We start from the raw sequence: 72089 nt of genomic DNA, 5'->3' as shown, positions 1-72089 counted from the left end.
TCATTTTTCCTGCCTAGAATAGATACTTTCTTTGTTTCTCACATTCAGTCAAAATGTAGGCAGCATTTCTTCCTTGAAAGTAGAATAAGGCAGCAAACTGATTATTTGTTGTGATCAGGCTTATTAAAACAGAGACAGAAAATCCGAGTTCATTTCCTAGATCTGTCATTAGGTGATTAAAAGGGGAGGGTTTCTTTCTCTCATCTTGCTTCCCTCATTTGTAGAGTGACACCTTCTGATCTTTGTCAGCACATTTTAACTCAGTGAAATATGTTAGTCAGATTTCCAAAATGTGATGAGTAGTAGTCATTGACTTTTTTAATAGTTTGGCTACAGCTTCACATGGGACATGTGCTTAGCTAGCCATGACGGAACAAGTTCCTGAGAAAAGTAATAGGAAGACAGTCCATGGTCAGAGGACCTGATGGCAAGAGTGTCTGACTTGGACAGGATATGATGAAAATGTGTGGCTTTATGAGCTAAGGATGCATTATGATCGATCTGATCAGTAAGATCTGATTGAGTAAGCCTAATTGTTCCTATCTTAGGGTCTCACCCTGAGCATTTCCCTTTATACCTCAGCTTCTTTATCCCTATGTGAAATTAAAGATCCCTTTGTCTTCTATGTAACGCCAACACTTTTCTTGGGATGGCATGAGCTTTGATATAATAAACCTCAGGAAGCACATTTGTTATGTGAAAGGTACTGAAATTCTGGATGAAGCATACATCTCATTATGATGGCATTTATTTCATCCTGGTAAAATTTTACTGTTAAATTTCCACTTGTGAACTTGTCTATTCTAGTCCTAGCCATCGATTCTGCTTTCCTCTTAGACTACTTGTACAGAGTTAATGGGGGCAGGGAAGCTTTAAATTTCAGAATAACTGAATAATGCTTCTTTATACAGCAAAGAAACCATGATTTTATTCAGGGGTGACCTCAAATTTTCATTTTTTTGGTCTTCCAAATGCCACATGTCATTTTGCCACTGTACCGCTGCCCCATGTCACCCATGATACAAACCACGTGCCCGGATGAACTCCCCTGCTTAGCCTGCTTGAGAGGGTGATGACCTTCAACATTCACACTAAATCTGAACCCTGCGTCCCTGCTCCTCAGCTGCTATTCATCAATTTTTTTTCATGTTGTCATGTAGCTATTCTGTGGCTGTTTCTACTGCCCTTATCTCTATCATTAATTTTACCTTCTGATGTAGTTATAGTGGGTGATATGATTTACAACTTAATAAAATGAGTTTTTAAAACATTAGATAAACTAGTAAATCACTTTCCATACGCGTCAGCACTCTAGAGTTCTGAAGGTAGACTTCATTTACCTTCTTTGCCTGATTTCATCTCAGGTGAGCTGACCAGCATAGAACAGGGCAGTAAACAGTGCATGCATAATACAGTGTACTTGAATTCAATCCTACTGGTTCTCCTAATGCTGGCCAGAAGGGGATTGTGTGGGGGAAGAAATGTTGGTGGGTATATTGAGACATCTTCTTGACTTTGAAGTCTCACTTCATTACTTTTGTAATCTTTATGCTTGAGAAAAAGTTTGTCTCAATGGACACAAATCCTTTTGGGGAAAGTGATTGATTGATTTATTTAGTTAGTTAGTTAGTAAGTTATTTTTACTGCTTGGAATGTTAAGATTTTTAAAAATCTGCTCAGCTGAAGGATAGATAGATTAACATAATAAAGGCTATTGATAAATAATTGGGTTCAGTTTCCTGACTTTGAGTACTTAGTAAAACCACCTCACACAGATACTCACAACAATCAAAGATATTTACCGTCTAAGTGGAAAGGAAGCAATTTGTTCTCCCAGATCACTTAGTTCCCCATTTAAAGCACTAAATCAGTTCCAAATATTTTCTAAATGTGTCTGGCATGGTGAGCTGAGTTCTATAACTGGGTGACAGTAAATTTCAGGGTAACAAGTAAAATCCACTCTTAAAAATATTGTTGTAGTTTGTATAGGTTATAGTAGGGCTGATAGTTAAAAATTAATCCATATCTCCAATATGGATTAATCCTAAACATGTGGTGTGCATACCTTAAGTTCTAGTACTTGGGAGCCAAAAGGGGACAAACAGAGTTTTATTTTCCTTTGGAAGTAACATCTTACTATCTTGCCCAAGCTGGCCTCAAACTCCTGGGCTCAAGTGATCCTCCTGCCTCAGCTTCCTAAGTAACTGGAACTACACACAAGTATAGCTGTACTGGGAGAAAAAATTTTAGTATCCTAAAATAGTGGGTTAAGAACAGCTTATTTCAGCTTTTCTCACTCATAAACTCGGATTATAAGAGATGGAGTGTTAAATGAAAATTTCAAGCCCAAATAAAGGGCTTTCCTTTCTTGCGTTTAAAATATCTGTAATAAAGACTAAATTCAAGGAAGAGTTCATGGTGTGTATAAAAATGGAGGAAAGCAACAAATGAGCTACACAGTAAACAAAGCTGTGCAACCATTATTCTTCTAGTGAAAATAATGGAACTTGTATTTGTAAGAACGATATATCAATAGAGCAAAGCAGAGTGAGCTTTGCCACCATCCCAGAAGGATACTGACATCACTTCCCTGGGCTCCAGCACCTGTATGTATGATTAAAGGATTTGGACACCTTCCAGACTTACAACTTCAATATTATTTGCAGTGTCAAACACAAGCAAGATGGGGTCTTACTGAGGAACTCATTGGCAGTGGAATAATTAACAAAACATGTTCAAATCAATTGCCTGTCCACACCGGGAATTTTTCTGGCATATTTACTTCCTGTTCCATGCCAGAGAGAATATCTGGCACATATAACACAGAGGTTTAAAAACCTAGAAAGATTCAGGTCCCAGCATCACCTGGGAAGCAATATAGAAGAAATTTTATATTCATTGGCCATAAAGTCTTATTGGGCTTAGAATTTAAGTTTCCAAATTCACGAGGAAGTTTTACTGAAGTTAATAGATTTTCTTATCCAATCCTGAAATATTAGAACAATTGAATATCAGTAAATTTTGAAAACCTAATTTTAAGGTAAATATTTTATTACCTACCATATCCACAAAGTGCTAAATTCTGTGGCAGATATGGGAGGGTGAAGCATAAATTTCTACCATGCAGATATTAATAACCTAGTTGGGAGATAAAAGCCAGTTTGATAATGATGAGGCCAAATAGTTACAGTTTGAAGCAAAGCACTAAGAGTTATCGGTATTTTAAGGGACTCAGAAGAATGAAAATCCAATTTGGATTAAAAGTTTGATTAAATTAGGGTGACACTAATCATAAGAATGTACTTCAACATTCAGTTGTTGAGAATAAAACATATATTTCATTCCTTCTACTGAATGTTGTAATATGTCTTAATATACTGAAGACTGCAAAATCAGGCAGAAAACTGATGCATGTAATTTTGTTTAGTCAAGAATTTCCCAAATTTAACTAACTGTAAATCTTAGGTCTCTTCACCACTGCACTCCTTCCAAATAAGTCACAGAACTGTGATGTAGTAACAGCTAAAAACAACAAAGACAAGTATATATCAGTTTTTTTAAAAATGAACTTTAGGACAACAATCAGGGTCTTGGTGGGCAGAGAATTAGGCTGATAGAACCTGGCCCATTGAAGAGTCTTCCACAAAGCTCTCCGTAATCATTCTGCTTTGGGAATTTAGTGCAAGGTAATATTTGTGCTCTACTTTTTATAAAATCACAACAAAGGCATACGTACAAGAGGAAATCATGCTAAAAATATAGCTACTAGTGAGCTCATAGAATGACTGAATGATACCTCAGCAGGTTATCATTTCTCAGACATACATATACTAACATAAGATGTTAGGGAAAGATGAATCCTACAGAATAAGAGCCTGGTTCTTGTAAGAGGTTCATCGGGAATTAACAGTGTAAACTGAATCAGTTTCAACAGAAAGCGTTAATCTAGGCCCTTCTGTCTTTTTAGGGTAAAATATATTATTTAAATGTTTACTCTTGGAAAACAAGAGTAAACAAACTTATTTATAATACTTTTTCCACTTCCAGTATCAAGTATTTCATAAAAGCAACTAATAGTGCTGTCAAAGTTTTAACTTTGATAATTAACTTGCATCTTTTTTTCATGAAATCCAGACAACGGCTGCGTCTCTTGGCTTGGAACAGGGTTAAAGCCTCTTTCATCTTAGGCTACTTGGACCACATTGACCAGAAGGGGAACAGAGTGAAATTAGTGGTATGGAATGGCACTGATAAAGATCTTTATTACCACTACTTAGTGACACGCGCCATTATGAACTCCTGTCACAGCGCAGTACTTCCCAAACTTTAATGTACAAAAGGAAGATCTTGGGAAGATGCAGTAGATCTTGCTAAAATACACATTCTGAATCAGGGGCTTCGAAGCCAGTTCCAAATTCTGCATTTCTAATATGCTCTTTGGTGCCTGGAACATAATTATGGATGCCATGGTTACGGAAAGTACAGGAGAAAGGCTTGTCCCTCACTAGTTCTGAGAGTTTACTGGTTTGTAATTCCCTATGGTATCTGGTATGGGACAACAGGTACTAGAGCATTTGTTCCAAGAACGTTTTTCTCTTGTGTGCATTGTTTCATCTCAAAATAAAAAATAGTCTAGTCGCTGTGACATCCAGAACAGTATTTGTTTTAATGAGTCCTTTAGCTCTTCAGATGAGCTGCTGAAATTTATTTGTTTTAAATTTCTAGAAGAAGGCAAGAAATTATTTGTAGAAAACCTCTGATTAGTTCCCTCTATTAAAAGTGAGACTGGATAGACATATTGCCCTGGCTTGGGCCATATTGCCTCAAGCCAAGAGGCCCTTACACAGCTGTGGTTCAGAGGATTTATTGTTGCTTAGGCTTTAAATCAGTGCGTGCGAGCAAGACACTCGCTGGGTTGGTCAGAGTGTGGCAAGGGCAGTCTTCAGGGAATGAGCACTTCATTTTATTCCTAATGAGGCGGCAATGCCAAGCTGCTGTGGATTTTACCTAAGGTGTTGTGTAGGCATTTTTTAATGAAGTCTCAGACATATTTTGCATGCTTTTACCCAGAAGCCTAAGCATGCTTCAAAGTTTCAATCTTTTGATTGATCTCGCTCATCCCGTTTGGGGGAGGGGGATGTAGGGTAGGGGAAAATCTTCTGTAGCTGGTTGGAGGCAGATCCTATAAGAAAGCAATAAACTTCACAATTGAATAAGAATCTAATTTGTGCGGGCTAACTCCTTTTGATAATATTAATTTTTTCTCATTCTATGTAGACACTTCCACGACCATAACTTCCTTTTCGAAGGACCACTCATTAACTGTAGCCCACAGCAGTTAATTTCCTGTCTCTCCTTCCTAGGACTTCACTTTATTTGTTTAGCTGACAGGCTTTTGAAGCAAACCAGCTAAAACTTGCAAGAATCCCTGGCTTTTTTTCCCCCTTTCATTCTTGTTATTATTAGGAGTATGGACAAGATGCTAGTTGTGTGTATTCTATCTGAAAATTGTGCTGGAGTTTCTATCTCTGGGGAAAGAATCAAATTGCTTCCTAATCGTCACGGACCCAATTCTGTAACTATTCGTAGACAAAATTCTTGTTAGTGCCAAGGGGAGTTTTGCCCTCATTTAAGGTTACAAGATCAAGTGCTAAAGGTATTTATAGCCACCTCACTCTTCCCAGGAAAATAAGTTAAACTAGATATATGAAAAAAGAAAAAATACTGAATGTGCTATAGATGCACTTCTTTTCACTCAAACAATTCTCCCTAAAATACACCATGAAAGAAGAAAAGAAAATTAATTGCTGACTAGTGCTTGAACTGACAATTATCTTCTTCCCACTTTGCATACTAAAATCTACACTGCACTTGCAAGACACAGTGAAATATAAAAATTAATGGATCTTTTTTCTTAGCCAAACATAAAGTACACATTCTGGTCATTTGGCTCTTGCAAGACTCCTAGGAATGCTAAGGAGTTATCAGCCCATTGAAAATTAGCCACGATCAAACAGTAGTACCTCTAAAAATCTGTCAGCATTGACTGTGGCAGGACCCAGCTCCCAGTCTTTGATTTCTTTTTCCCAGATTCGTCAACTCTGAATGTAAAATTTAACCCTGTTCCAACTCTGAATGTAAAATTATGGAAGAAATAGAGAACTTCAAGCCATAACTCTGGCTCTCTTCTAATTTTGAAACTATCCCTCTGTGAAAAGTACTGGATTCCTCTGGTCTCCATCACCTTATTCACAACTGCGTGGGATAAACTAGCCACTCTAAGGTTTCTCCTGGATCAAAATCCCATGATGTCTGCAGGTTATAGATATTAATAAATATTGAACTTTATCTACATAATGATGTGGCTTTAAAAAGAAAAGTGTATTTTCTATTTCCTCTGCAGCCTTAAATACCTGGAGTTTTGGTTTTCTAATTAAGTGGCTAGTTCAGCAGCAAGAAGAGAAACTTTGAATTCAGACCAAGTTGTATTATGTTTTGGCTCTTTGTAGTGATTTTGGGCTAGTGACTTCATCTCAAAATAGACATTTATAATTGGCTTATCTGTAAAAAGGGGATACTAAGCCCTGTGTTACAGGATAGTTAAGGAAACAAAGCAGGAAATGTTTTCCATGCCACACACTTAGGGCGCTGAGCTTGGTAGCTGATCTGACTGTGTTAAGCCTTGCCAGTGAAAAGAATATTGGTTTAGGAGGGAGGAGACAGGGGTGGTTCACTTTCACAACTAGCTGAGTCACTGTTTCCTCATTCATAAAATAAATTTCAGAGAGAGGGAGAGAGAGAGAGAGAGTGTGTGTGTCTTTAGCTCTCCTCCTAGCCTTGATTATACTTTCAATTCTGATACATATGAAGATTATACTGAGGTTTTTGTTGCCTGATATATAGGTGATATTCATTCCTACAAAGGTGTTAATAAGCTTTATTGTTTTCAATAGTTCATTAGGACAGTGCTTCCTCATCTCTGACTTTGCTAGTAAATATTCCACTGTTTCCCCCTGGTGTCTGTGTTAGAGGTACTTAGAATTAATGTAGATTTTTTTGTTTGAAGGACAAATTTATCTGCATGTGAAGACAAGGTCCTTAAGTTTCATAACAAAAACATTTTAAGTAATAAAGTATAAATATTTTGTTTGCAAATATTCAAATTAGCCTCTTAGTAATTTGACTTAGGAAAAACAGAAAGAAAAGAATTCAGAAGGGCCTCAAAAGAGTAGTAATTATTTCTACTCACAAATTTCCCTTGGGTTGATAAGTGCACTGTACTCCTTTCCTATTCAGAATAATCCTACATAAAATATGCTAAAAAGATAATTAGCTTTTTTTAGTATTGCAAAGGAATAATTTATATTTTCAAGTTCAACTTACTCACTCATTTAGGTGTCATTAGGGTCAGCTCTTCAGTTGGTTGTTGGTTAGCTGTCATATTTTGAGAACCTCATTGACAACTCTATGTATTAACATTAATTATTTAACTTCCCTCATTTGCAAGCAAAGCAAGACTCTTTAACAAGTCATTCTTTACTTCATATGCATCTCTGAAATAATGACAATTACTCAGATGGGTCAATGCTGCCGTAGCTGAACATTATAGATTCAGAGTTGCCATGGCTTCCAAAGTATTGAAAAGGTTACAATTAATTCTGCCATTGAAACCACCACAGTATCCAAGACAGATAAAGGCCCAATCTATTTGCCAAGCCAAATATCCCCCACAAAAGGATGCTGTGAAATTCTTATCCATTTTAGGGGGAGGAGGGGATGCTGCTAAAATGTCAGTGAAGTTTTCAAAATATATGGATGAGAGTGATTCTAGTGCTAATAATAAAGACACAAGATTTGCCATGAACTATATTGTGTGATGAATCTGTATATATGTTTTTAAGATACTCTGAACCATCATTAAATCATATTACTGTTGATTTTAGTTTAAATAATGTAAACTGAAATGCCTTCAGGGGCTAAATAAGTATCAAAATGTATGTAAGAGTCAAGAAATACACAACTGAGAGGTGTTAAGACTCTAATTTATAGGACATCATATGCCTATCTGCATAACAATTCACAATGTTAAAACCAAAACAAAGATCATGACTACAAAATAAGCATGTGGGAAAGCGGAAGGTTCTCCTAAAACAGCCAAAAAGTCATATTCGCACAAGAGATTTGGGGCTGTACTTCTGGTTGAAACAAAGGAGAGTTACAGAAATGAAATATGCAGAAAACTTATTTGAAAAGTCGGAGATAGACCAGCAACAAATGGGCTCTTAATTAAATTAAATCACACAGAAGCCATGAGAAGTGAATTTGTAATCCAAAGAACAGAGGCAAGACACTTCCTTAGCAAAGAAGAAAAAAAAAAACGGCAATACTAATACAAACGTACTGATCTTTGCCGCAGTGATGAAAACTCTAGAATCATAGCTGAGAACTTAGAAAATAAAGACTCCGGGGACAAGGTGATCAGTCTTAAAGGTCTCCAGTGCCTCCATACTGGAGATCGCAACTTAAGAGAAAGGTGGAGGAAGAGGGAGAGGAAGAGAAAGAGGGAAACAGAGGGAAGAGACAAGGATTTTTTTTCCTGTAGCCAATGAGCTCATGAGGTTGAATGAAATAGAATTCTAGACCAAATTTAGTTAGCATTTTGTGCATTGCCAGAGCAAAAGAATATAGGTAAAATGAATGGTCGCATTCAATTTAGTCATGTATTTCAATTTCAAAAAATCACATTATTTTCCTGCCTACTTGATTGACTGGTGATCACTCATTAGACAACTGACAGGATTTGTCTCCACAGCTGCTCTACCTGAGTTTAGGATGTCCACTTACTCCCATTTTGAAGGCATGGTTTGTTTATCTGCCTTCTCTGCTCATTCTACTTTCCTTTCTCTTTTCTTGTGTTGTGTGATTACATCTTAGTGGTGTGAGGTGCTAAAGGAAAAGTTTCAGCAAACCTGCCGCAAGAGTTCTGAGATCCTGGCTCCACCTTTCCCTAACTCCAAGACCACAGAAGATCTATCTAACCTCCCGGAGACTTAATCCCTTCATATGCAAAATGGGCTGGAATACAGCTGTCTAGGTGGCAGGGAGACATCACAGCAAGCATGTATGAAGCACCTAAAATTGCTGTGGCAGAGTAGTAAGCACTCAGTAGGCATGTGTTCCTTGCCACACTCCTTCCCTCAAGAACCAACAATTATAGCAATCATCTTCAAAACTTTCAAAACAATCTCATTGATTACTAGGATCAATTCAACGTTCTCTCTTGTGAAAAATTAAAACCCTTTACCAAAGGAAATTTACATCAGCAACTGAGAGGAATTTGAGAACTCAGTAGTTAGCCAGGAACAGAGGTAGCATTTCTTAAAAACACGAAGACTACAAAGGATTTGGCCCATACTTCTTGATAGGTGTAGAGGCTTTTTAAAAAGCAATAATACTTTCCTAAAAGAAGTCAAAGGCATTATTCTGATCACAGCTCAGAGGAAGGGAATTGCTAATGAAAAGATTTCTCTTCAGGTGGGGTTGCCAACTAACCACAAGATTGTTCTTGGTCACCAGTCACAAAGCTGCGCCTAAAATATGCTTAACACATCAACTGCAATCAGCAAGAATCACAGTATTTAAATTTCATGAACAGGAGTACCCAAGGACCTTTGCCCCCCTAGTCAAGTGAGTAAGTGCTGGCAATTACCAAAATTTAAATTTAATAAAATTATATTAGTCACCTTCCAAGGTGTCATCTCAGAATAATGCTGAGATCAAAGCCCTGATTTGAACATGTCAAACCAATCACAGGATGCTAGGTGGCTTGTGAAAGGGCCATGTCGCTCTGTGGGTAAAGGAAAAAGTCTTTGCCTTTTAGAAGCCAAGACCCAGGCATTGCCCTCCTGTTTAAGTGGTTGCCAGACTCTGGCTCATGTGTGTGTATGTGTGTGTGTGTGTGTGTGTGTGTGTGTGTCTGTACACACAATGAAAATATTTAGGTCATGTTTTGTGCTACCATAAGCAAAATCTTTAAGAATACTGGCCTGGTAGCAATGATGAAGCAGCAGGTACAATGAATTTAGGAGGCATGAAAAATGATCTCTGGACTCATTTTCCTAAAGCAAATAACAGAAATAATGATAACTATCTGGCCAATAGCAAAAGGTGTCTTAAAGGAATAATTTCCTAACACAGGACTGCATGCTACATACTATAAAACACTATACAAATCTACCATGAATTTATCAAATATTTATACATATGTACTGTGCATCAGGCACTTTTCTAAGTTCCTGAGACAAATCAGAGAGCAGAAAAGAAATAAACCTGTGTTCTTATGGCACACCCAGGGTAGCACGGGAGACAGACAAGCAACAGGTAGGAAAAAAGATAAGTAAATGTCATCATATGTTAAAAGGAATAAATGTAACCATAAAAGTAGAACCAGGTAAAGGAGCTTAGGAGCATGGAACTGGGGAGAGGATTGCAAGATTAGGGATGTCAGGTTAAGATTAAGCTTTCTGGGGGCTGGGGATTTAGCTCAGCGGCAAAAGCGCCTGCCTGGCAAGCGCAAGGTCGTGAGTTCGGTTCCCGGTACCGGAGGAAAAAAAAAAAAAAAAAAAAAAAGATTAAGCTTTCTGCAAAGGGGATCCTGAGCAGAGACTGAATGGGGGTGTGTGAGCTGGACTTTCAGCATCTGGGGGCAACGCTGCAGTGTAAATGAGCAGCCCTGAGGTAGAAGCACCTAGATTTTGTGTAGAGCACAGTAAGGTAGGGGAGAGTGGTACAGACCCAGGGAAGTGCTGTAGTCCAAACCCTACAGGTCCTGTAAGCCACTGTGAGAACTTCATGACAGTCACTCTCAGCTAAAAAGGAAATCATTAGAGGGTTGAAACAGGGATGTAATATGCTTTGACTGTTATTTTAAAGATTATTTTTTAATTGCTGAATTAAAAAGAGAGTGTAGGTGGCCAAAGGTATGGGAAAAGAAATCAGGTAAGAGGTAATTCCAGAAAGGGTGGTAACTTGGTCCAGGAGGGTAGCAGCGAGATGAGGAAGTAATTATATTCTAAGTATACTGTGATGGGACTGCCAACAGGCTTTTCTGGTAGGTGGAGTGCAGGTATGAGAAAAAAAAAGAGAAGTAGTCAAGTTGGCTTCAAAATTTGAAGCTTGATTAACTGAGAGAGGGTCTGAAGTTTGGGGCATGGGAGGACATTAAAGTTCATTTGGGGACATATTAGATTTAAGATTTCTACTACCCATCCAACTGGAAGTGTTAAGCAAGTTGATGAATTCTGATATCAGAAAAGAAGTCCAGAAATGCAAGTTTTTAAACTATCAACACATATCTGGTATTTAAATCCATGACTGTAGAAAGAGCAGATTTCAATAAAGTAAAACAGATAGGAAGAAAAAGAGATCTAAGGACTGATCTATGGGTTATCGGATACTTATTCTTCAGGAGTTGTGAGGAATCAGCAGAGAAAAATAAGAAAGATTAGACATTGTCATACAAGAAAAGCTGGAGATTGTTGTATACTAGATTTCAGGTGAAGAAAAAATATCAAGTTTCTGCCAAGTATTAATCATAGGTCAAGTAAGGTGAGAAGCAAATTGACCATTGGATTTAGCAATATGGTGATCAAGACAAGAAAGAGAAGAGTCAGAAAGGGCAATCAAGGACTCAAGGGCTTGTACCCAACTTCCAGGCCCAGGTGGGTGAGGATTGTTGGGGAAAACACAAACAACACCAACAAAACCCAACCATTACCTGAGAGACACTGAAATAAAAGCAGCCTTCTCTGTAGAAAGTGTGGCTTCCATAGGAGTAAAATGTGAACAAAATATTCAGAGAAGAATTTAGGGATTTAAGAGGTTTTGTTGACTGCAGTCCATGAATTAATTACAGAGAAAATAGTGGAAGGAGTTCATGAATCAAGAACTACAGGAAAAGTAGACCAGATAAGAGATTGGGTAGAAAATGAGGATAATGAAAGTAAGAGGTGACTGGGATTTTGGTCTTCTTTTGACCATGGACAGATAAAAGGATAACGAGCATAATGTAATTAGTCTGACCAATTTAAGATGAGCATAGCAATACTGCACGGGCACGAGGAGGCGGGGAGATGTGGGTGTCTGGGCTCCCTCTTGACCCGACTGGCAGAGACCCTAAGATGTGGGGAAGCTGTGGACAGTTGCAGTTGAAAGTCATGAACTCAGTCTTGACATCTATGTAAAGCACAACTCCCTTTTCTTTTTCTCAAGAGAGTTAGATGGCTGAAAGCATGATGAAGATCACTACCAAGCAGCTCTGAGCAGGACTTAAATTAATCAATTGACTTTCCGTGTTTATTTGTGAGTCTGTCCAAGGCCAGGTTCCTTGTCTGGAGATGGGCAGTGGACTCATAGTAAGTAACCTCTGTGAGTCATTGATCCCTACTGAGGCCTGTAATAGTGGGGGAAGCCATGAAGCCTTAAATGATAAGACAAGATTACAGCCAAGGACACATGGATCTGATCTCAGCTAGATAAAGGCAGCCTCAGGCATCTCACTCCTGAGTGGATTAACTTAATACTGTACTTGGAGAAGTCCTTGAGTGGTTCCACCCTTCTTAAGTACTCCCTTCTCTTCTTCTGATAACTAAATAAACATGGGCGACCCAGAGAAGGTCTTGGTCTTAACCCTGAGAGAATCTCAAATTCCGTGAGAGGGCTTTGGTCCTCTTGGAACTCTGAAATCATTCCATTTGCCTCTCTATTTAGCTTTCACTGTACACTCATTTGGGAGATTGTGGACCTGATCAATCTGTAATATCTAAGGGATTTTATTAACCCGATGAAAGAGGGCATTGCTGTTATCTGAGGTTCCTTCTAAACCTTGCTGTGGTTTGGACTGCAAACTTTTGTGTGATGGAAACTTAGTCATCATTTTTGCAGTCATGAGATGTGGGGAAGACTTTAAGGGGTGGGGCCTGGTGGAAGGTAACTAGGTCCAAGGGAGATTCCCTGGATTGGAAGGGATTAACACTGGTGTTGAGGACTGAGTTGGTTCTGCAGTGAGCAGGTTGCCGCAAAGTGAGGCCACCACACACTTGGAACTTTCTGAAAGTGGCCAGTTTCCTTTCATGGCTTTACCATGTTTTGACATATCCAGGGAGCCCCTTGTCAGAGCTACTCACTGTGAACCTTTTAGATTTCCAAGTTTACAAGTAAAACAAAATTCCTTTGACTGTACATGACCCAGTGTCTAGTACTTTGTTATAAAGATAAAATGGATCATGACCTCTTTGGAGAGAAAACAGGAATTATAAGAAATAGCCCGACTCTTCCTTTTAGCTTATGATGGAATTTGAGGATATCAAGGAAAGCCACATATGATTTCTACAGTTTGGGGGCTAAAGCTGGGGATTAAAGATCTTACAGGAAGTACGGCCTCAAGAGTTGAAGATGCTCACATAAAGGGTAGCATAGTGGGGAAGGAGACGATAACTAGTATTCACTGAATGCCTATTGTGTGCCAAATTGTTATTCATACATGACACATTTCATTTGATCTAGCAACATTATAGTTAAGTGCAATTAGTCCTCCCCATTATAAACAAGCGATATACCTGAGTTGTTTGCTATTTCACAGTTATCTGGGTCTGATTCCATTGTGGAAATTTTGATGGGATCATTTTCCATATGTATTTCCATGCTTGCAGTAATATATATATATATACACACACACACACACACACAAACATACTATGGTTAGTATATTTAATTCCAAGTATTTTATAAGGGTTACTGTATACTTTTATTGATTATTCTAAAATAACAAGTATAAAGACTGATTTTCAAAATGTCTAATCATTGAGTGAATGATTCATTAATTTAATCTTTTTAAAAATTCACCAAATATGAATGTTTACTATGTATAAAGCACCATAAATTTCTTCCAACTTACTTTGCATTCTCTGTCCAACTTGGGTGTCTTAATCTCATTTTATTTTCATATTTGATTTGAACTTTTTTACATGTCAGGATCTACATGCCAAATTCCTTATACATTGTAGAATCAAAAAGCTCCATTTCAGAATGACTTTGATATTTAAAAATATTTGATATGAGATGAATATATCTGAGATATTGGATCTTGTTTCATATTTTAACAATGTATTCTTCTTTAATCTTTGAGTGGTTTATTTAATCAACCAATTGACTAAAAACTTGAGTGCAATGACTAAATTCTGAAGTAAGACAAACCTGAATCAGAACCCTGGCTCCACATATCTGAGTTCTGTAAATGCAAGTAAGTTTCTGAAACAATGCTAAGATTCTATGTCTTTATGGATTAAATGTTAATAAGAATAATATTTACTTCACAGTATTCTTTTTTTGTAGTTTTTCTCCGGTACCGGGAACAGAACTCACGACCTTGCACTTGCCAGGCAGGCGCTTTGCCGCTGAGCTAAACCCCCAGCCCCCACAGTATTCTTAAAAGGATTAAGAGAGGTACCATATAAAAACCTTGCACTAAATTAGTGCTTGAAATATATCAATTTCACTAAATGTTATCTAATATTTCTACACTTATTATTATCAATTTGAAACACTATGGAAAGCAGAAAAAATAGATGCTACCAGGTTCCTAGCACCAAGGAGCTTATGATCCATCAGAGAAAACAAAATATATACAAATAATCACAGTAGGCAGCACTATGCCAACCAGAGGTCTGAACCAAGTGTTGAGGAGGAAGCAGTCACTTCTGTACTGAGTAACTCAGTGCAGGCTGTCAAGTTTCTCCAGTCAAGCATTCGCCACTACTTGAAAGATAATAAAAGTGAATTAGAGATTGAAGGGGTCACACTAAACTAATAATGGTCAGCCAGAAAATCCAGTCTAGGGAAGAATTATGGCCTCCGGAGAGCAAAAACAAGAATCCAATACTCACTTCTGAAAATGGCAGGGATAAGAACGGGATTTAATGACTTTGGGGATCAAAAGCCACGTCAAGAGTTCAAGAAGCAAATAAGGCACCTAGAGTTGTTAAGGACTTAGCAGAGAAGCTCTTGGGGCTGGCACCAGTCTTTAACACTAGATCTCCTGGCACAGATGTCCTTCTAAAAAAGCAGGAGTATGTCTTCTTCGAAACCTCCTAGTCCCTCATCTCAGAGAGACCGCTTGCTCTTGGCCAGGCCAAGTTCGGGGAAGGAGGTGTCTTTAGCAAGGGAAGCGTTCGTGAGAGAGTATGGAGGTGAGAGATCTTGATGGGAAATGATTGTTCTCCTTTGCCAAACTTCAGGGAACACTCAAAAAAGAAAATCTTCCCTTTAAAACAGTGTTGATCTGCAACAAGGTGATATTTTAAAACTCAAGTTGCTGTTTGCCTATGACTTACATTGCATTTCAGAGTTGCTTTCTGTTAAGAATGTTTTGTGTCACTCGCTCAACCTCCCTGCCCGTTAGATGCTTTTGTTTTTGTCTTGGGCTTGCTCATTAAACAAAATACTAGCAGAGTAGAGGTTCTGGCTTCCCTTGAAAGTGACTTCATCTATTGTAACCCTGTTGTGTGAAAATGTAACCGTAAGTTTCTGTCAGAGCTCTTTGTCCTAAAATAGATTGCAGGCCCTCCCTTGATTAGCCCAACTACATCACTATCCTACTGGAGTTCTGGCAAGGAAGCCCAGAGTGGGGCCCCACCTGTATGTTCGCAGCTCAGAAAACATATATAATGTAGAAGTGCTAGCTTCAGACACTCCCGTAGGAAATAAATGCTCACAGAGAGCCTAGACTTTATTCCAAAGATAATAAGCCACAAAGACCGCGAGATTAAAAAGAAGAGAGAAGCCCACCTAGTGTAAGAGGCAGGGTTGCCTCCCAGTTTAAGCACAGGAGTCAGACTTGGAATTCCGGATTGTGGCAAATGACTTATCCTTTCAAAACCCCCGTGGCCCATCTGTAAGATAAGGAATATTAGGCCCTCCCGCAGGGGGTTATTGCTGAAAGGAATGAAATGTAATGTACACACAGCACTTAGCTCTTAGCTTGGTGCAGGAAACATTCAGCAGGTACAAGCACACTCCCAGAAATTCTACATTGCAGAAAGAGTCAGTGACCTAGTACATCGCTGTTTATGAGACTGGAATTTTGTACATTAGTTCATTGCATACCAAAGTGGTAGAAACACGCATTGACAGTCAATAAAGTCACCACAGTGTGTCCCGGGAGGTTTCCCTAGGTCAGAGGGCCCATCTAAGCTCTCTGGAGTTGTTCTGTGATAATCTCTGTCCTAAACTTGAACTTTTGAGTCCCCACAGCCCTGCAGTCCTTTTCTCCTGGCAGGGAACCCAAGGGTCCTGGCACTGGGAATGAGAAGTCATTGGAATGCTGGGCTCCAACTTCTCAGATAAGAACAAACGGCTGTCTGCACAAAGCTCATTACACGGCATTCTCAAGGGACACCCTCGGTCCTAGGAATCAAGCGTTTCAACGAAAGAGGAACTAGCAAAAAATGTTTAAAGTCACTGAACTACAAAAGAAGGGCACCTAGAATGGTTTAAATGACCAGCACTGCTTGAGTGCTTGTTCAAAATGCAGATTCCTGGGCTCCTATCATGTCAAGGCCTCTAGCAGCATGGAACCCAAGAACTCACACTGCAAACAAGCTGACCCATAGGATGTGAGTTTAGGTGGCCTTTCTAGCCCACTCTGAATATCACTGGTTTAAATAAAGTTTAAATGTGCTGAGGGAAATCTGGATGGAGCTGTACTTATGAGGAAGCCTGAATGACTGAAGCCATTAAGGAAAAAATACAAATAAAAAAAGACATCAGCTTATGTTGGCAAAAGCAATATAGATTAGGAAAGAGTGGATTCTTAATAAGCTGGAGGTGAATTTTATTATTATTTAGAATGATGAAAGACAATTAATCGATATGGCTGCAGTATCTTTTGCCTGCTACTGCAGCTGCTTCTTAGATATGTCAATTTTATTCATAAGGAGCAATAATACGAGGCAATTTATTTTTCTGGGCCACGCATGCTTTAAGACGTTCAATATTTATCAGTTCTCCACAGTGCAAGTAGTAAAAAGCAAATTAAAACAAATAAGAAATGAGAGCTATGAAACTGATCAATCCTTTTTATTTTCGTGATTAAAATAAAAATTCCAGTAAAACCTAAGATTTCTGTAATGTTTAGGCCCAGAGAATTCATATCTCTATTTTTTTTTTCCTGTTCAATTTACCTCTGTTGCCAGGATGGCTTTATTTTTTCAAGACTGCCATGTGCTTATTATGAGAGCTTCTTTATCATTGCTTGAGTACAATCATCTGCATTAGCCGCAGCACGAGATGGCAGATAACAGTATTAATTACCGTCATTTCTGGGTGGAATGTGGACACTGATTTGAATAGGACAATGGAAGCAATGCTATTTTTCCTTAAAAACAATGACATTTCCGTGATTTCTTACTTTACTGAGGCTGAGGATTTTTTTAAGTGTAATGATAAAATATTGTGATAGATGGCAGTTCTTCTCTTTTAATTGCACTAAAAGCAAAACACTTATTCCTAAGAAATAGTTGTGGCTTATACAAATACAAATCTTTTTTCTTTTCACTATAGAGTAAGCCACTCTCCATTTAAAGGATCAGCCGGGTACAATCACAGTCCCTGGTAGTCTGCCAAACACAATGGGGCATTAATTAACATGTGCTGGGGGATCGTCAACATGCACAGTTGTGGCGTGCAACTGGAGCCTTTCCTCCCTCCCCTCCCCTCTCCACGCTGGCAGAATTCATGAAAGATCTACTCCAGTATGTAAATCAGCTCTTGCTAAACGCCTTGTAATGGAGTTCCTTTATTTTTCAAAGCTGTTGTCAGAGCTACTCACATATCCTAGAAAGACACTCACTCTGTCTCTTTCTCCTGTTCAAAATCCAACTACAGTGGGCAAAAATAACTTATTTGTTTACTTGTCATGTAGACTGCACTTAAATAAATCAACTGATCAATTACTTCCCCAAAAAGAACAGAATGAGATTCATTTCCCTTAATGTTACATGGATTGGGATGGCAGAATTACTCTCCCTGTTAGCCGGGGGTGACATTCTGCCGGCCTGCTAACTTGCACGAGTGCTGGGAGAAGCGCCGTAAGTCATGCTGTATCTAGCCTCTCCCACCTGGCATGAGCAGGTGAAAAAGAATCAGAGGAGTGAATTTGATTTCAATTAACTCTCAGTTGGACCTTTGCTGGGTCTTACCTCGCCAAGCTCTTGCTGCCTGACTTCAGTACCTTTTGCATGTTCTTTGTTACGCATTAATCATTCAGACCGGCATGAGCCAGACTGGGCAATAGAAAATCTGTCCTCTTGTAGTAAAAGTGGAATCAAGGAAATGGAAAATTATGTCCCTATTTTGTACTTTTACAAAAAAAAAATGTATACATGCTTCAATTTAGTTTGTATTTAGACTGTAAAATTTATGACTAGCTCTTTTTCTAACAAAATAATATATGTAAAGTGCTTAGCAAAGTACCTAAAGTAAATGCCTTGTAAATGGCAGTAGAAATTATTCTTGGAGTTGGTGTTAAAGGTGTTGTTATTATCATTTATTGTCTTTTATAGCTCAGAAATCACAAGTTATAAAAAGCACAATGCAACTTTTATGTTTTAATCATTTTTGATATATATCAATAAAATGCTTAGTTTGGGGCTGGAGTCTCAGCGATAAGGAATTGAAGGTTCAGTTTAATCCTCTCAGAAATTCCGTAAATGTGTGCCCTTGCTGTGATTGCTTAGACAGAAGCAGCTTAGTAATTCAGACAGTATGCTCACCTTTCCTCCACTCCACTTCTACCACGGTATGTCATTAGGTGAACTGTGCAGCTGAACCACGCTCAGGGCCCTTTTCTCTATGATGTGAGTAATGCTTGTTGAGGACTCAATGGGACAACACTGTATCCAACATTTGGCAGCATGCTGGCACCTAGACTCAATCACTGGTAGAGACCCACTCTTACCACATCTAAACTCCCCTTCTCTGCTAAAAAAAAAAAAGAAGGAGGGGGTGGTCTTTGATCCTGTTTAGGGGTGAGATTGTCTCCTTTCCCTCTAGCAAAGAGCAGGAAAGCAAGCCCTGTGGAAGCCACTGCATGTAGTTGCTCCTCCATGATTACTGCCCAGGGTCCACACTATCATGAGTAGTCAATGAGAGTCGGATAATTACAACTGCTTTCATTAGAAGAAAAAAAAGCAAAACTGATCACTTTTAAGCAATGCAGAATTCTGAAAAATTAAAATTTAAGTGTAAGTGAAAAATTATCTCTGTAAAGACAGATTTTTTTTCTCTTACTGAGGATTTCTGAGGGAATTTTTTCTAGAAATAATAGAATAATCTTTTATTTGATCATGGATTTCAGCAACATTAGTCTTGAAATTTTTCTTTGAAATAATAGAATATTAGAAATAGTGTTCATACTACAATTCCTTGAAATGTGAAAAATTATTTGTATCTTATCACATTCTTCCATGGTGAATATTTTTGAAAATTAGTCAATTGTTGATATGTTTCCAGGCAACCATTTTTTCCATATGGTTCTAGTTATACTATATTTGATTTGTGAGATAACAACTTATACCTATAGATTTACTTGTACCTCACATTTACTTATACATATAAAAAGAAATTACAGAATTTCAGTATATTAAATTTAAACAGACTAAAAGATATGATTGAACTTGTACTTCTTGCAGAAAAGAGGTCCCATCGTTACAGTCTATATTCCCTGGCCTCAGCTGCTATCAGGACTCTTGGGGGAGGGAGTTTGTTCCATAGAAAAAGACTTCTAGGAGAAGAGCGTTATCCTTTTACAAGAAAACAGACATCTCTGTAATTTCATTTACAGAAATAGGCAATGGCCCATGGCCTCAAGAAGCCCAGTTCCTTGTTAAGACAGGTCAAATACACAAAGAACACACTGCCTGGAGATGATAAGTCTGGCTATACAGATCCTTTGAAATGAGAATTCCTGTGTTAAACGAAGGAGTCATTTGTAAGGACAACAGAAGGTAGACTTTTCTGTTTTGGAAAAAGGCTAGAGAAAGTATCTCACCTGGACATTTAGCCTTAGACTGATGTGAAATAGAAATGAATAGAAGAAACCTAGAGCAGAAAAACTTGGGTTTTTCACCTCTCTGACTACGGCTACCCCTTTGTGAAGCTATGTTTATGATTCTCTAAAGAAGTTATGATTTCCTGGTCATATGGGTGTTCACTGAGAACACTTATTTATTATAAATACTAATATGGAGGAATGCACCCAATACCTCCATGATCACCTTATATAATGACTCACTTAATCTTCAAAACAGCGCTAGGAGTCCTGTATCATTGTTATCATCTCCATTTTCCAAGTAAGTAAACTGAGGCACTGAATGCATAAGTAATCTGCCTAAAGTCTCCCAGGTAGAAAGTGGAAGGTGAGATTGCAGTTCTGGATAGGGTGGCTCTAGTATTCATGCTCTCAAACACTACTGAACCATGTTGCTTCTTTAGCAAACTGTTGTGCCAGCCCTTCCCTCAAAGAAAAGTGGAGTTAAGAAGAGTGTATTCACGGGTGGCAGAGGAGAGCAATTTACCACAGCCCGTCCCCCGTTCAAGGCCACTAGCATCCGTACCTGCCTTGTTTCAGGCTCCAAAGTGAAGGTAGGGCTGATTGCAGAAAACTCTTATTAATTCAACAAACAACAAACTAGAATTCAACAACATTAATTAACTGACTTGAGGTAAAATTCTTTCCAATTATTCTGTATTTTCTTAAAGAATGCATAACATCTAATCAGTTAAGGACTACCAGTGACTTTGAATTACATTATTATTATGAATAAATCAGCATTGGTTTAACAAACGTTTCCTATAATTACATAGTATTATTAATGGCTACATCTTTGCTGGTATTCTAAAAATCACTAGCGATACTAGTTTATTTTAAAATGGCTGTAATTGCAAGCAATTGGCAAGTTTACTTTTTTTCTTTATTTTAAGGGCCCTGAAAAAACTGGATAGACAGTCATCTGCCTCCCCCTGGATTAGCGGTCAGTTTTAGCCCTTTTGTCTTGATAGTTTACAAGGAAGTGGGGAGGAACCGGCTTAGGAGAATCTTCCCACGTTTGTTTTCTTTTTTTTTTTTTTTCTGGTACTGGGAATCGAACTCATGACCTCACGCTTTCGAGGCAGGCACTGTGCCGCTGAGCTAAATCCCCAGCCCTCCCCATGTTTTTTGAAAACCTTGGTTCTGAAAATATTTCAAATGGCTAATATGCAAGAAGGATGGATGTCTTAGTTACATTCTTGGTTACAGGGACAAAATACCCCACATTCACAACTTAAGCAAGGAAAAGTTTGCTTTGACCGACACGTTATAGAGGTTTCACCATAGTCTGCTGGCCTCAAGGCAGGGCGGCACAGCAGAGGGACATCGCAGAGGAGACACAGCTCCTGAGGAGCTGGTGGGAAGCAGAGCTGGGGACCAAGGCAGGAGGGAGGGGGACACACTCTTCCAGGCCACGCCCCCAGTGACCACCTCCTCTGACCAGCCTTCACCCCCTCAAACCATGCCCACCTATCAGCAGACTAATCCACTGATGGGTATCACACCGGGTGATCCATCCACCTCCCCAGCAGCCCCACCTATCAGCTCATGAGGCTTTGGGGGAGATCCAGATATAAACCATGGAAATCCCAGTAATCTTCCATGTGTGTGATATGGATTTATGTATCATGGAAAGTAGAGCAATCCGCTATCTGAGCACGTAAAGGAGGAGAATCTTGACAACTACAATAATATATGCCATATTCAAAAATATGACATCATGGTCTAAAGTGCTTTATCCTCCGTGGGTATCTACCTGAGTAAGGGTCCTGAATTAGAGTTCAGACTGGGACCCTCAGGAAGGGTAGAGCCCCATGTGCCGTCATCACAGATGTGCCACATGGAGGCAAGAGGGGCTCTTTCTACCTCTCTTCCTCTTCCCCCTCCTTGTTCACACAAGCTCATATGTGTTCACACATGCACACACAGCTCCTGGACAATCTACAACAGTCTGCTGCAAAACGAAGAGCTGGTGGTGGTTGACTGAATACTTTTGCCTACTCTGACTTCTCCTGGCATCCTGTCTCATTGTCTCCTTTCTCTCCTCACCACCAGAGTGGGCAAACTCATCAGCCATTAAATAGACTGATTTGCTTTGCTTTTAACGCAGCTGCTTGCTCTGGTCTGAAGCTACCTGCTTGGGGAATGTATCAGTGCTGCCTCTGAGCAGGTGAGGGGCACTTCTCTCTTGCTCACTCCTGCTCTGTTCATCCATTCCTGGTGGCTTGCGGGGGCGTCAGCCTCCTCTCACTGGAACTGGAGTTCACGTTTCTTATTAATCCATTGCCTCTTGGACACGTTTTGGTGGAAGACCTTTTGATAATTCCTGTTAGGTGAGAATTGCTGTGTAGCCCCCAGGGGACACAAGCCAATTTGCAAAATTCTGCAGTCCTCAGTGAACTTCCCTGTCAATAGGGTCAATGAGCTGTTCTGCTCCTGAGTGAGGGAGAGAAAGGGTGAAAGAAAGAGAGAGAGAGGGGAGAGAGAGAGAGGGGAGAGAGAGAGAGAGAGAGAGAGAGAGAGAGAGAGAGAGAGAGAGAGAAAGAGAGAGGTGCTGTCCTTTCTCTTAATGTATTTAATATTTACCTCTTTGGTGCTGAAAAGGGCATAACTTTAGGGCTTCTCAGAAGCCCCAGCAGAGCTCCCCATCGAGGCAGAGGTCAGGATGCTGTGAACTCACACAGTAGTCATGGTGTGCTGGGAAACAAATTTGGGGCCTATTCTCAGGTTAGAGGCAGATGACGAACTTTCATACAGATTATTTATGTTTATAAATGAATTTACCTTAGCAGTTGTGAATCGAGAGTGGGGGTATCAGAAATCTCTTCTCCATTACGATTTCCTTTCCTTTAACCAGTTAATATTTCAAGGCACTGGTAGCAGTTATCTTTGCCTCTACTTATGACTCACTTGTTTATTCCATTGAAAGTTTTAAAACATTTCTGCATAAGTCACTGATGATAAATGCTTTATCATCATTCCTTGATTAAATATGCAATATTAAAGAGAGTAGAAGAAACTCAATGGAGTCTAGTCTCCCATTGACATTCAAGAGCTTTCTATCAAATCCATCAAGGTTAATGAAAGTTACCTCTGCAATTCCTTAGGCACTGGTGGTAGAGCAGTTCATTTAATTTCTATTCCGATGGCATCCCCACGTGGAGTACCTGATCTGTTGAAGAAGCAAAAGACGCAAGTTGGATGAACTGGAAGCTGACACATACATGGGTCATGTAAAATTGAAATTAACTTTTATATTTGTCATCTTCCTAATTAACATTATCTGACCCAAGTACCAGAATGCAATATTATTTAAATCTTTTTTACCCCACTGGAAAATTTACTCTGCCCTCAGAAATCATAGTGGATGGAGGTAGAGGCAAACTTAAGGGTAATCACTTGGTGTCAAATAAAAAACCAAATACATTTTATTTTTGGAAGTCCCAGGTCTTTAAGTTTCCGGTGGAGAGGTAAAGGCATGCATCCTCGTCTTACTTAAAATCATATTTCAACATATATATTTTGGATCCCTGTTCATTCACACCTAGGCTTTGTAATTGAAAATTGTCCTCCCTGCACAATAATACTCTTCTCAGAGAGTACACACCTCAGCAGAGGAACTACTATTTAAATTTCACAGAGGAGGCAGAAAAAAAATCACTGTAAATGATCCTGTCTGTCTCTTTAGCAACAACAGAAAAATATGACACGTACATGATACTTACAGAGTAAGGGTCGAAACACATCAAGACCTTTTATTAAGTTCATCAGAACCCCAACGTGACCAAAACCACTAGAAGTTACTTTTGCCAAAATCAAAAGCTTACTGGTCTGGTCAGAGGAAACCGTCTCTGCAAGTATCTGAGAACCTTCGCCAAAGCCTGGGAGGCCCAGTCAGACGTGGCCAGTGCTCCCCACCAGTTTTCATCCACTCATATGTATTTCTCAGCATTCCCTCCAGTCCCTCTGGATTCTTCCTACTCCTTGAACACACCCGAGCCCTTGTATTGGACTTTCTGTTCTTATTTTCTTCAGCCCAGAGAGCTTCTTCCTATCACGGTTCCTCTCATCAATGACTTCTCACGACTGCCTCAATGTCACTTAAGCAAAATGTCTTTCCTGACCACTTATAAAACATCACATGGCCTCCTCCTCACCCCCACTGTTTGATTTTTCTTCCTATTACTTAATAAGTAGTGGAAATATAGGTAACTTTTGAAATATCTCCTTCTCTCTTTTACCAGTGAAATGCAACATGCATGTCTTGTACTTTGTTTATTGCTATTTCTTTGGGTTCCAGAAGAATGCCTGGCTTGTAGTAGCAGGCAGTCGATCCACATTTTCGAATGAATGAATGGATGGATGAGTAAATGCAGATCTTCTCTTTTGGTTCATTCCGGCTAGCAGCAATATTATTCTTTTAAAACTTTACTTTATGGAAGGAGCATAGTTAATAACAGGAGCTTGAGTTGGAAGCTTAGGCTTGGAAGGGGAAACCAGAAATTAAATCATGATTTCATTTTTTTTTTTTTTTTTTTTTGGTTTTTTTCCGGTACCGGGAACTGAACTCATGACCTTGCACTTGCCAGGCAGGCGCTTTTGCCGCTGAGCTAAATCCCCAGCCCCCTGATTTCATAATTTATAAGTTATGACACCTAGAGCAAGATAAATGACATCTTTTGAGTTTCATTCTCCTTATCTGTACCATCATTATTGTAATACCTATGTTAATTAAGTATTTTAAAATATAAGTCATGGCCTACTACACAGTCATTAATAATAGGTAGGTACTCAAAAATAATCATAACCTTTATGACATAGTATGCACGGTTTCTCTTCTATAACTGTTAGAGTATAAGAATTGTAATTTTTAAAGCTTTTTAACAACTTTTCTAATGCAGCCTAAACTGCTTCAAAGCCCTTTTTAATTGGATAGGAAGAAGTCAGCATTATAGATATTTGAGAATTGCTTACTCCTTAGGCCATGTGAGAACTCTAGGATCCTACACATTCCAGATTGTCAGATGGAATATGCTGTGTCTTCCAGTTCACCCTGGCCACTGTGATAGGCTCTTTGCCTTGAAGGTCCTTTGAATACAGGTGGTTGTGTTCCTCCAAATTGAAGACTTAATTCCCAGAGTCTGCTCTTTGTAATGACAGTCATAACTGCTTCCCTCTGATGCCACCTGTCCGTGGGATTGAACGAGACCAAAACTCTGTTCTTGTCTTCTGCAGAACCTACAGGAATCCAGCCCCTTCATTCCTATCTCCAAAACAAACTCTTCAAACACCTCTCATTTTTCTAGTTGGCTCATTTTGGACCTTCCTAGGGCTTGAAGCCCCTTTACCTTGTCGATAGACAAAGCTCATCATTTCTAAGAGGCTGGGATTTTCCCAACAAAAGTACTGGATGAGGTTTATATTTTGATTCCCCCAAATCTGACAACTCTTGAATCACAGAAAGAAAAGGACTTGGCAGTTTTCATGGGATGTAGGAAGAAGAAACGTGTTTATCAGCAAAACTAGGGCATAAATTATCCCACTGATTATGCTGTCAAAATTGAATTTAGGGTTCTGGAATGTGGGGATAATGAAGTAGAATGTCCCTTCATCTAGAATGCGTTCCGTCTTGTCATGTCCACATCGTACAAAGGAAGTTATACCTGCACTTAGAATCCATGAACACTTGAGTTTCAGATGCTTTCTGTGGCCAAAGAGGCAAAACTAAGGATTAGGAGTCAGGTATCCACTAATAAAACCAACCTATGGACTTGCGCCTCATAGGAGTAATTGCTGGAACACTTCCTGGGTCTCTTCCTTCCAAGGAGCTGCTGTGAATTTTGCTATTTCTACTCACTTGCTTCATCTTTTGGTGATGCTTTTACTTCCTAGCACATGTTTTCAAGTTCTGGACACAAGCTACACCCTCATAGATGCATTTCTGTGCCATTGCAGGGTGATAGCCAATAACCCAGCTATTGTGTTGCTATTTCTTTCCCCCTAGTACCAGCACTGAGAGTAGAGAAGAGCTGTTTTTGCCAACACCCAACCCTGGAGCATGGTGAGACTTCTTCTTTTAGGAGCCTGTCCTCTTTTTCCTTAGATCTAAACTAGAAAGCTTTAAGTACTTCCTGCTCTCTCTGAAGGAATCTGGGATTTTTTGTATCTCCTTTATTATTTGGTGATTGCGGCTTCCTGAGGCAATTGCTTATGCACACCCATCTTATCCCCAAGTTCAGGGCACCCTGGGAATCCTTGCTATACATCTTTCTGGTTTTTAATGGTTTGCTATTCATAAAGGATGTTCTGTGCACATTATATTGTCTACGTCACTCAAGAATTTCATGTTATAGAGTGTATAGCTTTTATTTTACAAAAGTAGAAAATGGGATTTCGTAAGAAGAAGTATTTTACTTTAAGTTAGAGTAAGTGCTGACTGGTTTATTAACTCAGGTCATCTGACTACGGGCCCTCCTCTCTCTCTCCTGTGCTAACCAGGTCTCAGTCACTTTCAGTGTCAGATTGTTTGCTTAGGTTGTTACAGTGGCTAAATGATTGGCAACTTATTGGCTAAAGGACACTTGATATCACAGTGAATAGAACGTGTCTGATCTATCGCTCACATGTGCACACTACAAAGAGCTGACCTGCTCTCAGAATAGCTGTAGCCCATTTTCCAATTCTATTAATCTCTTGCAGCATAACTTGTTTTACCTAAAAACAATCTGCAACTAAAACTCACTCTTGGTATCATTTCTTCTTGCCCATTTGAAGAGTCTCCCTTTTTTCACAATACAATTTGTCTTATTTTCCATATCTAAGAGTAATATAAAACTTAGATAGGGAGAATTTGTCTTTGTCTTCACTGATCAAAGCTTACATTTGTAAATGTATGCATCTTTTCAGTTAGTGTTTAAGCATATTAGTGAGAGAACTGTATGATAATGGGTGGGGTTTGCTGAGCATTTCATTCAAAGAATGTGACTTCAGTGCATGTGGACTTATCCACGTAATTTAATTCCAAATGTCTGCATTTAGAAATGATATTGTCTGTACTTTAGGTCAGCTTTGAACCATTTCATAAAAGCCCAAGAAATATTTCTTTCCAGTTTTGTAGGAGAATATGGACAACATGTTCTTGTTCTTCCTTTTAAGGAATACAAAATTGTTTTTGATTCCATATAACTCCAAAGTAATTCTAAGCATTTTGGGGTTTTTTTTTTTTTTTTTTTTTTTGTTTTATTTTGGTACCAGGAATTGAACTCAGGACCTTTCACCTACAGGCAGGTGCTTGTGCCACTGGGCTATACCCCCTGCCCAATTTTAATTATTTTTATAAAATAACAATATCCAATTTCCGCTTGACTTAGAGTCACAGAATTATTGTTGTTACTGTGGAGTTTCTTAACAATTTAATTTGGTTTCCAAATGGACGTGAATATTCTGTGTGTAGACTATATTGTCTACAACTTCTATATCCCTCTGATTTAGTTCTGACAGGAGGGGAAAAATAGAATGAAAGCTCAAGAAAAATCTTTAGCACTATAGGAACAAAACATAAATTATACATGAGAAGAAAGGAACAATATATTATGAGCTGTGCAAATTCTGATAGACACTCTCTTGCTTAAAAATCTCCCGATAACCTAGAGAATCCTGACCAAACTGCTTCAGGAAGTTGTCAAATGTCCAAGCACTTGTTCACTTTCGCTCTCCATCATCCTTTTTGAAATGTTGTTACACCTGGCGCAGCTATGCCATATCACAGAAAGTGTCCTGTGTTCGCCACTTCGCCTTTTCTCTCTTGCCATGCAGGATAGATATTTTCTATCAGGCCATTCTTGTACCTTTCCCTCTGCTACCTTAAAAGAATGCATCTTTCAAGGCCCTTTTAAGGTGTGTTCTTCTCTCTGGTGTTTGCCTTAGCTCAACCTAACGAAATTTCATGGATACATTCTGATAAAATGAGTGACTTTCTGTACTTATTCCTCATTTCCCTATCTTTTATGATGGCTGTGTACCCTGATTTTTGTAGACTGTAAAATTCTGAAGGGTCAAGAACAGCTTTTTGTTATTTTATTTCTGCCTGTAATCCTAGCACAGTGTCTTACTGATCATAGGAGACTGAGAAATATTTGTGTTCAACGGAAATGAACTAACACCAACTCTGCAGGCAACCCAGTGGCCAAGACTAAATCTTTTAGGGTGTTTGTTAAATAGAATTCTGTCTTCTCTCTTCCTATTAAATGCATTTGGGAAATATAAAGCTACTAACAAAAAAATTCATTGTGAACATTTTTCTCATAATTATGATCAAATGTTGGAGACAGAAAGATGAAATACACTAGGGTCAGTACTGTGTGTTCCTAAGAATATACATCCAAAATGATTATGAAAAGTTATCAGACGGATGGCTTTGGGGCTAATGATTTCACATGTAAATTGTCAATCCTTTAAAGGTGACACACAGTAGTGTCCCACCTTGACTGAACTTGAGGCTCTTGTCAAAAGGAGCCCTCCAATCTGAAGAGACAACGCTGTGTAACTTCTTTAATAACCACCTAGTACCTTTCAGTGAATTGTGTTCTTCCACTGGGACAAATGCCTTCTAATATTTTATATATTCCTGGTCAGTGACTTAAAAAAAAACCCTACCCAATTGCAGTCTGCCATTCAAAAGGAATATTTCTGCAAAGAAAAAGATGTGAAAATGTAGGCATTCAAGTGAAAATTCAATCCTTCACAGTACAGAGCCTCTGCGAAGTCTTTTAAATGACCCTTTTTATCATGGTGCCATGTCTGCACTTTCCTGAATAGTGAGACCTGTAAGAAAAATAGATGTATGTATACAAGTGGTTGAGTAATGTATTACTCATATGCACTTTGTTCTTTTTGGCAAACTGACCTTATCAAAGGGAAGAAAGCTATACATTGTGACAAGCTGAGCTTTACCAGAAAGTCTGAATTAGGAGTACAAGTCCTCTGTCACCTGTACTCAGATGTGATCAGAACAATAGCACCAAAAACCAAACAAACAAACTATCATTTAACCTCTTGGAGATCCTAAGAATTGAGTTTTGTTTAAATCAAAAGCTAAGCTTTCTTAGATTTAACCATCAGAGATTAATTGCATTGAAAACAATAACCATAATAAATACTTTTCCCTATAAATACTCATCTCTTTGTTTGATGATCAGATAAACAGTGGTAGATTTTTTTATTGTGTCACTACCTTATGGCAAACTATATTAATAGGATGGTGATCAAATAAGACACACCACTTTATCAAGGGCATGTGCTCTGCCTTATTTTCTATACCCACAGGTAAACTTAAAATGAAAAATTAAACTTTTTGTTAATATTGTAATTAGAAGGCCTTGGTAGTTGAGAAACAAGCCCCCAGGAAGGAGGAAAAAAAAATCTTTCCTCATGATGATCTAATTGATCTAGGGCAGATTATTTCAGACATGAGTTATGGGAGGAATAATAAACCAAATCCACTCCTTGCAAAATGAACAGGTGTACACAAGTCATATTTGCTCATTTGCAAATCTCTTTCCTTTGTAATCAGTGACTGGGTCTGTCTAGATGGACAAAATAATTTGGAATGAAGAAAGCCAGGAGGAGAAAGTGGCAGCTAACATAGCACACAGGCGCCTACAAGAACTGCTGTTTTATTTCTGGTAAAAGAGTGAACATGTGCCTGCTGCCCAGGTACTGTGCATGTGAATTCACCAGGTCTAAATGCATTTGGCCAATTAATTACTTTGCTGTTCAGCAGTGCTGGGTAACGGTCCAGGCAGCGGCTCCTCCTCACATCACCGGTGGGATTCAGGCACACGTAATGTCCTCTGTTCAGAAAATAATCCCAACAAGCTCTATAATTATTTCTTCTTTTGAAATAAAGGCACCAATTCAATTATATGCTAAAACACTTTGTAGAAAAAGAAACAGAAATTAAACATTCTCCCTCTCTCTCCCTCTCCCTCTCTCTTTCTCCCTCTCTCTCTTTCTCTCCTTCTCCCTACCCAGAAAAACCTGGAGGTCACCTTTTCCCAAGCTACTCTTGGAAATAGCTAACTTCAATATTAAAAAAAAACAAAACAACAATTGCTGGTCAAAATGTTCATCATTACCCTTAATTAGTCTGTTGGTTTGCAATAGTTATCTCCACTAATACAGATGAAGGTGCGTTCTCCCATGTTCAATTATACATGCTGTCCCTCCGTGCTGTTCAGTAGATGACTAAGCTTATGATGTAGCAGATCAAACAAAGAACCCTCCTGTAAAAGGATGCACAGCAGTCCCCATAAACTGGGCTAATTAGCATTGTAATTAGCTCACGTGATGACTAAAACAAAGTCAGAATAACCCAGAATCACTTAGAAGGGATTCTAAGTGGTTTCCTACACACACACACACACACACACACACACACACACACACACTTTGTTTCTAATGCTGGGAGGCAGGGAGCCCCAAGTCATTCCCAGTCCTCTTCTGCCCAGCTCCTCACCTCCTGCTGGTCAAGCCATGTGCTCTGCCCAGGCCTAGAAGCTAAAGGATGTGCAGGGCTCGCCTATGTCTGCTGTTGCAATGTCCTTAGCATTTTAGTGTTCTGCCTGTTGTTGCCTGTAAATGTAATCTAGGCAAGAAAAATTTGTCAGTGTGAGAACTGGAAGCAAGAACAGGAATGTGGGCTTCCTTTCACACCAACTAATGTTAAATATAATTCATGGGCCTCTACTCATGATCTTCCACACCAATCACTTATAAAATAGGAGTCCTTGAATGAAGCCACATGCTCAGTGGCTTTCTTTGGGATTCCATATGTAATACTTATGGCATATTGCTGTGTGACCTAGGATTCCTTCTAATTTCACCCAACTATGAAAAGTGGTCTCAAAGTTTTATCCAGAAGCAAAGAGGGCAGAGAAAATCACTGAAAATCAAAAGGAAAAATAGCCAGCAAAAGAAAGGTCAATAACTGGGATATTGTGAATCTACCTTTTAAATAACTTTGTGTCATCTATGATTAATAATGCCTCCCTCAAGTGTTTTTACCTCTTTGTCATTTGAGTCTTATAATTATTGAAATATCAAGAATATATTTTAATTCCCATTTTACAGAATAGAAAACGACCTCACAGATGCCAATGACAGAGAATACAGGCAACGGAGAACAGAACCACTAGACTGGCAGGTCCGAGAGCATCCATTTGGTGAACTGACTAAAGGTCTCCTTTCTCTCAGGTCAGTGAGACAGGGAAAGTTTGTTGTTGTTTTTATTAGTCTTCATCTCTCTAAATACAAGTATCACTTCTACATTGAAATGATGCTACTCAAACTGAATTGTTCTTCATTCAAGTTACCTTTAACCCATGTGAGCTCATAATCTACCAATCAGAGCTGAAAAAATCAAGCCTACAAAAAGAAAAATATTTTCAAAAATGTTCCTGTTAGAATCTATATACAAAATGAAGAAATTGTCAAAACTGTTAATCCAAATCATAGACCTCTTCTATTGTAACATACTTAGCATGATAGAAAATTCAATACCTCTGAATCATGGTACAATCCAATGTTTCTAGTGATCAGAATAATATTTTTCCAATACTCTCAAATACTGCAGCCTTTTTTTCTAAAATCAGCAGAGAAAAAAGGACAATTAAAGTTTTTGTTGCTAGGACTATAAAGGCATATTCATGGTAGCAATCACCAAAATATAAAAATATTGACCTGCCTAAGGCTAATTGATTATTTTCATCTATTTTCTATCTTAGTTTACTCTGTCTGGTACGACTTGATCAACTTACTTTCAAGACAGCACATCCAGGACTCTGTTAGGTGTAGCCAAAATAATAGTAGTAGACTGGGGGACCTTAGGACCGATAGGGAAAGGTTAATAGATATTCATAAAATGTCATTTGAAATTTCTTAAAGGATCAATCTTGACAGAAAGAAAATGGATGCAATATTAGTAAAAACTTGCGCTCATATCCTTTGTGATACATGAATACTTTTAATTGAGGTATAATTTATTCCTGCTCTCTGCCACAAAATTAGGTATGCAAGAGTGTGCATGAATATAAAAGAAATAAGAAAGAACCTAAAGATAGACATTTGGAGTGACTACTAGGAGCTAGACAGCTTATCTAAAGAAAATGCTTACGTTTCACTTGCCCTTCTTTTTCTCCTTTTATGGAAAGAACATGGGAAACTGCGATTTGGGGTTACTGGCTGGGCTGTTATTTAGCCAGGGTAATTATGATATGGTGCATAAGCCGAGGTGGGCAGGAGTCAGGGGTAAGTGAGACCAAGACCGATGTCATAAACTCCTCTTCCCCTTTCTGCAGTCCTCAGTTTTAATTGGTGTCAGAAAAATTCCAACACAGATTTATTTTAAATTTTCCAATTGATAAAAACATTTTTAAGAAGTGTTCATTACCTGAGTTTTAACTTTCAGTAGAAAAGACACAGACACCAATTTTCAAAGCAGTAGAGAAAAGCATAATCTAGCCGTGTAGAGCGCAATATGATACCCTGTACTTACCAACTGAGCGTGAAAGCAGCGTTTGACAGATCAGTTAAATGAAGGAAGATTTTTCAGAAAAAAACTGAGGGTACGAGGAAATATGTTACTACAAATCGAGATACAAAAATGTGTCAGTTCTCTATAGAGCAAACTGAAATTGCAAAACAGTTTACAAATAAATGCAAAGCAGCAATATTATATATGCAATAGGATTGTTATAGTCACTCTATCATTATGCTGTTTTTATTATTGCAGTTTATGATATTGTTTATCTTCTGCCTTTTCTTTCCTTCCCTATGTCTGCTGTCCAAGTGAGAGCTTCCTGAGTCGCCTCAAATTGCACACAAATTGATTTTGTGAGCCGTGTAGTGTATTTGTGAAAGCTGTAACTTATGCGAGGTATACTAAGGAACCTCAAGATACAGTATCTTGAGTTCCCAAAGACTCAAGAATCGGTATCTTGTAGCTTATTTATAACAACTTCCCAGTGATTTTTCTCCTTTAAAATTTCCCCAAGCAAGCCTCCTCCAGTGCTTCACATCCTAATGAAGCCAATGACATCCCAGCTGCCTTCCTTCCATCCTCTTCTTCCCCCAGATCATCCTCTATAGCAAATACCACTAGATCAGTCACAAAACACTGCGTATACTATGGTTTAAATCCATTAAAACACTGACAGTATTCACTTTTTATCCAGGGTCAAATCATACTTCTCATTTGGGCACTGAAATCCATCCAATAAAGAATCTTTACCAGCTCTTCTGACCGTAGCTGATGTCTGCAGAGCTACACTAATGTGCCAGGACCTTGCTCAGTGGGTTACACACTTGTCCAGATGGCTCTGTGAGACCAGTCCTGTTGTGATCATAACCCACTTTGCAGTTCTGAAGCTTTATTAAGAGCTGAGATCATCTTCCAAAGTTGTACAACTAGTAAGTGACAGCTCTAAAAGCCGAACCTAGGCAGCCAGATCCTACAAGAGGTTTTAGCCATGAAGTTCCCTCCTGCCTAGCTGAGGTATTTCTTACCAACATAAGCCTTCTTTCAACAGAGGGAGATCCTCACATCAAACGAACAAAGCACATTTCCAATCTCAGGATTTTTCTTGTCTTCTGTTTTTCCCATTCTGCAAGGTTGCACTCAACTCTCACTTCCCCTGTAATGCATTTATTAGGTCTTCTGCTTTGGAACCGTAACACCCACAGCCTTCATCCAAACCTTGTGTGGCTTGCATGCCATTTTGCATTATGACTTCTCTCTCACTGGACTGGAAGCCACTGGCAGGCAGGGCCCTGCTCTTGCATTCTTGTTCTATCGTGTTAAGCATACGGATCAGTGCTTTTCATCAAATTTGCATTTGCCAAATACTTACTGAGGGAATAAATTAACATGAACTTCTAGAGAGTGTCATGTTTGAAAAATGATACTATAATTAGTTCTCTAGCATTCTATTATGGCTTGATAAAAGCTCCTGTAAATGGTGGCAGGTGGATCTATGAGCTATTGCTACCCACTGCAACTGGCAAACCGGCTTTCTATGTTTTCTCGGTTTGCCTGGGGTGGATTTGATAGATAAAACCAAATTACCCAAAATGCCCCTGTGTGTGTGTGTGTGTGTGTGTGTGTGTGTGTGTGTGTGAGTAAAGTATTCATTTTCATCTCTGAAACAGTCTGGTAGGGTGATTTTAAAAACACAAGGAGTGTGATCGTCAGTTTCTTTTTCTTTTATCATTGTTATTGGGTTAGTTCACACTTAGGCAAAGGATCCAGTTAGTGAAAGATTTCTCCTGGACCCAGAGTCAAAACTCTGCTCAAAAGAGGCACAAAGAACCCAAAACTGCAGTATATGAGACAGGCTTGGAAGAGTGAGGCCCTTCAGTTCTTTTAATCCTTTCTGGGCCAAGGTAGAGTAGGACAAGTTGCCAATGTGTGGGCTGCTGTCAGATTGTCCCTTTCTACATTAGAGATGTCTCTAGGGGCCAACTCAGCAGCAACAGACAGGAGACAAAGAAGGCAGAGCTATGCCCATGAGCTGGAAGAGACCTATTCTCCCAGGTCAATGACAGAACTACCTATGTGGAAGCTTTTTTATGTTTTTGTCTCTTATATACATACAATGCCTTGTGTCTCGTGTGTCTAATGAACACAGATATTATCTATTTTATTATACAAACTCCAGAAAAATGTGATGTGGAAGATATTTTGTGTAATAAATCATGTGACAGCCAATTCAAGTAACTGTATTATGTATATATGGATGTGCACATTTATAATGGAATGCTTTTATTAGCATAAAAATCCTTCGAAAATCTCTAAAAGTAACTGACTTTGAAGCATCTGATTGAGCCATGGATAACACCCAGGCATTAGAGGCATCACTGCAAATGACTCAGCTTTTCCTTTAATAGTTTAAAAGGCAGGGCTCAGACTAAATCAGGAATCACGTAAATGCTCATAGACGAAAGGCAGATAATGAACGCTTGAAGCGGGCTTGGTGGAAATCTCTCTAAGTAGTCTCAAGACTCACACACATCAGAGTGCGTCCTTTCTAATGAGAGTGGCTACTGTTCAACTCCAGGATTTCACCCTGCAAGAAGGAAGACCCAGCATCACAAACCCTCTAACTCTTCATGGGAAGGAAGCCAGGTTTTTCTTCAAAAATACAGGAAATATCCTGTTTTTTGAAATAAGAAGGTTTTTTTTTGTTCTGTGTTGAGGGCTGGGCAGGGCAAAGAAAATACACGGGAAGATGGGGTCTGCCTAGAAGCTGCGAGTTTGAGACTATGGAATGAAAGATCTAGACTTGCTTAATTTGAACCAGATGATGTGTTTACCTACCTATCTACCTGTTATCATTCTATTGTCTCTCCATCTACCCACACAGCTGCACACTGCTTCAGAAACCCCTTACAAATTAAAGCAATTCAGTCACAAACAATGTGGTAAAATTAAGGACATTTCCTTGTAGACAGACTATTAAAATTATGAGGTAGGTGGAGAAGTAGGTATAATGTGACTCACAGAACTTTTGACTCTGGTTCTTATGCTGTGTCCTCCATGAATTAAGGTTAAGATTAAGTGAAACATTCCTAATGTGTATAAAACTGTGTCTAGAGAGAGGTTATCACACTCTGGACCAACCCAGGAAGTGTGAAACAAATCCTGTGAGGGTTAGTGCGGACCTCATCTTATTTAGCAGTCTTATCGGTTTAAGGTAGGATGGATGTTATAATTCTTCCTCTAAGACTGCGAAGAGGTCTGATGAATAGGGGCTTTCTGCCAGTTACCATGGATGGTATTATGGAAATGTAAAGAAATGTAAAGAAATGAAAACTGCTGCTACTTTAAAGACCTTGCATTGACCTAGTATACTTGGGACATGACCTAAGGAAATGGATATGACTGTTACAGATCATGACTTTGTTGCACAAACTGATGGGGTAGAAATTACTGTTGAGAGTTTGCAAGATGGAGAGAAATCCAGCCAAGGGAAGCTGAACACCACAGGTAGGAGTGCTATATCCGACTTCTCAAAGTCTGAAGCCAGCTCTGCAAGGCAGAGATAAACAAGCTCCGCAAGGTCTACTGTGTTGTATGTTTAAAGAAGTAACAAGGAAGAGACACACGATCCTCTAGGCAAATTAGATAAATGACAACAGATGTGAACAAGGGTAAGATGGTACCAGCCACAGTTCATAAAATGGGCTAATTATACGGAGTGTGTCAAAAAGGATGATGACCAAATTTATGCATTAGATTTTAACATTTTATTAAATCCAGTTTTTTTAGCATCATGACCCTTAATTTTGACCATTTATAAAACAAGTAATATAAATTATTACTGCTATCAAATTAATACGGACTTCAATTTAACAAACATTTAGGGAAGGTAAGAGGTTCTATCTTTGAAGAAGTTATATACGCAGAGAACAAGGAACAGGTTCTGACTCACTGGTTGCCGGCATGGCATAAAGGGAAGATGTGGGGAAGAAGGAAGCAGACACGGATTTGAACTCACTTTGACCACTTGATAACCTGATGATCATGGGCCAACAACTCAGACCTTCTGACTGGCCATGAGGAAGTTGTCCAAATTTTCTTGGTCTCAGTTTCCTGAAGTGCAAAATGTAAATAGTTCCCTTCCTGTGATTTTATTCTAAAGATCAGCAATAATAAAATGAAAATCATGACTAGTGGCTCTAAATAGCAGCTATTATTATTAGAGTGATCATTATCAGCCTCATAACAATTGTAACTTTCCTGGTAAAATTCATAAACACTCGAGCAATGAAGAGATTTCCAAATTGCTATTGTCATGAAGGCAGGATATATTTCTTGCGCTAGAGTTTGGGATCTACAATTGTAAGCAGAAGTACACTTCCTAATTTTTTTACCCATAGTTCTTTATTTTATGTTAACAAGTTGAAAGTCCTACTTACAATATATACACACGCTCACGTTACAAATTATAATCAAATGTTTGCAAGAGTTTGAATTACTGTAGTTTTGGTATAAAGAGAAGAAAACGATTTTCCCTAGGATTCTTGTGAAATGTTAATATCCTCACTCTTCAGCCTCACCGTGATCCAGTGCATTGGTGAGTCTTGAACACAGGTATTGTTTCAAGCGCAGCAGATGCTTCAGCATGAGGCATGGTGTTCCACCCTCTGCCTCACGGAAGAGGCAGGCAGAATGAGACATTGCTACAGTCCGGCTGTGTGGCCTGAGAAAGAAACACAGCTCAGGAAACGGAAAGAAAGAGACCCACGCCAGAATGTCCGCCTCTGAGTGGAGCGTGAGGCAGAGAATACAAAGCAAAGGCATTTCTTTTAATACACTAAACCTCCTCCTATGCATGAAAGGTGGAAAGATCCCCCTTGGTTTGTGTTTATAATATAGAAAGACACCGTGTATATAAGATAAATTTCCAAACCATTAATGCCACTAAACATAAAAACTAAAAAATTCAGAAATCTGTATCCATGTTCAAAATCAATCTAGCATCATCTATCTATCATCTATTTATCTATCTATCTATCTATCTATCTATCATCTATCTATCATGTGGTTCTATCTATACATAAGCTAATACTAAAATACAAACAGGCAAAGGGAAAGAGAGGTAATATTTGCACACAATTGTTTTCATCTGGATTTAATTCCAATCTAAAAAATAAAGGGAATGAGCTCACTGCTGGAGAAACCTAGTTTAAGTTATAGAAATAATTTCATAATTTTATCAAAATCTTTCAATTCATATTCACTCTCTTTATCCCTCTAATTTTGTAGACGAAGCTTCTCTTTTACTTCATTTCATGCAGAAAAGATGCAGTTGAAAAAATTGCCTATGTGAGCTCAGTAAGGTTAAAATGTGTATGTCTGAATTCATCATAAATGGTTGGTTTTTCTTTCTTTCCTAGTATTTGCGAATTTGTCATTTTTTCAGTAATTTAGGATACTGAATTCATCTTTTTAAATGAGCTAAATTGATCACTCTGTGGCTTAAAAAATTATCAGCTATACGTATTCTCAAGCACTATTTTTCCTACAATGAAGCTACAAACATCTGCACTGATTACAATTAAAAACAGTGTAAAAGATTATCACTCCAATTATAGCTTCTTGTTCTAATCAAAATTCAGCACTCTTCTCAGAGAGCTACATGTACGATGGCCAAATGCCTTTTCATCTGCAATGAAACCTCCTTGAGAGATTTTTTTCTACCTTTCCTTTAGCACAATTAATATATGTAGTTTTACAGAATTTATTTTTATCAGAAAAATAGCATTTTACTGAAACATTGTTTTAGAATTCTTTGGTATTTTATTTCTCCTTGTCTATGCAAACTTAGACAGCACAGAGAAACACTATTTTGCTACTTAACAAAGAATTCTGTAGCTGTTCAAAGTTTTCAAAAACATTATTTTTAAGAACATTGATATCTGTTGCTATACATATTACAAATACTAAAACGTAGAAAATTGCTGGATTTAAAATACGTGTCCATCAAATTAGTACAGATATTACACAGAAATATTTCTCAGAATTTTAGAAGCAGTTTTTACATACACAAATCAGATTGAAGTCCATATATAATAAATGATCAGAAAGTGTAAAAATAGAATACAATTTTTAAATTACTAGTTCAGTTAAGAAAATTATATCTAAAAATCAGTTTAAAAAACCACCTGCCAGTGGAAAAAATGAAATATACAGTTAGATATAGTCAGTAAATATTTCTTGGCTAAGATGACCATATTGCCACTCAAGAAGAAAAATATGAAAGAAAATATTTAGCATTTTGTGTAATGTGAATTTTCTCCCATACTTATGCTAAATGTGAAAATTTAGACATGACCTCTCTTTAAGCAAATTTATACTAAAAGTCTTATAAAGTGGGAAAATTAAACAACATTCTGTTTGGTTCAGATTTTAAAAGAGCATGCTTATTTTATCTACTCATTGTCTAAATTAAATAGTGAAAACAAAGATACTGAAAAAGAATACAACTGAGGCAAATACATCATACCCATCGACAATGTTAATATTTTACAAATTCCTGTATGTTTGTAATTTGTTCACCTCAAAGTAAACGTTTCAATGTAATGTCAAAACTAACAAAAATTTTCAATAAAATTACTTTCCCATTGCATATAATTTGAGATGTTTGAAAAGCTAAAGTTGCAGTCCTGTTCAAATACTAGATTCATTTACTAACTCCCTTTAAGTAATTATTTTTTTTAAAACATCCATTAGCCTTTGAACACCCTGTGTCTAAAGAAAGTCAAAACTTACTGTCCTTATTGATCTCCAGCCACAAAAAGTTATATAAGTCTGTGGAATGCTACAGGTTTTCCACCAGCAGCCTCCTTTTTTTGGTGATTTAAAAACTTTAATATTGGGGGCTGGGGATTTAACTCAGCGGCACAGCACCTGCCTGGCAAGCAGAAGGTCATGAGTTCGATTCCCAGTACCAGAATAAAACCAAAAAAATAAATAAATAAAAACTTTAATATTGCCTATGACTAAAATTATGCAGATGTTTGTTATAGAAATCTAGAAATCTTGTCCCATGAAATGGCAACTCCCACTAAAAAGTAAACATTACAAATCCCTTTTTTCACATTATCTAAAAGAAACTATACGCTCAGTGTACAATTGTTTCTGTCTGGTGACACAACAAACATAATATGAAAACGTGAATCAATGAGATAAAAAAGGAGAATTCCTGTGCCTAGGAAAATCTCAAAAAGAAAAGAATGAAATGTGTGATTTTAGCTAAGTAGTCTTGACATTCATTGAAAGTGACTTGTTTTCCAAAGTTCAAGTACACCTTCTATACACAGAGTGTGTGCAATGCCATCTTAATGACATTTTACAAAGCTGACAATGGAAACCTGTATTTCTGAGACTGACAAAAATTCCTCTGCAGAGAATCACTTTGCACCTTGATGATGCGAGTGCTGCGTTCAGGGCCGCCTGTCTGAGGTTCGCAAAGGAGGACGGGGGCTCTGGGCTTTTCCAAGAAGAGGAAAGTGATTCTTCGACTTCACCACCTCTTCTTACGTCAGTAGTGGAGTACTTAGGGGGAGTTAGACTTTTAAAAGCCTTATTTATAGTATAAATATATATAATATATGTAGTCAGAATCAAAATAGGAATTGTAAAGAGAAGTTGAGATGGAAAATAAAAGAAAGCAGAGAAGAAGAAATGAGAGGAGAAAGAGACAGGAAAAGGAAGTGAAGAGGTGGAGGAAGAGGAAAGGGAAGGAGAAAAGAAGGAAAAGGAAGAGATGAGACTAATTCCACTGAAGCCAAAACGGCATCAGTTTGGAAGCTGAGTTATTTAAGCTGATAGAAAATGTTAAGCTGAAATATTAATAATTTTCAAGCAAAACAACGTCCCTGTGGCTGAACCCTCTGAATAATAATTCAGATGCTCTCTGAATACCAGCGGGGTGGCTGGTTGCGCTGCGGCCACTAGATGGCAGGCGAGCACCGCGCTGCGCTCAGCCGCGGCCGCAGCCCGGGCGTGTGCGCCGCTGCCGCCCAGCGCGGGGCTGAGCGGTCAGAGGTTTCCTTTCTGACACCTCTCCTTGTCGCGTGACACTTCTCAGGACACGGGGAGGCGGGGGAGAGGCACCCTGCCCTCCCCGTGCACACACTCAGGAAATGTCGAGTGACGTTTGTAAAACGCATGGTGGTATTTACCAGGGCTCCCCAGAACTTTGCCTTTGGCTCTGGGGGGAGCCGGTGCTATTTGTTATGCAGCCCCCCTTCCTGCGTAGCATCCCGTCAGCACCCCGCTCGCGCCAGCACCACTGCACGAAAAGTATGCCCGTGCTCGGACATCTCTCTCTTTTCCTTAATTTTGTTTTTTTCATCAAAAATTCTCTTTGTTTTTCTTCATCTGATGGTGTGGGGTCCCTCATTAAGCAATGGAATGTGAAGAGCTGGATTTAAAGCTGCTGTCAGAAAGGGGGTTTGTCCCCTTTAATATCCTCTGCCACCACAGCAAAAAGAAATGTCTTTGTTCTCATTCTTCAAATGCAATCCTTTTTGCTTTAATTAACGCTTCTGACGGATCCATAAGCACCTGGTAATGTACCCCCAAACTTTGAGATACCCTTTACATTTGTATTTTCAGATCCCTATAGAAGCACAAGACATATCTCTTCCTGGACCCCAACAGGAGCAATTACCACTTCCCACCAGACAGACTCACTACCTGCCTGCACAAAATGTCCATTGTAAAAGCTGTTTTGATCTTTTGGATAAGTGCCTTGATTTAAAATAATAGCAAAAGGTAAAATTAGGCCTCTATGCTCAGCAGAGCATGAATGACAACTCTGCTGTATTTGGAGTATATTTTTAAAGATTCCTTTTAAAGTCACTTATAGCACATTTACATATGATCAAAAATGGTATCACACATTGGCAAACTGAAACACATAATTTATTTCGTGTGCTACTGATATAGCGATGTTTATACATATAATGGGCTTAACTGTTTTGATATGCTATCATACCAGTCCACAATCTGAAAGAGTCCTAAAAGCATTTCTTCTTCTCTACCCATCCTTGAAAAATTTGTATTTTTCCTTTTAGAGTGCCTTGGAATAAGACATATTTTTCAAGTATTTTCTTAGCTTCGGTTTCCATAAACTTAGGAAAACCAGACATTTTATCAGGACATGCACTTGAGAGATGCACTTAGTAAAACACTCAATAATGTAATCGCACTACTTTACAAGGCAAATATTAAAGCAACAATGGGCAATTTGGCAAAAGTTGCTTCACAGACACTGTTACGTCTTGTTTTTACCCTGTGTATCTCTGGTATAGGAGATTATACATTAATTAGTCCTACTGATAGATGGGAAAACTCACATGAGTTATGCTTTAATTGATTGTAATTTTTGATCTTCACTTTGGGAACCATCCCCAAAACTCTATGATTATTGTACAAGTTGTTACAAAATAGATTCCTATGTAGGCCTTAAAATAGGAGCCCTATGTGTGCACTACTGTTCTTTTCCACAGACATTCTGTATCATTCTCAGTGTCAGGTTAGTCGGTGGGTCAGAAAGTGTATGAAACAAGACTGATACTTCACTAATTTTAAAAATAAGTGGCTCTGTGACACTCAATAATAATATTTTGAGTGTGATTTCAACTGGTTTAGAAAGGCCAAGGTGTCTTGGTGTGGTTCCCCCCACCCCCCGGCATCTAACTATCTTATATCAGTGAATCATAAAGTCATTTTGTGCTTGAAAATCCACCTAGGAAGAGGGAGATGATACACAGATAGAGATACAAAGATATTTACGATATATAATAGAATTTCCCACTCAGCTATTTGCTCTCTTACAGAAAGATAGCAGCTTATTAATGATTTAGAGAGACCTTGTTTCCATAATGGATTATAATTGTTTTAATGAAAAACTTTTTAAAAACATATGTTTAAAAATTTGAACTCCCGTGTGAATCAAGGACTAAACTATCCAGCAAACTGGAAAACAGACACTTCCAAATGCCTGTGGGTTATAGGGACGAGTGACACGGACTAAAATTTTGTGCTGTTCATTTTGTGTTTACATAGTCAAAGAGTTTGATAAAAACAACCAGAGATAAAAGGAAAAATTGTAAATGCACTACATCAGGCATAAAAATCCAAATTCAAATTATAGTTGAAGCCACATCAAACAGACTTAACTAGTAATGAATTGTTTTTTCATTTGTCAGTTAGTTTTCTGTAACATCAGTATTTATAAAACATAAAGAGAAATTTGCAGATCAGAATCTCACTTTAACAACCAAATATTTGGGTTTGTTTTTCCATTCTTTTATTTTGTTTTGCTGAGAGATTTTTCTTTTATACAAATTAATTGCCTATAAATAATTTCATAATTAAATATTCAAATAATTGAATATCACAGTCTCCTCTGTGACAGTAAACAGCAAGTATAAAATAGTAGAGTCACAGTTACAGAAAAATAAGCCCTTAACTGTCTCAAACCTAGAAGTGTTTTTTTTTTATGCGATGATAAAGATTCTAGACTGTCACAGTATATCTTTAAGAAAAACTAAAAGGAGACCTAGCAATACCCTGAAAGTTGTTAATAAATTGTCAATAAAATAAATAATTTTATTAAAGTCTTCTTGAAGTTAATAAAGCACATAAAATTACTCTTTGAAAAGCACACAGAATTTCTCTTTGGTAGTTTAGAATATCACAAACTTAAACTATATTTTTAAATAAAAATCTAAGTTAGACCAAGTAAGGAACATTAGAGCTTATGGAAAGCCAGAAAATACATATAGGTCATAAGAAACATTTTAAGATGACTCAAACTTGTTTCTATTTAATTTTTAAAAAATACAAAAGAAATGACAAAAAAAAAGTTTCCATTATTATTTCGGGGAAAGAATCCTAATTGTGTGTTACTTCATTTAATTCCTTCACTGCAATTTAAGCCAGCTCTGCTAAAACTCAAGAAAAGTGCGACTATAGAAATTCCCGCTTTCTCAGATGTTTCCAGAAAGTGCCTTCCTGCAATGGCCCGCCCTCAGCAGCTGCCAGTGGCCAAGGTGCGGAGGCCCCAAAGCCAGAGTGAGAGTCACAGTCTCTCTTTTCAGGTTCAGCAGCCTCCAAACCTACGGTCCTCCTCCCACCTTGAACCACAAAGGACTGTGTCCCGGTCGGTGCAGCGCAGTGCCCGACAAAGTTAAATAAGATTAAATATCCTCAAGCCAAACCGCAACATGTGCGTACAGCAAGTGCTGGGCCCCTGCGACTCTTTACAGCACCAGTGGTGCGCATTTGCTCCTCTGGACTGGCGCTGCAGTGAATTGTTTACAGAATATGTAACAGTCCTCAGAGATGGGAAGGAAGGAGGTAGAGAGACAGAAAGACAGAGACAGAGGAAGAGAAGAAAGAAGAGAGGGAGAAGGAGGAGAGGAAGGAAGGACAGGAGAGCGAAGGAGGAAGGGATGGAGGCAAGGGTTCATCTTAACTGGAACCCAGGAGTTTGAGCCGGAGTGTGCTGTGGACGGCCTCTCCTCCCTCCCAAGGTTAGCAGCGAGTTAACAATAGACACCTTCATAAAACTCTCCTCTCTGCCTCCATCTCTTCCTCTGTTGCCCTCACAGGGAGACTTGTGCGCACACACACACACACACACACACACTCACACACACACACACATGCATAGGCCTCGGCCCCACCCTGAAAGGGGAAGCGTGCCGCGAATCCTCAGAATAACCATTTGCACCTAGAACTGGGGGTGGCAGTGAAAACCCAATCGTTTTGCCAAGGCTAATCTCTCCGTTACAGTTTCTTAAAGTGCCACAAATAAGGAGTTCCCGTGAAAGAAATTGTACACTTTTCCTGAAGAAAACGCAGGGACCCAGAACCAAACCGTGCCCTTGCAGCAGTTTGACAGAAACTTCACGTGCCTGGGCTCCGAGGCCGTGGAGGACAGCCTGGACGGAAGACACAGGCATGAGAACTAACAGGAACAATCACTCAGACTGAGTGGTTGCGGCCATGTAACTTTGGATGTCTTTTCAATCTGCTTTGCCATCCCTTCAGATTTTTACCGCTTCCTGAGTGATCGCGTGATGCATATATCTCCAAGAATGTAACCTATGGGCCTTTGGTTGCGGATCACAAAGAACCAAACTGCTAACCTAACGGCTTCATCACGAATGCAAAGCTTAGGTAGAATTAGAATTCAAGACATCAAAAGCCTCAACACCCAATTTAATCCTTTAACCACTAGGCCACACTCTCTTTGAGGATCGTTAATAGAAACAGCATTGCCCTTTTTGCACAGCTGTAGAAACCCTATTGATCTGGATCACATAGCACTTAACACTGGATGATTTGGCCAGGAGAAGCAATGTTCAGTGTTCCATGGCAAATCAGACAACAATGCTAAGATCTGCTATAGACCCAGGGAAATAGCACAGGACACGGAGAAACAAACAACCACAAAGAACAAACCTCATCTGCATGTTTTACACCGCGAGGTTTTCTACTCCCCAAGAAAGCAAAGCGGGAGAGTGCAACTGTTGTAAAAAGTAAAACTATTTCTGCCTAACACGGACGTGGATCATGGGGATGGAAACCTAATAAACCAACAGCTGAAGGCCGCATTATTTCCCTGTCCTCCTCCCCTCCCTCATTTAGAAAATGACATGTTTTTCTTCACAATGTTTTTCCCCTCCTCTCTTTTTAGTGGCAGTAATGCTGAATGCTCTTGACATAATTCTTCGCTCACCCCTGACAGTCATTTTTTTTGAATACTATCCGAGCAATAAAACACCTGACCTCGAGTCTTTTAAATGGCCATTGGCTTGGGTTACCCCAATTAGCTAGACTCATTTGGGACTATCCAGAGAAGTCAGGTGCTGCGGTCCTTGCTAAACTCAGCATTACCAGTGAATACATCGTTTTATTCAGGTCAATTTCTTTTTCTCGGGAATTTCTTTATTCCTTTCTGATTGAAGCACGGCAAAAATAACAGGCTTAAAAATAATCTAAAAATATGTAAAATGCTGATACTGAATATTAGTGCTTTAGAAGTCATTTAAGGCAACATTTCCAGTTCCCTGAGAGTTAATTTGAGTATTTCAGGGTAACTGAGAAAACTGTGTAGAGAAACATTAATAAAGGCCTCATTTTATTTATATGTAAAGTCTGCATAACATCATGAAAGTGCAGATGTGCCTCTGTGCAGACACACATCTGTGATAGCTGTGTGTTTGGGTCAACAAAATATTTTGGGGTTACAGATTGCCCGAACTGACAGCACACTCTTTATTTTAAAAAACAACTTTTAGGTAGAAAAGAAAATATGTGCATTCTGGGCCCAAACTATGCCTGTTACACATTTCTATATGCAACTGATTGCAGGATTTTGCTTTGGGAATAAGTTGGAAGTTATTGTAAATAATGACTAGTCGAAATTTCCTAGAGAACTTTAGGGCAGGAACATGGGTATGGACATTTTCAACATAAATGAGCTATAAGAGAAAGTAGGAGTATACTTAAATTATGCCCTCTAATTTTTAAAGCATTAAAAATTTAAAAATTTAAATCACTCTGAAATAGCATTCATCTTTATGTATCTGATATAGCAATCTGTTTCCTTTATTTTATATTTAATATTTATCAAAAGTTACAGGACTTTCCAACAAGGGTATAATTTTTTCTTGCAAATCTTCTTTAGAATTTGTGTGTGCTGTGAAATTTTATCAATGCTCACGTTTCATTCTTTCTTTTAAAAAGTAAACCATAAGATCTCTTGATAGGCAACATTAGAAATAAAATATTAAACCCACATTACTGAGGACGGACAAATAATGGGAGCTGAACGAGTGTCTCTTTAAAGGACTATAAGGTTCCCTTTGACAGTCAAGCAATGAATGTAAGGAGGGAAAGAGAAATTGAATTTAGCTGATGCAAATGAAATTAAAACTAAATTGGTTGTCACATCAAACTGATGTTAACTATGTAAATGTTTTCTGTTTATGAGACCAGGGTTTAGAGAGTAGAATGCAGCAAAAATAGGAATTGTTTCATGTTCGTTTAAAATAGAAATTAAAAGAGGACAGATTGTGAAATTATCTAACATTGATGCCACTCATCCATGTAGTATTGAAAGGGCTAGGAGCCATGGAAACTGTGGACATGGGTTGCTGAGATAAACACACACATGTCCACACACATGTCCACGCACATGCCTGCTTGCCTGGGCAGGCGGTATCCCATTACATCATTGCTTCAAATGCAGTCATTCTCTTCAATATTGTTGGCTGTTTCAGGTTAACTACCAAAATCATTTGCCTGAGAAGCGAGATTTAATTGTCTTACAACTACCTCTGTGAGGTACAATAGGGATTACAAGTACCCATTGATTATACTATTGGGTAGAATAAGGGACTCTTATTCTAGCATTTCTCATTCATTTTGTCATTGCATTCTCTTTGAAAGAGACCAAATGGGTCCCAGCAGGTGAAAGCAAAGAAACCTGAAAGGCCCCCTTTGATGAATGACAATACCACAACCACCCAAACCCCCCTCATTTTTGGAGATTATAAAACCTTATTAAATCATGCCCTGTTAGATATTGATTGAGAGGAAGCTAAACTAAAACCAACAATAGCAGCATGGATCAGAGAACACTGCTTTCATCAATGGGCACTAAACACAGCTAAGCTTTTCAATCCTTTTTTTTGGGGGAGGGATTTTTTTTTTTTACTATTTACTTTTGTTTAAACCATTATCCCAGAAAGTCATACAATTATAGCTGCTTTGTCAGTCAAGAATAGATCGGAGTTGTCTACCACTTCATCTTTTTGAATGTAGCAGTGTATTGCACAAACAATATCATACTTGGTTAAGATTGAGGATTATCATTATGATTATTTGGGGGGGTGCCATTCTGGGTAATTATCATAATTATTCTTGACTCTGGGACCCCTTTGATGCAAGCCTGCTTTAAAGTAAGCCACTTGGACATAACAACCCAAGATATTTGAAAAGAGACTGCTGCCAGAATCAGATTTGAAAACTCACCCATATTTTAAGGCTGTCTTGATTATCGGGCTGTGTGTGTTCCTGGGCTTTCTTTCTGCCATCTGTGAGTACCACAGCGAACAACCCCTTTATGACAATCACTTCAGTATAACTTGAACATGTCTGCTTGCGAGAAGACTTCTGCAATAAGATTCTGTGCTAATTAACTGTCAGCCCTAAAAAAAAACAATCAGCAGACTGCATTTCAGAAAGACACTCCACCAAAAAATTCCCAAACAAGAATTAAACTCCTGTGCCAGACTACAACTTCTACTCCTAGTTTTCAGGCCTTAGTCTGAGTAAATCTGTTTACTTTCAATATTTCTCATGTGATAAAGGTTTTCACTTTTCTTACCAGTTGACTGTAGGTAATAATATTTGCTCTTTCCTCTAGAAAGCTACTTGATTTAATAATCTTACCCCCCCAAGCCCCCAAAAAGAAAACAACAGTAAATGAAAGAAAAGAAGGATGAAAAGGAAGAGAGAGAAAATATTAAAGTAAAAAGAACTTTTCCTGCAAAAAATGGTAATTCACAAACCATTTAGTGTTGCAGTTGAAAATAATCTCAACTGAAAATGTAGACGCTAAAATTATTAAACTGATAGTATGTTAATATTTATATTAAACTAATATAAAGGCTAAATAATCATCAGTTCATGAAAAATAATTATTTGAAGACACAGCTTGATGTACAATGAAAATGACATCTGAAAAAAATCTGCAGAAGCTATAATTGCCTTAGAGGACTACAGAAATAAAGGCCTGTATGAATTGAAAACAATTTAAGTGCAAAATTTACCTTGTTGAACTCTTCTATCCTTGATGGATAAAAAGAGTAGTAACCACTGGGAAACAAAGCATTAACAAGAATATTTTTTTTGAAAGACGTAAAGCAGGAACAAATGCAGAAGTTTTATTTTCTTGTTAAAATCCATCTCTGAATCTTGATGTCCAAAATGTGAACAGGAAATAAAACTTTTCAGTTGGATACAATAAATACAAAAACTAAAAGGAATTACAAAATTATAATCTTTTCAGACTTTTTTATTTTATATACTTAATTTTACTCAGCTTTAAAAAATTTTTAAATTGCATTTATAATTAGATTTTATTATTTAATAGCATAAGACTTGCTCATATCTTTATCTTATTGCTGTTATTATTTTTAACTCATGGAGCTTCCTGAAATTGTTAGTTCAAACTTTGAAGTTAGGCATTATATTCTTTAAAAGCTTTTAAACATTTCACATCAAATAATGTAATTTATGAATCATGCTGTTCTATTTTTCTTTATACTTCTTCCTTACATAACAATCTAAGGGAAAATTTAAACATTTAAAATCATGCCTAGTACTTTTAAAGTCAATATATTTAATCATTATTTTAAAACATTTTGGGAAAATTATTTAATTGACCAAAAATGTTGTGAAGCTATGCGTTAGATGATAGTTTTCTTTGAAAGCGTTGTGCATACATTTTTATAAATGCTGCAAACCAATACAAAATCTTCAGATTTTCTTTATGTAGGACATAGATAATTAAGTGACAAAATCTGCTGCTAATTTTCTTTGCACTAGCTTTGATTTTTTTCAAGCGTTTTCTCTTAATCTTCTTCTGATTAGTTAAGTTCCTTTGCTGATTTGTGTTTCTAAAGAAAATTTGAGAATTGTTTTCTCATGTATGATAAGTTCTTAAGTCACTCATCAGATGGTGATTTAGTTCCCTTTCTGTTAAGGGAGTAGTTAGAATATGAAATAACTATTTCAGTTGTAAGCATAGTATTTTTAAAATGTCTTTAAATTACATTTCCCATTTTCCCCCTTTACAATGTGCTATAATTTTAATTCTTTTATGACAACCCAGAAAGTTATATTAAAACAATTCTATTTAATAATAAAGCATTATAATAACTAAAGTATTAATATTTTTTGCTCATGCCCTTCTCAATATGGGAGAATAACTATTAACAGTTAAGGTGTGCCAAATACTCATATTGTTAGGCGTTTGTAGTAGCCTCTCCTGATTACTTTCTCTTCTATCACATTTAAAGATTACACACGTCAGAAATTATTTTGGTTTCAACATTAAAGTATAATAATAATTCCAGCCCCTATTACTTTCCTTAGAATTGAAATTTAATTCTGCTTTATCGTTGTATCACTTGGCCTTTTGTGATCAGATTATATATAATGCCATCTCGTAAGTTCTGTGATCACTGACTAAAATTTTGTCTGTACATATTCATAAGCAACGCCTCACAGTGCCCACATTGTTACTTATTTAGTACTTTTAACAATACTATAAAGTGGTTTCCATCAATTTGTAACAGAACTGTAGTAAAAAAGAAAAAGTATTACATATTTTACTTATTTCACATTGTTGAAAACACAGAAATCAGCCTATTTCATAGAAGTTTTTCCTCTATGTACACGCAGTTTTTTTTCCTTCTGGCTTAAATAACTCATTTGTCAATTTGCCTTAGAAAAATAAAGACATTTTTGTCTTATACCTTCCTAAGCCTTCCAACATACCAAGTTGCAGAACTGTAATGATGTATACATAAAACATTACACCCTTCCCTTAAAAAAGTATTAACTCAAGAAGTCCTGTGCTTCTGACATCCAAACAAAAACTGAATAATTTCTTTCAAATTGAATAATCATCTCAAAAATACTCTGGATGCTACTAGTATCCAGACAACAAAAACTTTCTGCTAGATTACGCATGATTTTTTTACTCAGTGATGTGTGTCATATTCATATTACTGGGGGGACTAATTCTCATTTAAGTTGGAGTAATCTTGTTATTGTGAAAGCTTTTAGTTAAGTAAAATAGATATTGGATTCTTAAATTGATAATAACATTTAATCATCTCTTTTCAGAGACATTTCACTTACGATAATATTTCTTTGTGGGAGATTCATTGGAACAAAATTTGCCAAAATGTTTCAATTATCATTTCTGAAGTTGCTAAGTACCAAAAATGAAGCTTTCTACATGTGATGGTTCTTCTTTGTCAGAAGCATACATTTTCTCTGAATTCTGTCTTTTGAAAGATTTAAGAAAATTTGATTTTCCAAGGCAGGATTTTTATTGTATGTTTCACCTAGAACTTCATAAAATTTTAGGATTGCTTGACTTTCTCTCTAGAGTTTCTGCGTGAAAATTCTTGAATAGACTCTCGTATAATTTCTCTGGGATGAAAATAAACTATTAGAACTCTTCCATTTCATCAGACTATAGAGGAGATGTTTACGTATAGGCACTAAAGGCTTTCTTTTGACCTGGTAAGACTTTTCACTACATCCACAGTGCATATTCACAAATTATATGCATTAATTTGTTATTCAGCATGTAGACATTGGAAACGTCTACCAAGGCAATTCAGAAATGCCAAACCCTTTCTTAGAAGGAAAATTTAAGATGTTAAATACCCTTACATTCAGTCAGTACATTAAAGTCCTAGGTCCCATCAACAAGTTTCATAAGAGAGTTAATCAACACTTTTCCTTTGTGCCTTCTCAGGAATTACTGACCACAGCGCAATGAAATATTTTGGCTTGTGCTTTTTACAACAAGTACCCTGAAAGTTTATGCATACATTTCACTGAGGCCATAGCCCTCTCTCCTCTCTATTGCCCAAAACATTTGTCAAGCTTTTCTTTTGGAATTGCCCTCAAAGTGAATCCAGTAAGTGCTAGAAAAATACTCTTATTTAGTAGTCATACTTTATTTTAAAATCCAAAGCAAACATCTCTATCCACCAGACTTAATTCCATGTTTCTCCAATGTCAGGTCTTCCTTTATTGGATGAGGTTTTCCATTATAAAAAGTGTCCAAGAGTGGATGAGTGGCTTCTCAAGATGATTTGTCTAAAGGAGAGTCCAATGCTGGTTTGAACAATGGTAGCAGAGTTGAAATGAGTATGAACTACCTAGTGGGTTAGAAGCATTTGATTTCAATGAGTGGTTGTGTTAATCAAAAGAAGCTATCACAAGCCGTGTAGTCATCCCCTGACTAGCTGGGTGGTCCTCCTTTAGGAGATAGCAATCTCTGCAGCTCTGAATGCAACACAAGTTGAAATGTACTTTGTGGTCACACTCCCTTTGCATGTAGGCCTGCTAGTAGCCAGTTCTCTTTGTTTAAGTGCATAAGAGGTAACATATAAGGCCAGCCTCAGCATACAGATTAACATTTAATGTTCTTTTGATAACACTGAATTATCACACATGTGAATTCTATTGTTAATTTAGGTAAGTTCAGATTAAAGAAAAGCATTGTGTTCAAAGACACAAATTTAGAATACAATAATATGACAAAAATAATATAGTAGGGTATACTTTGAGTTGAAAATTTTGTTTTATACCAGTGCCGAACTGCTTTCAAAAAGCTTGGAAAAAAACCTTTCCTTGATCAATGACTTACATTTAAAAATAAGAAATTGAGATCAGTTGCCAATTTTAATGATTGTTTCAGGTATTTTCTTTAGAATTTCACATTTTCCTTGTACAGAATTATGGATGTGCAAACTTTTGAGTTCTGACTGTCTTTCATAATAAATTTTTCTGTTATTAATCAAAATCATATGTTTATGAAATAAATTTTCCCTTTTGAAAATTCTGCTATTATCAATTGTAATTTATCCCAATGAAATAGCTACACGATATACTTGCTGTGTGATCATTCCTAGTCATGTCTAGCCATGTAAGTGGGAGGATTCCAGAATCTTTATGCACTTTCTACTTTCCACTAGAAAAGTTTATTCTCTATTGTAATTTAACAGTGATGTCTTCTCAGAGCATTAAGTGAATTACATTTCTTAACTTTCAGACACAACTACTGTCTCCATCTCTGGAAGATGCCCAAAGTGAAATCAAACATCCTAATCATGAGCTCCAACATGAAACACGCACGGAGAACTTCATGACTTTCTGATGGATGAGTATATTGTCTTTTGTGCAGCAGACTGACTCTTTCTCCTCATGTACCGTATTATGTTACTCTGGATTTTTAAGATAGGCTAAAAGTTGTCATTCATAATCACTGGTTTTCTCTGCCAGGAAAGTTATTTTTCATTTTTGCTAATCTAATGTGATTCTTTGAGATTATTCTTTCACTACCTGGTTACTCTATTGTGTTAAATGTGTATATCATGCCATAGAACTTAAAATTAGTCCTCTCAACCTTTGTTCCTTAAACACAAAGTTTCTTTAGTGAGCTTTTCCTTCAGTATTGGCTGCAAAAACTTGTATCAGTCCCTTGAGTAATTTTATTCTCTTTTGCCTTGCATAAGAATCTAATGAGGAATCTTTTTAATGGCTCAGGGGGAAAAATAATAAAACTCTGGTTCTGATTACTGCAATTTATAGGTTTCTGTGACATAATCAGTTTAGAAAAAGAATACTGGTTTGTTCAAAGGAATGTTTAATAGCAAAAGAAGATAGACCTGATGATGACTTTCCGAAAATGCTGAAATAACAGGCACACTTACTCAGTTCTTAAGACAAAATTGGAAAATTGAGTGGGAATTTGGAGATATATTAGGATCCTGAAATTACCCTGAGAAGAGCATGTGAGGCAGGTATCTGGACCATGTGTTGTGGATTGATTCCAGTACCAACACAACATAGGTAGATTGAGCATTATTCCCAATAATGATGACATGGTGCTCAAAGTCTCTTTCTTCTAGCTGGCTGGAGAGCAATTTCCTATGTGTCTTGTTGGCCCAGTTTTGGAATTTTCCTGTCTCTTCCCTTTGAGTTTTCTTTACTTTTTCCCTCTTACTCATTTATTGGTTTGCTTCTATAATAATTTAGTAACTGATAAGCATTGCTGTCTTTAAATACAGCTTGTTGCAGTGTGTGCAAGTGTTGGGCTGGTTCTTAGTGCCCTAACTTGAACTGTCCTTCAACACTAGAGTTTCAGAATTTTATTTGTGGTACAGGCAGAGACTTTTAGCTCCAATATCTAATATGTGTGATTAGCTCTTGGCTACTTCTATATGAAAAGGATCTCAGCATTGCTTTCTGTGTATTAGATTTCTAAATTTCTGAAGAGATCTTTTCATTTTTTTTTCCTCCTGAGTACCCTTATGACCAATGGAATTTCGTTTTGCATGAAGTGTGTTCGAGGAAACTTTCTTCAAGGTCCTGTCTGCTATCCACACGTCCTCTCGAGTGAAACTTGTAGTCCACGTGGGACTCCACTAAGAGATGTCAAATGAAAATGAGTCCAGTTTCTTTGCCTTTTTTCACTACCGGGGTGCTTTGGAGCACATTTCTTAGAGTTCTGGACTCTGAATCCTTTGTCTTTCAGAAGACAGACCTTCGACTGTGCCCATGTTTCTGGTCTACCTGTGAGGACCAGCCTGGACTAGGAGGCTGATAGAGGGCTAGGTTCAGGAAGTTTTGGTCTTCCCTGCTGGAAGGTCACACTCAGCCCTATGAACTCTGATTCTCTGGATCGAGAGACTTCTGCTTTATTTCTTCTGTCTTTGCAACCATCTCTGTCACTGCCCCAGGCATGGTTTTTCCAGAATGAGACTCTTCCTTGTTGTTATTAATGCCTGTAAATGACTAGAATGTCAGTCTTTAAACAACTGGCAGGTCCTACTACATGCAAATGGACTGCATATACTTTCAAGATGAAGGTCAAGGTATAGAACTCCCTGGTAGATTTCCCCTATCTCCCTGTATGTGACCATGCTCACTTGTTGGATTCTTCATCCTGGGAACATAGAGCTCACAAAATTCTGACCCTACTCTGCTTCCATCTAGTAACAGGCAAAGTGGTAGCAAAGATGCAGTGAATAGAAGTTGACTGGCTGATTTAATGAATGATTCTAGTACCAACATAACATAGGTAGAATTGAGCATTATTTCCTATTACCTTGACTTTACTTCTAGGCATGGTGAAGCAGTTCAGAACAAGACAAATGCTGGCTTGCTGCCTGAATATATAAAATGGTCATTAACAGTAGGTGTTATCTTTTCAAAGAAATGAGACACAAACTGTATCTTTACATGTCAAACATGGATTATTTTGCCCATAGTAATGTTAAGCAAGTAATGTTAAGCAAGTTAGAGGAAACTGGTGCTTTTCTTAAGAAACTTTTACCCTAAGCATAATGTAGAATGGTATTTTCAGTTAGTATCTAATTCACATCTCAGTATGTAGTAAGAATGAACAAAAGGGGTTGCTAATGAAAGACCTACTTTTTGACAGTATATGAATAGTGTAACTATTATTTTTTCTTCTACTGAAATGACCAATAGATAGCCATTTTTTTCTACTTAGAATTGTAAACAAGGGAAGTTATAATGGACAATAAAGTCCAATGATGATGATATTGTTTCTTCTGTTTGGAAACAAAACCTGTTCAGTTCTATAATTGGGGTTTCTTAATGCAAACAAATGAATGCCTCTAATAACAACACATTAAAAAGACCATTTCATATCTTATGTTTTTTCAAATAAAGTTTGCATTTGATATAATCTGGACTTAATAAAATAGGACAGGTGTCAGGTATCTTTCTTTATTAGGCAGGGTTTGAGCACAAGCTTCAAGGAATGAGGCACAAGGAAATTTGTGTGATATAAGCAGTTCTTATCTAAGTGGCAGGAGATTAACCTATTAATGGCTCAAACTCAATTTTCTATTGACTACACACTAGCTGAAGCTGGTTTCCTAGACCTATAACTGTCATCTGAATTTAAGTTTTCAGCTATAACTTTTTTGGGGAAAACTTCAGAAGGTATTGTCTTAATCAGCCCCACATTAGCTTAGTGAATATTTTCCAAAATGGTGAACTACCAACAGTGTTTTTCAGTCACCAGAGTCATGTGTATTGACTTCATCATTAGTTTTCTGTGAGCAGTCTTAAACAGATAACCTGTGGTGAATAAAAGAATTATCAATGTCCATCTGCTTTGGTTCTCAGAGTGTAATGGTTGATACATGTTGTCAATTTGAGAAATTTAGAAGCTTAACTAAGCAACTCAGCAGTTCTACATCCCAGGGTATAGACAACGTGCCCTAGGGTGGCTGTTTATGCTCTAGGATGTTATAATGGTTGATACAGTGTGTCAGTCACTTAAAAGTTTAACTTAGTGACTCAGTGCGGGACCAGGGTCCTCACTTTGTAAACATTTTTAGCCTGTGCAGGAGAAGGGCATGGAGATGATGTGGGTGTAAAGGACCTACCCTAGGGTGGGCAGCCTACACACAATATAAGTGAGGAAAAGAGGCTTGCTCTCTCCCCATTTTTGCTTTTGCTCTTTTTGTTGCCTTCTGCCGCTTTGAAGTGTTGCACCTGGGCCATGCCACCCTGCCTTGAAGCCAGCTGATTATGGACTGAAACCTCCACAAACTGTGAGTTAAATAAACCTTTCCTTCCTTAATTTTGGGCATCAGGTTTTTTGTTTCAGCAATTAGAGAAAAGTAACTAAGACAGAGAAATAAATTATTTTTATAGGATTTACACTTTGATTGATTAATGTATTTGATTTCTAATGTTCTATTTTTTACCCAAGAAGATGCCAATACCCATTGAATCTTCTCTAACACCTGCACTCCAGTGACAGTAGCTGGTGGGGAATCGGCACAGCAATTCACTAATTCCAGTAATTGTCAAGATGATGAGTTCATCTTGCACATTCAGTTTGACTAAACTTTTCCTAAGGCAGAAGAGGAGAGGGAGGAAGAAAGAGAGGAGAGGAGAGAAGGGGAGGGGAGGGGGGAAAGGGAAAGAGGGAAGGGGAGGGGAGAACAAAATTCCTTTTCTTTGAATTGCTCATACGCCAAAATGAGAACTTCAGAGCAAGTGCGATTTCCAAGATCAGGCTGTGATTTAAGGAAAGGAAACAGTTCTTGCAGTAAAACCACATACTATTGTTTTTACATCGCATGTTAGGAAACAAAGAGGCTAAGATTTTTTTGTTTTTTGTTTTTTATTTAAAGGGGAAACTCAGATCTGCAAGTGCTACAGCTGTAATTTCTGTTCTCTAGTCCCTTTCTAGAGAAAGAATCACATATGGTTTTGTGAATAACATATTCTACTTCATCCTTGGTGACACTTGCATTCATGCTTCTAGTTTTTGTATTTTAATTTCTGCATTTCTATTGAAAAGTCTTACTTTGAAAATCAGTCTGTTAGTAAATAAACCTTAGAATAATTTATTATTTTGTTGTAAATGTTGCAGAATATAGTTTTCAAGTTTTAGCATTTGAATTTGTTTTAGAAAAAATAAAACTGGAGTACATAGTTATCAAAGCCAGCTATTTAATGTAGTTGTTTTTTAAGGTTAATTGTGTATAGAAAAAAAGTCTTCCACTTTATATCTTTATCAGTCATTAACATAGTTGCCATGCTGTGATTTTCTCCTTTATGACTTTCTTTAAATAGAAATAGGAAAAGAAATGCTACAGGAGTCAGTCAGTTTAAAGCTTTCTTGTTCCATAATTAAATAATGTCATTCTTAAGGAGAGGAAAATACCTACTTTAGAAATTTGCTCTTAAGAAAAAAAACTTTCATTTAAAAAAAATACAATCAATACAAAAAAAATGGCAGCTTGAGATTTTATTATATGGATGATTGTCTCAATTTTCCATTTAATTTTCATAGTGAAAAACTGGCTATTTTCATTGATTTACTTTGAGACTTCAATAAAACATCACCTGTTTTATTTTCCTAACCTCTAAATAAAGACAGTACTTACATAGACTATGTTTTTTTTTAAGGAATAAAATGTTAATGATGTTAAATTATTTTAGTTAAAATAAAGCAGCTATCTGAAATAAAGAGATTTAAATATCATGTGCTCTGAACTCCAAACCATGCTTTTGTCTAGGCTTTCAGTTATTCTGCTCATTTTTGATAAAAAATTAGTGCTTATGATTGTTTATTGGTAGAAGAGTTCAAGTAATTATTATTTATTTGCTTCATTTAACAGAAATGCCTAGACAGAAGTAGGTTTCTAAATGAATAACTTTAAAATTTTAATTAATTTTTTCATTATATTTATATTGAAGATGTTTATTTTAAAAATATTTGTAAATACATTATTTCTAAACAAGAGACAAAACTCAAATAAAACATTGAAGACAATAAGACTTCTTTCTTAGGAAAAGTTGGGCAAATCCAATTCATGTAGCAGTTGTGTATTCTTCTATCTGTCATGTCCTATATTCAAATCTGTCTTATTAAATTGACCCCCACCAATCTTTGACCTGGTGGTGTTAGATCTCAGAGATGAAGAGTTACTTGTGAGTGTGTTTATCCCTTAGCCATTTTATGGAGGACTTAGGTGAGGTAGAAAAAGAGCTGGATTAAAGCCCATAATTAAAAAGCTGGACTCCACCTCCTTCTTTCCAGCCCAACTGGGCCCTGCCAACAGCACAAGACACCACCCACTGTCACCCTCCCAACTATCAGAGTGTCCCGTTCCTGACTGGGAAGTGAAGTTAGAAGAACAAAACACAGAGAAGAGGACCTTAAAGTGGAAAATGGGAAGGTGAAGTAGAGCAGAGAATTAAGCTAAAACATAGAATGGAGTCCATTGAATGGCTCTTCCCACTTCAAATTTGGGGAACAACAGGACAGCCAGAACAAGAATGAAGAAAAGACACTCTTTTTTATAACTGTTGGAGTCTCAAGTCAAATCAAATAATTTTTGACCCTGGATTTACTATTCTAGGTAAATTAGAACTAATTATTAAACCTCACCTGAATAAATGGAGGCAATAATAATAATAGCCTTGAAGATTAAATGAGATAATATATTCCTTCTAAGGGGCAAAGCTACAGGAAAAGAACCTGGCTCCTATAGTAATAGCCAGTTTTTGCTATATTTCAAATGTGACTTCATGTCAAAAGTCCACAATAAATCAATCCACACATATTGTGGGGATTAAGGTGTGACTTGCAAGTCTAACTGATTGGTAGCCATCTGTTGACAAGAATTCTCATCCCAAGGTTCAGGGACTCCTTCTATACCCAGCCTTCAAAAGCTTTACAGTTTTTCTGCAGAGAAGGGTACTGACTTCTAGCTCACTGCCAAAGATGTTCAGAATGTTAACGAATGTGCCTGCCATTTTCTCTTCAAATTCACTCAAAGGGAAATTGACTATGTAACCATATCCAGCACCAAGTCATGGACTTGGTACATGCAAAGGGCAGTCTGCCTATCTGCCAAGTTGATTCTAAAATCCCTGGGCTCTCTCTAGCCATGTAATGCATGTGACCTTCTCTGGTCTGAAAAGGGCTGATTTCAGAATATTCCCTGCTGTGATTTGTGTCTGGATGTCCCCCACAAAGCCTCATGCCATCATGAGGTGGGCTTCTAGAGCTTTTGATTGATCCATGGTCCAATGTTGGGGTTATGGGTGTTAGTGCTAACCCGCCCTCGAGCAGGTAGTTTGCATACAATGTAAGGGATGGAAAGAGGCTTGCTCTTCCTGCTGCTGCTCTTCCCTTTTGCTTTTGCTGCTTTTGCTGTTTTCCGCCACCATGAACTGTTGCCCTTCTGCCATGTGCCACTCTGCCTTGGAGCCAGCTGAGTATGGACTGAAACCTTCACAAACTGTGAGCTAAATAAACCTTTCCTTGCTTAATTTTGTACGTCAGGTATTTTGTCCCAGTAATGAGAGAGCAGTAACCAAGACACTCCCTTTTCTCTCAGATAACCCCTTTTCAGCCAGAGGATTAATAAGAGTCTCTCTGGTCCTAAATGCTGAAATCTATCCTTGAAACTGCATCAACAGATCAGCATCTCCAGGCCCAGAGGGCTTCTGATAAGCTCCCTTGATGAGGGAATTTCAGTCACTCTGTGACTGACATGTACTGAGGAAAGGAAAGTCTGGTGTCCTCAGGCTCTAGACCAGGCAAATCCAGATGCTTTCTCAGTGAAAAACACATGGTTGATGGGACTGCAGGTCTGAGGAAGTATAAGGCAAACCACCCAAAGCCCTGATTTCATAATCTTAAGAACAACTTGGATAATTCAATCTGTAATTATTATTTGACATTAGAAAAGAGAGTTCTCCCCCTTGCCACCTGCTTTTGATCCTGCAACAAATATCATGTGGTTTCCCATGTATTTTACCCCAAGGTTGAAGTTGGTCATGTGTGAATTTATATACTCTGAATTTGTTTGCATTTAATGCCTCAAAATTCCTACTTTAGAGGGCCGGGGATATAGCTCAGTGGTGCAAGCAAAAGGTGCTGAGTTTGATTCCCAGTACCAAAAAACAAAAAACAAAAACTTCCTACTTTGTAAATTATTTGATATCCAAGAATCCCTAGAATCTTCATAATTTCTTCAAAGCCTTTTTATTCCTTAAATATAGAATTCTTTTTCTTTCTTTCTTTTTCCCTTTCTAAAAATCTGAAAAGAAATTAAACTCCCATATTCTCAAATTGAATCAAAATGCTATAGCCCAAGAGATTAAAATAAATTCTGAATTTGCAAGACCTGTGCTTCACTATGATCAATAATCACCCTGCAGTGCTCCCTTCAGCAGCACGTGCACTGACAATCACCAGGTGATCTTGTTTTCAATTTAACGGTGATCTTGTATTTTTCTTAAATAAGTTTTTCTTATTCATTACACTTTTTCTGGTAGCAAGTTGTAAAAGTATTGATTAAAAGGATTTCCACACTTCTTTTATATAAGAAACCCAAAGTATAAAGAAAGCAAATCACAAGATAAAGTTAAATAGCAGGAAACAGGGAAATAGAACTTTGGCCACAGGGAAGACCAAGAGATAAAAGAAAGAGCAGGGAAGGGGATAAAAAAGAACTAAGGTGCGCTCTGCCCATGGATCAACTCCCCACGAGGAATGCATTATACACTGCAAGTACAGACTAATAGAATAAATCTTTTGGGTGATAGAATTTAAAAAAACTATTAATGCTACTTATTTGTTTAGATAGATTCTACAATTAACATATACAGGCACAAAAGCACTATCTTTAACATGGATGTGTATTTTAAATATATGTATTTTAAATGAGTTTTGTTAGGATATAAATAGGCAATGCGTAGGATATCAAAAAGCATATGACAGGTGAATGCTGTTTCTTGAGCTCCCATTTATACATTAAAATTACAAAATGAGAACTAGAGTTAGACTCGGCTTAGCTCTGCTCATCATCCCCCAGACTGTAACTTTACCCCCATTTCTCAATTTGGCTTCATTGACCTGAATTCAGATACACTATCGAAACTGGGGCAGTTTTATTACTGAGTGAATTGTTTTGGGGATCTGCAATTCTTTATAATCAGGTGAATTATAAAATTTCAGTTCTTTAGAAAATGAGAAAGTTGCAGTTCATTCTCATTCTTGTTGTTAATAGTGCCTGACACAGTACGAGCTACACCACAGGTTTGTGCTATTTCCCCTTCAGCCTTGACTGTTCCATCAGCTAATTAGATACATGAACCTGTAAGGAAGTCACTGTTAAATCCACCCTGCTCACGGTGATGATTTCTCCGCAGGCCTGATGTTCAGAATGTTGGAGGCACACAGATAACTTCTTCAGAGACAAAAATACATTTACTTGTGAGCTATTGACCATATTCATGATTGCTTTAAATGAAGGCTGGCATTTAATAACTTGCTACAAACACCTGTATGCAAGAAGTTTGGACTTTCTAGAACAAACTAAACAATCCACTAAAACACAATGATGAATAATTCATTTAGAATATGAATTGGATTACTAGGTAAAATGGAGGCAGGAAATTATATATAGGTATACACACACACACATATATATTCAAATTATTTAATGTGAAACTCTTGTTTTTTCACCTTTCATAAAAGCAGATGTGTTTTATTTGAAGTCCCAACTTTGTTAATAATGCCCTTTGTGATTATGTGATTTAAATCAATCTATGTGTGTTCAGGTGTAATAGCTAAAGTATAATTAGTATGCACAGAAATATTTACTGTCTACAATAAATATAATTAATTAGAGTACACAGAATTACTTTCCATGCTATAAATCACTTTTGATTTCAGCAACCAGTTCTACACAGTCCCCACTAAACTGAATGTTATTTGACTTATCACTGTAAAATAATTGAATAAAGAGTAGAGCTAGTCAAATGGTGTGGAAAAAATATCTAACACCACTCTTACCGAAATTAAAGTTGTTTTGAAAATAAAACACAATTTCAGCTTCTCAGGCTAGTGCAATCATTTTCTTACCTTTATTTCAGCAAAACACTTTCCCCTTCAGTCTCCACACATGATCTACAGAGTAAGTGGCCTTGTGATGTCTCATGTCTATCAGATGATAGTTTTCCTTTTAATGACGTACTTTTGTCTTTGGACACCCAACAATTGGCTCTACATGTCATTAACCAGGCCGAGTGAACACTGTCATGTAGCACCCTACAGTCTCACGTATAGGAGTGCCAGGGAGGGAGGAATCGCTAGTAGCTAAGATTACTCTTGTCGATGTTACAAACTAATCTGTCATTGATAGTTATAAGCATAGAATATTGTGTTTTGGATCTTTGAACATTAATGTTTTTCATCACTTCTAGAATATACTTAAACACAGGTTAGAAAGCTTTTAGAGCTGAGCCAAATAGTAAATCTTTCATTTGGTTGTGTACGACATGGCTAAGATGCTGCTGAAGAATTTTGAATTTTCTTTTTCAATTTGCTGGGTATTTGGGAGATATACTCTTCTCTTTTTGCTTCTATTGAGATTCTCATCATGTCCCATGAGAAAAAATGAACTGTGTTCTCTGATATGTTAATATATGCTAAAGAAGTGGTTATTAATGAATGAAATCACCCCCCAGACCTACATATTATGGGAAAATCATGGTGAAATGAAGGTGATCTCATTGTTTGGAATACATTTCACACTGGATACTTTCACTGTTAGACAGGCTTCATCTGATTTTTAGGTGATTGTGGGATTTTGCTCCTTCTATTACTGACCTATATTACCTGGTACATTATGAGAATAAAATGCAGCTTGACTTCAGTCTCTTAATAGAAACCTAATGCTCCCACAGGAGCTTTTAGAGACTTACACCTTAAGTTCACCTGAGGCATTTTCACACAATTATAACTTAATGTAGCTGGTGGAAACTTGGATTTCTAGGTAACTATTAGAAAAACTAGATTTTTTTCTAATTCGAATGTTCTCATGTCTGCAGTTATCAGAGTCATTGTTCTACCCAAGAAAATACATTAAGTTTGTAGATTCCTAGAGAAAAGAGAAGATTTGCCTGGGTTCTCAGAATATTCTGGAGACATTTTCTGAGTCACCTCTGTGACTCATTTTCTACACGCAAATGCTCTCTGTTACCCCTGTAGTTATACTCAACACTTCCCAGCAATCCTCACATGTGTATTTTCTCCTGTGAGTCTAATCCCCAATTACCTACATCTTTTAATAGGAAACTTCTAATTTTCTAAATTCTCCGTTAATCAGCAGTCATTAGACACTACATGGGCTAAGGTAATAGGAAATGCCAGATTTTAGTATGTGTCATTGCTATCTCAAGGCAAACAGCAAATTATCTTTTGTGTACATCTATAACTTGCCTTAGGAAAGTATGTTTACACTGTATTTATAATATGTAATGATGTATTGCGTATACCCACTGAATTACATGTTCAGAGTACGTTATTTTATTGAATCTCATAAGAACCTAATAAAACAGAGAATAAGCACCGCCCTGTTTGGCAGAAAAGGATTCTGACCCCTATCCGGGGCTTGTACTGGGCTGAGGAAATCAGAATCCGCTCAGCTGCATACCTCCTCCCCAAGTGATTCTGACAGACGGGACCTTCAGAAATGCTGAAGTATGGGCTTTTTACATATAATTGCAATATGTGTTTGTTCATACCAATTCAAATACGCTCTTAGAGTGACCTGCACTATCACCATGAAAGAGCTGAGCTAAGAGTTATGATGGCGGATTTTGATTGTCAACTCTGTTGTCAAGGGAGCTGCCTGGGCGTTAGTGATGCCCACTTCTGAGGGTGTCTGGGTGGGTCGTGGGAGCATGACCTTGGTGACTCTGTCTGGCCACTTCCTGACACTTCCCTGGTCTCTGCTGCGCAGACTCCAGGAACTGAGTCATGGCTTCCTGCCGCGATGTTTCTTCTCTGCAGCAGCCGGCTGCTGGACCAGAGCCTTTCAAACTGTGAGCTAAGTTAAACTGTTGCTCCTTAATAACCTGCTTCTTTAAGTCTCAGGTGTCCAGTGTTTTGTCACACAGAGTATTATAGGTGATTTAATGTCTTAAGAAAATCAATAACAAGGCCAGCATGTGGTATGTGTGTGTGTGTGTGTGTGTGTGTGCATGTGTTACTGAGAACTGAATCCAGGGTCTTTGCCCTGAGTTCTATCCCCAGCCATTTCTTGTTATTTATTTTGAGGTGGAGCCTCACTACAGTGCCCAGGCTGGCTTTGAACTTGCAATTGTCCTGTTTGAGCCTCCCAGCACCATGTCACCATATCATCATGCCTGGCAAGACCTATCTTCTGATTCATGATGCATTCTCTGAGTTTAAGAGGCAAGATACATTTCTACAAACCCCTACTAAAGTAGAGAGCATCTAACTGTTGGGGAAAGCAGAAAATGTAACCACAGCAGTGTTGTTTGATCTGATTTCTGCTGTCCCTTCCATACTTCAGATAAAGGAGTAGATTCTAAGGACAAAATATAGTTAAGAGCAAACATGACGAGTGTCATGTTGAGTGCAGTGGGATCTGTGCATTGAAAACGTGTTGCTGAGAATTTGGGAAAAATAAAGAGGCTAGATCATGCAGGACAGAGAATCAGAGAGGAGAAACCTTCATGGAGTAGCTACTCTGAATGTCTTCAGTGTTTTCTTCATAGCACCCACCAGAATGCTAATCACCACGTTCACGTGCATATAATACTCAAGACCAAAGCAAGAACCAGTTGAAAGGATTAGAGAAAGAAAGAACTATCGACCACACACATGGCCACAAGTAGTGTTTATTCCCTCCAGTCAAGCCAGAAAACTTTATAATCCACGAGGCATTGATTAGAGAGAGAGTCTTACCCAAATAGCAAAGAATAAAGAGTGAAGAATAAAGAACAAGAATGAAGAATAAATTGTAAATAAAGAATAAAGAGCATTAAACTAATTTGGGCTTTGGGTTTTCCTAACATGTCTTAAAAATAAGATCCAAAAGGACCAAACTGGTTCTAAAGTAATTGACCTACATGAAACAGCAAAGCTCACAAAATCTACAGGAACAAAAAATAATTGTAGCACCCAACAAGGTAAACTTTACAATGTGTGGATCTGATACAAAAAGTTTCAAGCATACAGAGTAGGTAAATGCTATCCATAATAAGGAGAATATGGACCAACCAAAATGACTAAGAACTGGTAGAGAGGAGTCTTGGTTACTCTTGTCTTGTTGCTGGGACAAAATACCTGATGCGAAGAATTAAGGAAGGAAAGGTTCATTTAGCTCACAGTTTGTGGAGGTTTCAGTCCTTACTTGACTGGCTCCAAGGCAGAGTGGCACACTTCAGAGGGCAACAGTTTATGAGGGCAGAACACAGCAAAATCAACAAGAGCAAAAGGGAGGAATGCCCTCAAGCAGCCTCTTTCCCTCCCTTACATTTTATGCAAACCACCTACCCCAGGGTGGGTGTAGCACCCATAATCCCAGCATTGGATAATGGATCAATCACAAATCCTAGAAGCCGGCCCCATGCCTGCACGAGGATTTGGTGAGACATACCGACACAAACCATAATGAGATGATAGAATTACGAGATAAGAACATTAAAAACAGTTACTATACTTGCATTAGATGTGTTCAATACCTAGAGAAAAAAGTAAACAAGGGGTTGGGGATTTAGTTCAGCAGCACAGCACCTGCCTCGCAGGAGCAAGGTCGTGAGTTCGATTCCCGGAAATAGGGGGTGGGGGAGTAAACCAGCACATTATAGACACAAAAGACACAAAACAGATCAAGCAAATCGAAATTGTAAAGAAGGAAACAATAATGTGAACAGTGAAAAACTGGAATTGCAGCAGACTATATGTTAGAGGAAGAAAAACTAATGAACTTGAAGAAGCAATAGAAACCACTCAAAGTGAAACAGAGAAAAAGGACTCCCAATGTTCAACGGGCCACCTATGGTAACCTAACAACCTTATAAATGGGTCATCAAAGGGAAGGAGGTGAATGAGAAATAATGCTAAAACAACAGCAAGAAAAAGCCAAAGAGTTCCAGACTTGATAAAAACTATACATCTGCAAGTTTAAGAACCCAAGTGGAATCCAAGCACAAGAAACATGAAGAAAGCTGCACTAAGCCACATCATAATCTAACTGCTCAAAATCTGTGATAAAGTGCCTAGGGAAAAAATACATTACATACAGAAGAACAAAAATAAGAATGATAGATTTCTTGTCAGAAATAAGGGAAGCGAAGAGAGTGAAGCACTATCTTTTAAGTAATGGGAGAATTGTTAAAAAGTCAATTTCAAATTTGTTACCCAGTGAAACTATCTTTCAAAAAACTGGTTAATAAAGATGTTTTTCAGATATAAACAGGCTGAAAGTTTTCATCATCAGCAAACATGCACCACAATGGAAGTTTTTAGATGGAAGGAAAAGATTTTCAAGATGGACAAAGCAAGAATTAAATGCTGATCCGCTTGCTTTTTTGAGTGCAGTTTCACTAGAATGTAGTTGTCACACTATCTTTTAAAAACTCATCTACAGGGGCTGGGGATATAGTTCAGCAGCACAAGTGCCTGCCTGGCAAGTGCAAAGGCCAGAGTTCAATTCCCAGCACACACACACACACACACACACATACACACACACACATACACACACACCAAATAAAATATCATTTACAGCTGTTTGACATGAGGGCAGACCTGAGTAACTGCAGCTGAGATTTCAACATTTATGACCTCAACAATTTCTTTTATGTGTCCTTTACAGAAAAGGAGTGCTGTCTCCAATTTTAATGAATTTATATCATTAAATATCCATAATAGAAAACAAGAAAGGTCTCAAATCAGTGACTAGAGTTTGGATATCATAATATTAGAATGACAAGAGCTGGAGTAGAAGGAACAAAATTTTAAAAGGTCAGAAAGAAAAGAGTGAAATAGAAAATACAAAGGAATAGAAAGAAATCAAAGATACGAAGTCCAGTTTTGTGAGCAGACTAATGATGTTGGTAAATCTCTACCCAGATTTCCAGGATCAAAGGGAAAAGATATGAATTTCTAAGATTTTGCTTTGTAGAGGTGCAATCACTAAAAATTCTATAGATATTAAAAGGGATAAGAAAATATTACTAACAACTTAGATTAAATGAATAGATTCCTCAAAACTATGAAAGATCACAGGAAAAGAGGCAGACCAAATAATGCAATGTTTAGGAAAGATGTTTAATATACAGTTAGAAGCATTCCAATAAAGACAACAACAAGCTCAACCTCAAAGGAATTAATAATACTTATTAAACACAGTTTGAAAAGGAAGAAATACTTTCTAATTCATTTTTTAAAGCTACCATTATTCTGATATGAAAACCACCAAGACAAATCAAGAAAATGACAGATCAAATTTCTATGTATAAATGAAAAAATATCCTGACAAAATTCCCTGTCACTTAGAGCAGTGTCTTGGCAAAATTCTAGTATGCAGAGCCCAACAGCATATAAAAAGAATAGCATATTAATTTGGGGTATATCTCAAGAGTGAAAGGTCAATTTAATATTATAAAATTAGTTAATGTAATTCACTATATTAAGAAGCAAAAATGGTACATGATCATCTCAATAGTTGCATAAATGGCGTAAAATATTTCAAAAAATCCAACATGATTTCCTTATTAAAAAAGAAATCTCCCAGCAAATTAGAAGTAGAAGGGAATACCCTAAATAGGCAGTGAGATTTACAAATAAAGCTACATCAATGTTATACTGGTAAAGAAAGAAAAAGCTCTCTGCTTCAAGATAGGATAACTTTTTCTCTCCCCATGTACCCAAAATTTCATTGGAGATTTTGCAGGTACAATAGAGTAAAAAAAAGAAATGAAATGTGTGCAGATTGGAAAGAGCAAAATAAACTGTCCTTATTCAGACATGACTGCCTATGTGGCAAACATGATAGAAACTACAGAAAATCAAGAAGAATCAAGAAAGTAACACATGAGTGTAGCATAGTTTGTAAAACTCAATAAAGTTTTTGTTTCAATAAAAACAAAGCTAATTATATTCTTACACAATCACAAGTATTGAAGTATCTAAAATTGCATTTTAAAAAACTACTTTTAATCCAGCATCACATATCATGATATATTTAAGGATAAACTTCAGGATGCAGATGCTGAAAGAATTACACACTGGTGAGGAAAATTAAAGGAGTCAAACAAACAGGGGTTTGTACCAAGTTTATGGATCCGAAGTTGTAGTATTTTTAAGGGTAAGGTCTCCATCAGTTTATCTACAGAATCAGTCCAATCTGGTCAAAGTCACAACACGTGTTTTTGTTTTAGGGTGGATACTTGTAAACTGATTCAAACATTTTTAAAATTAGAAAACTCTAATAGTTGAAACAACTTGGAAATGGAAGAATAAAGCTGGAGGATGGACGCTACCTGGTTTTGAGACTTACTACTATTGTTGCGAAAATCTTGACAGTGTGGTGTTAGTGTAAAGATAAATAAATAGTTCAATGAAATAATGTAGAACCTACAAGTGGACTCAGATACTGTACAGAAAACTGATTTTTGTGCAAGGTAGTTCAACAAAGAAAATAATTTTCAGAAAATGTTTCTGAAATAAATGGATGTCCATATCCAAAAAAACAAAAAAGAAAAAAATGTTCATGTACAGGTCACATCACAAAATAATTCAAAATGTAACATAGATTGATGTGTTAAATAATAAAATAAAAGTAACAAAACTTTCAGAAGCATACCTTAAGAGGAAAAAGGTTTTTTAAAAAAATAAATGGCACTATAAGCACAAAACAGGAAAGAATAGACTGATGTTAGACTTCATAAAAAATAAACTATTACTTAAAAGATGGAGTTAAAAAGCAGGGCTGAGATCCAGGTGGAGTGGCACAAGCCTGGGAATCCCAGCACTCTGGGAAGCTGAGGCAAAAAGACTACAGGGTCTAGACCAACCTGGGCAATTCAGCAAGATACTGCCTCAAAATAAAAAACAAGGAAAGCGCTGGAGGTGTAGCTCAGTCCGAAGGCCTGGAGTTCAGTCTTCCATACTTGATTACCACAGGGGAGAGAGGTGGGGGAGGGAGACAGAGAGACAGAGAGGCATAGAAAGAGAGAGAGGGAAGGAGAGAGAGAGCGAGAGAGAGAGCGAGAGAGAGAGCGCTGCTGCATGCCATCCAGTGAGAAGGCAGGCTTGGAAAAACACTATGGTGTGTCCCTGTGTGAGTTCTAGATCTTTCTCTCAGTCAAAATGGCCATGAAATGTAAATACTCGGAAGTGATTCAGGATACAACGCAGCCAGGACAGCATAACTAAAGGCACCTGTGAGAAAGGACTTCCAGAACGGCTCCAGAAAATAGCAAGAACAATGGAATGAGTGTGCTTATAGAAAAGGGGAGAATTTTGAGAGAGATTAATGTACTTTTTACTAAAATATATTTAAAATTTAACCTTTTCGGGGCTGGGGATTTAGCTCAGCAGCACAGCGCCTGCCTGGCAAGTGCAAGGTTATGAGTTCGGTTCCCGGTACCGGAAAAAAACAAAAACATAAAAACAAAACAAAATAAAATTTAAACACTTGTCATCTTTTTATCATACCTCATAGTACCAGAATTAAAATATATATTCTTATTATTTTAGCAGTTTTCCCTTGCCCCTTTCCTAAAATTAAAAAAGTATCTTTTAAAAACCAGAAATTTAAACTATGATGAGGAACAAATCAAAATAATCATTCTTATTATGATTCACGTTTGGTGCTTCACATATAAACCATCACCTACTGTAGTCACAGAGATCTTCCTTATATTTTCTTTTACAATTCAGCCTGTGTTTCATCTTTTTGTTATCAAATCCATTTTGAGGTTATTTGCATATCAGATGTGAAGCAGAGTTTGAGATAATGTTTTGCATATAGATGTCCCTGGTTCCTGCTAGAGTTTTTGAGAATTTTCCCCAACTGAAATACTTCAGCAATTTTGGTGCAAACTATTTGCTTTCTTAAAAAAAATTGTAAGAATTCGCGGTGGCATTGATGTTATAAATCACCTTGGGTAGGTAGCATTGATATGTTACTATTAACTCTTCCAATCTGTGAATACCTTGTATCTCCCTATTTCTTTAAGTTTTCTCATCTTGCTTTGTAGTAACTATTGGGTCAGAACATTTTAATTTTTAAGAACTATAAGCAGTTGGTATAGATGTATATAGTAGGATGATTTTCACCGTATTGCTGAGATCTGAAAAAAGCAAAACACCATAAAGATAAGACCAGGTAGAGCTGTTTAAATCAACTTTGACAAAAGTCAGCGCTTTAAATGCCTGCTTCTTTTTTCTGAATAGTATTTCACAGAGGCTGGTTATTAATTTCAAAGATCTACCATGGCTCAGCATATCCTGGCAACGCACAATTTGTAAAACACCTTCTTAAATAGCCTGCAATAAAGATAATAGTGATTTTTTGCTGATGGATTGGAATTTTGAAAAAAATCAAATGTCATTCAAAATCAACATTAGCAAAACAGAATGAGAGATCAATCTAGTTAAGGCTCTTGGGTAAAAAAAAAGTGCATGATTTTTTGCACATAATTTATAAACTGGCTTTGAAGAGAATTCTACTTAAATTTGAATTGACACTGCCACAGTTTGCCTAGAATTAAGAAGTATCTCATGAAGAATGAAATCTTTCATCAGTGAGCCAATATGCTGTATCACAAAGAGCACTAGATTAAGAGAAAGTAAACTCAGACTTTATTTCCACCTCTGACAGTACCAACATGTGGGGACTTGGAGGAAAAGAATTGGCATCTATGTGAGCTACTTGCCCTAAATAGCCAGTCGGCCCTCATCCCAGTTCTTCTCATCACAGATCTCTGGACCTCACCCTGCAGACTGTGGTTCAGTGACTCAAAGGCAGCAGAGTCTTGGGAATTTGTGTTTTTAATGTTCTACATGTGTTTGATGTTTTGTAGCAACATATCCATAGACAAGCTTTGGGGATTACTGGAATAACTAATCCTTAGAATTCTAAAGTCCTTCAATTCTCTAAAAGCACTGAAGAAAAATGGAGATTCCACCTCCAATCAGTCCCTAATGATCACAGTTGCTACTGATTAGAGGAAAAGGAAGATTCATTTCAAATTAAGAATAATTATTGAAATAATGAAAATAAGAGTCCTTAATATCAAGTAGTTAGAGCAAGCAGCAATGAATAAAAGAGCATTCCATTGTCCTCTGCTTTAAGACTCTTAAGAATATTGCCAATTTTCCACTCCTTCCTTTAGGGAAGTAGGGAGAAAAAGGATGAACTTATTCAGAATTCTGTGTACTTTGCCCTTTAGAACTAGATGGTGTTACTGAAAATAATATGGATTCCGGCACATTACAATATATAAATATCAGAACCTGAATATAAATGTGAAGCACATCTTTGGCCTTTGGGATATTAAAATGCTTGATGAGCCATGGACACACATTAAGTATAAAAAAAGAAAAAGTGGTCCTTCTAAGGTGTGTTATGAACCCACATACAAAGAACAATGTCTTACTTGCTGTCCTCTGTAACACTGCCTGTATGTTGAAGTTTAATAGCTATTCAATAAGCAACAGTCACAATATTTATCATCATGAATTAAATTATGCTGGAACTAGTGTCTTGGCAATAGGTAGAAGGTGCAATAAATATAACTTTGATATCACAGTGTTTTAGATATACTCATTCATAACTTTTTAGAATCTCTTATTTGTCCTTATTAGTACTTTATGTTCTACAGCTAACTCATTGAATCTGTAAGTTTTTGTCTATTTTCATTCAATTTAAATTTATATATATAGAGAGAGAGCTTATATATAAATTCACCCATTAGTATATTTTTAGTACACATTATGTGCAAAGTACATCCTGGGCACATTAAACAATTCATTCGTCTTTCCTTACTGATTACTCTATTTTCGCTACTGTCATTAATTGCCCTAAGAGTTTTAGCAAAAAGTATCTCCCACCCTTTGTCTCAAAGGCCATTTGTTCTTAGGCTAAGAAACCTCTATGTCCCTAGGTCATAATACATGACTTTTACTGTCTAGACAGTACCCATTCCCCA

Source organism: Chinchilla lanigera, unplaced genomic scaffold, assembly GCF_000276665.1.
Source record: "Chinchilla lanigera isolate Chin_1 unplaced genomic scaffold, ChiLan1.0 scaffold00017, whole genome shotgun sequence".
Lineage (NCBI taxonomy): Eukaryota > Metazoa > Chordata > Mammalia > Rodentia > Chinchillidae > Chinchilla > Chinchilla lanigera.
The sequence above is the reverse complement of the archived record's forward strand: the minus strand, read 5'-3'. Positions refer to the sequence as shown.